The sequence below is a fragment of the Symphalangus syndactylus genome, chromosome 14 (genome assembly GCF_028878055.3).
Source record: "Symphalangus syndactylus isolate Jambi chromosome 14, NHGRI_mSymSyn1-v2.1_pri, whole genome shotgun sequence".
Lineage (NCBI taxonomy): Eukaryota > Metazoa > Chordata > Mammalia > Primates > Hylobatidae > Symphalangus > Symphalangus syndactylus.
Window position 1 is genome coordinate 61492473 of NC_072436.2, and position 72089 is coordinate 61564561.

Consider the following 72089-nt stretch of genomic DNA (forward strand, 5'->3'; position numbering starts at 1 on the left):
TGTTTTATTATCCTCTGAGTTTTTGTAGGATTTGTCCCTTCTTTCATTCCCTGGTAAATTATGCTTTCTCTTATTTTCTTCTGTTAAAAAATTTATTAAGTATATCAATCTTTTAAAGAAAATTTTGAGCTTTGTTAAATTTCTTCATGGTTTGTCTGTTTTCTATTTCATTTACTACTGCTCTTATCTTTTTTTTTTTTTTTTTTTTTAGATAGAGTCTTGCTCTGTTTCCCAGGCTCTAATGCAATGGCTCACTGCAACCTCCAATTCTCATGCAAAGCAATTCTCGTGCCTCAGCCTCCTGAGTAGTTGGGATTACAGGCATGCACCACCATGCCCGACTAATTTTACATTTTTAGTAGAGACTGGGTTTCACCATGTTGGTCAGGCAAACTCTTGACCTCAGGTGATCCATCCACCTCAGACTCTCAAAGTGCTGGGATTACAGGCATGAGCCACCATGCCCAGCCTCTCTTATTTACTTTCTTTTGCTTACTTGGTTTCAATTTTCTCTTCTTTTTCTAGCTTCCGAAAGTAGAAACCCAGATATTTGATTTTTAAAGCTTTCTTCTTTTCTAATAAGGGCATTTAAAGGTACAAATTTTTCAACAATCACTGCTTTGGCAACATACCACAGTTTTTAAAAAATGACTTTATTGAAGTACAAGTTATATACAGCAAAATTCACCCATTGTCAGTCTATGATTCACTGGGTTTTGACTAATGTTGTTACTCATGGGTCCACCACAACATCCAAAGTATACCACCACAACATCCAAAGTATAAAATATTCTCATCGTCCCAAAAAATTCCCTTGTGGCTGTTTTAGTCAATCCACTCCAACTGCTATGCCAACCACTGGTTTGTTTTCTGTCACTACAGTTTTGCCTTTTCTAGAATTTCATATAAATAAGTGATGCAGCTTGTAGTATTCTGTGTCTGGCTTCTCTCACTACAAATAATGCTTTTGAATTTACCCATGTTATTGTATGTATCAGTAGTCTGTTCGTTTTATTGCTGTGTAGAATCCCATTTTGCACCACAAATGGTTTATCCATTCTCTTGTTGATGGGTATTTGGGTTGTTTCTAATTTGAGGCTATTACAAATAAAGCTCTTATGGACATTCATGTACAAGTCTTTGTGTGGACATATGCTTTTATATCTGGTAGAAAAAGATACTAGAATCATTGGGTTGGATCTGTCCTCTTGTGCTTAGTCACTGTGAAGTGAGTTGCTGGCTATGGCTTGTCAGAGCAAATATGTTGTACAATCTTAGGGGAGAATTAGTGCTTATGCATTAAAATCAAATCATCTTACAGCACACTGAGAAAAAGGTTAGATTTTTAAAATAATTTCAAAGTCATGAAAAGAGCAAATATGCTCAACAAAGAGCTTAGCAACCCTCAATGACCAATTCCCCTTTTATATAGTTTGGTATCTGAATTAGAATCCCAGAATCTACAAATTCCTCTGGGTGTGGGTGCTGCATTTTGAGGATTTTATAACACTGCCATCACCAAGCTCTCTTTTGATATTCACTTTAAGGAGAGAATTTACGGGAAACCAGAGAGCATAAACCAAAATAGATATCTATCTAGAGAGATAGATACATCTCCATATCATTGACAGGATACCTTCTGGCCGAGTGTGAGTATAAACTATGGGTATGGTTGGAGAGAACATGTGTTCCACCTGAATGGCAGATCAAGATTATTCCTTCTCATCTGCTTGCAATGGCTCAATGTGTAAAGGAGAGGAGCGAGAAAGCAAGAACTGCATTCATTCAGTCATACAGACCAAAAGGAGGAATGTCACCCAGCCCTCTAAACTGACCCAGAACCCAGCTCATGTCTCAACTGCTACCTCTACTACTTAGAAAGAAGGAACTTCACCAAAGCAAGGTTCTGGACAAATGTATTTTTATTGATCATATACAAATAGATGAAGATGGACTTGGATGTTAAGAAAAATAATACTATACAAAATCAAGAGTAGACGGTCGCCCCTAGACTTAAATTACGAGTGTGTACATTAGATAATTTAATCCAATGTATCACGTAAAAACTTGAACAAACCTTTTGGCCTCTTCCATAAAATTCAGGGAAGCACGTCCTCCACAAAACAGAATCAAAATATAAATAAAAGACTGGCTTAAGATGAAAAGAAACCTTATAAATGAAAAGAAGCCAGATGAGAGGCACTTAACTGAGAAGAAAAAGAAACTGAGTGGACAAAATAATTATGAGAAGATGAACCTTCAAATCAGAAAGAGGGAAAAAAGCTTATTTGATAGTATGGGAACTCAAAAGAGCGTGAACACAAATGTGAAAATTCCAAGAGTACAGAAAAGTAGCATAACTAAATTAAGAGCATGAGAACATGTATACAATTTTGAGTAATAAGAACAGAAATCAAAAATTAGAATTGTATGTTATATTTTAGTAGAGCAACACAGAAGAAGAATGAAAACAAGAAATAATATGATTAAATATGAACATACGGAGAACAGAATAATATTTTTTAAAATTTTTAGTTTCTAAGTTTATCTGAAATTTTAATTTTGGTTTCTTATGTAATACCACATTTATTAGGAAGGTATTAACTAATAACACTATTTACAGTGATATTTTATGATAAGTATTTGTCTTAGAAATATTTCTATTTTTTAAAAATGTATATTTAAAAGTACTTCAAATGTGTATATACATCAATCATAGGTATCGATTTCTGTTTTTTTTAAATTGCAAATGAAATTTGTATTTTTGTGTTCCTGGAATAAAATAAACTTGAATGGATTGTAATATACTATTCATGCTGTAATTCAATGTATTTGAATACTTTAAGAATGTTACATTTATAGTTAAGAGATATTGACCTATAAATTTTCTTTCATATAATGATGCTGTGAGACAATCTAAGAATAATTAGAACTTTAAATTCATGTGTTCCTACTTTTTTCCCTGTTCTCTACCTGTAATATATTTTAATTACAGATGGAGGAACAGATAGATGTTAGATAAATAGATATATAATAGATAGATCATCAAAAATTATTATTCTTATGGTTTTTATGTAGTCAGTATTTACCTCTATTTTTCTACATGTTCATCCTTCCAATTTAGTTCATTACTTCCTGCACCTTTGATGTCATATATATAAACAAGAAATAAAACATGGTGGCCGGGATGTAGAGAGAGCCACAGGACTTGTGAATAAAATCCACAGGCAAGGATGTGGCCATTCCTTTTGCAGTATTGGAGGGAATGCCAAACGCTTTTTGCTGTGAAAAAGAGTATGGTAGTTCCTCAAAAAATCCAAATGGTATGGCCATATGATTCAGCAGTGCCACATCTCAGGATAGCAAAACAATTGAAAGCAGAGTCTTGAAAACATATTTGCACATCCATGTTTGCAGCAGCATTATTGACAGTAGCTAAAACGTAGAAGCAATTGAAGTGTCCAACAACAGATGACTGGATAAGCAAAATATGATACATACATACAAGGGAATATTATTCAGCCTTAAACATGAGGGAAATATTCTGACATATGTTGCAACTTGGATGAAACTTGAGGATATTATGCCAAGTCAAATAAGTTAGTCAGTGAAGGACAAATACAGTACAATTCCGTTTGTATAAGGGATTTAAAGTGGACAGAATCCTAGAGATAGTACATTGATGGTTGCCAGAAGCTGGGGGGAGGAAGAAATGGGGAAGTATTGTTTAATGGGTATAGAGTTTCAGTTTTACAAGATGAAACGAGTTATGGAGATGGATGGTAGGGATGGTGCACAATGTAATGACTATAATTAGTACCACCGAACTGTGCACTTAAAATGGTTAACAGATTAAATTTTATGTTATGTGTATTTTACCACAATAGAAAAATAAAATACCTCAGGAACATTTTCATGAAAGGGTCCACCTAAAATTCACTTTAATGCATGTGTTTATGCATAGCTTTCAATTTTTCTCTCCTCTATTTATATTCCAAATTAGATTATAATGCTAATCAAGCATAGTGGCTGTGTTTCTTGCTTCCTCTAGTCTGCAGGTAGCATCCAAATGTAATAAACTACTTATTAATGTTACATCTATTTATTTTCTGCCTTATACCAAGCTTGTGGGGTTATCTTAAATACAACATTTTTAGACTTACACCTATGCAATACCCATTAGCTTCACCTTCCCAAATCAGGGGAAATTGAGCCTCTGTATGGTGGAGTAACTTACTAAGATACAGAAGTCAGCATTAAAGTCTGTATACTTCAATATCCTGCCCTCTTTTCATTTGTCTTTACTGCCTTTTATGTATGTGTTAGATGTTCAATAAATTCTCCTTTTTAAATTGAATTTAAGCCATGGAGCAGTGTTTTGTTGAACAATAAATATATATAGGACACTTTTCCTACTTTTCATTTATGATCCAGTTCACGAAAAAGAGAAATTCTTTCATTGTGCTGGAAGCTTAAAATAATGAAAATGCCACTTTCTACATTAAACAGAAACTGAAGGGATTCAAGGTGAATTGCATGAGGCACAGAAAACAAGTGGGAAAGAAATCTAGCATAATTTGCCCTTTGTGTACTTTATTATTTAGCACTCGAGTAAATGTTTCCCCCAAATATCTTCCCATCTTAATTCATGTCTATAAAGTAGACATTTATGTCTCACCTTGTCAAGAAGGGCAAACTCTAACATAAACATTTCCCAAAAATGCTTCCTGCTAAAACGTAAGCTCAGTCTGGCTAGAAATTACGCTCACTTCATAAAGATTAATTGGTAGCTAATCTTTGCATGCCATTCTCTGAACTTGAGTGAAAGCTGTCCATCAGGCATACAGGGAATGACGGAAAAGGTGACAACAGAAGAAGAATGCTATGTCACTGACCTTCAAAGATGACCTTCCTTTTCTTTTAAATTCTTGATATCTTAAGACTTAATTAATTCATCTCTCTTTGCCCTTGGTTCAACATTGTGCTACACCAAAACTCATGTATGTAAAACAATGATCTAATGTAATAAAAATGGGATTTTTCTTTCATGTAGATGTAAGCTAACTGGCATTTTTACAATCAACATATATCCTTTCTCAATTTTTCATTCTCTATTGGAAGTAATTGATAGGTATTTCTGAAGGGATGAAGATGTGTCTGTTCATTGTGATCTAGACTTTTTGTAGACTTAGTGGTGTTTGTAAAACAATTTGTGCCAGCTGACCAAGGACCACTGTGGCAGAAAGCAGCAAACTTGCATAAGATGTCATTGCCTCATAAGTTGGCTTTGAAAACTAGGGGCTTACTCTATAGTCTTATGAATCCAAAACATTGATAGATGTAGTATAAGATTACAATCATATTTTCCTTTTGACAGTCACATTATAAAGCCTGATGTATTGCAATTAATCTCAATTAGCTGATCACAATTAAAATTAATGTTTATTATTGCTGATGAACAATCACGACTCTCCTGTTCTGAAATGTGCAAGTAATTCTTGTCATTTTAATACAAATTTGCATATTATTATGAATTAATTTCATCTAATTGGATTTGGTTCATGGATCCAATTTATTAAAATATTGATAATGAGATAACGATTTGTCTCCCCATTTCATTTACACTAAAAGCTGCAATTCTTACAATGGTCTGCAAGCCCATCACGATCTGTCCCATGTTTACCGCCAAAATTCTTTTATATCTTCACCCTTGAACTTCCCAGTGGTCCTGGCCACCTCACTGTCCTCTGGACATGCCAACATGCTGCTGTCTTATGACCAAGACTCTAGTTAATTTCTTGGCTTGGAAAGATAGCCCTCCATCTATCCGTTGATCAGCTCATTCAACTTCCTCAAGTCTTTACTGAAACCTCATATTCTCAATGAGACCTGTTAAGTATTTCAAATTGCCTCCCAGCTGCAACACTCCAAAACCCCTTACTCTTCTGTGTATTTTTGAAAGGGTTTATTGGGATTTAATTTACATAGCGTAGAGTGCACACATTAATGTGTACAAGTCAATGGCTTTTAGTATATGCACAGATAAGTGGAGCCATCATGACAATGAATTTTAGAGCATTTTCATCACTTCAAAAGGAAACCCCACCTTCTTTAGCTGTTAACCTCCTATGCACCCATCCCCTACTCAATCCTAAGCAACCACAAATCTGTTCTCTGTCTCTATAGATTTTCCTATTCTATTTTCATGTAAATACACTCCTATAATAGGTTGCCTTTTGTGCCTGGCTTCTTTCAGTTGGCACAATGCTATCAAGGTTCATACATGTATTGGTACTTTATTTCTTTTTATAACTGTATAACATTCAATTTCATGGATATAACATTTTGTTTATCCAATAATATTTTTATTGACATTTGAGTTGTGTTCAGCCTTTGGCTATTTTAAATACTGCTGCTAAAAATACTTGTGTACAATTTGTGTTTGAACACCTCTTTCCGATAATCTGTGTGTATACCTAGGAATAAATTTCTAGGTCATAGGACAATTCTACGTTTAATATATTTAGAGGCCATCAAACTATTTTCCAAAGTGGCCAGTTCTAGCCATTGAGTATCTGACTGTGGTTTTGATTTGTAGTTGCTGGATGAGTGATGCTACTGAGTACCTTTTTATGAGATTATTGACCATTTATGTATCCTCTTGGGAAACATATCTATTCCTATCCTTTATCAGTTTTGAGATGGGATATTTGTTACTGAGTTAAAACAATTTTTCTATATTCAAGATACATATATATACAGACATATAGGTATGTGTTTTCAAGTATCTTCTCACAATTTTTGAGCTGCCTTTTGACTTGCTTGGTTGTCCTTTGAAACACCAATGTCTTTAATTTTTAAGAAATTTTAAATATCTAATTTTTATTTTGTTGCTCATATTTTTGGTGTTATAGCTATTTCTTTGCTAGATCCAAAATCCTGAAGATTTTCCCATATGCTTCATCCTAGCTCTTGCATGTATGTCTTTAATTCGAGTTAATATTTTTGTATGCTTTGGGGTAAGGGTTCGAATTTATTATTTTGCAAGTGGTGATCCACATGTACGTTGTTGAACCAAAGTTTGTTCAAAGGCTGTCTCTTCCTCATTGAATTGCACATGGCACCACAGTAAGAATCCATTGACTATAGATACATAGTTTTATATGTGGACTCTCAATTCTCTTCCATCAGTCTATATATTTTTCATTCATCAGTATCCTGTTGTCTTCATTATTGATGCTTTGCAGTAAGGTTTGGAGCACGGGAGTGTGAATTATCCTAATATGTTTTCTCTTTTCAAGATTATCTGGGCTATTTTGAGTCCCTTACAATTCCATGTGTATTTTAGAATCAGCTTGTCAGTTTCTAGACAGAAGTCTGTTGGGATACTCGCAGGGATTTCATCAAATCTGCAGTTCAAATTGTAAAGTACTACATATTAAATCTTCCAATTCATGGCTGTAAGATGTTTGCTAATTATTTAATCTTCTTTAAACAATATTTAATTTTCAGAGTAAAATATTGTATCACATTTTCCAAATTAATTATTTATCTCTTTTTTGATGCTATTGTAAATTGAAATGTTTTCTTAATTTCATTTTGGGGTTTTCATTGTAGATGTGTGCAATTGATTTTTGTATATTTTTCTTGTATGCTGTAGTATTGCTGAAATAATTTACTAGTTCTATCGTTCAGTGGATTCCTTAAAATTTTCTATGTACAAGAATGTGTTATTTACAAATAGTTTTATTTCTTCCTGTTCAATATGGGTGACTCTTATTTCTTTACTTGCCGATTTGCTCTGCATAAAATCTTTAGTACAATGCTGACTAGAAGAAGTAAAAGTATATATCCTATTCTTATCCCTGACCATAGCGGGAAAGTATCCTTTCTTTCACCAGGAAGTTGAATGTTTGCTGTTGGCTTTTCACAGGTGCCATGTATCTGGTGTAGAAAGTTCTCTTCTATTCCTGGTTCATTGAGTTTTTATTTTTATTTTTAATCATTAAAGCATTTGGATTTTCTTAGTCTTTTCTGAATCTATCGAGATGATCATGCAATTCTTGTTTCTTATTCTATGGATAAGATGTATTACCTTAATGGATTTTGGGCTGTTAAACCAACCTGGGATTACTAGTATAAATTTCACTTTGTTATAGTGTATAATTCTTTTATATGTTGCTAGATTTGATTTGTTAGTATTTGTTAAGGAATTTTGCATTTATACTTATAGTAGTTTTATTTTTCTATGCTATTTGGACTAATATTTTTATCAAGGTAACACTGGCCCCACAGAATAAATTGGGAAGTGAATGTTTCTCCTTTTAAAAAAAGTTGCTCAAGAATTAGTATCAATTATTCAATACTAACAAATATTATTATTATAAATTATTAATTTCTCTAATTTTTATTTTCTTCCTTCTGTTTGCTTTAGGTTTAGTTTGCTACTTTTTCCAGTGCCTTAATGTGGAAGGTCATCTTATCTCATCCTTTCATTTGTCTTTTCATTTTCTAAATAGTGTCTTTTTAGCATCAGGTGAGCTCCCCAGGTTGGTAGTACTCCATGTTTATTGCTGTACAACAATGACAGGTAATATGTCCTGAAGACAATGGAAACTTAACATTCAAAATCCTCCTAGATTCCACCTTATGTGATACGTCTCTTCCTTTGATTGGTCCTAATTTCTACTCTTTCTCTATTATAAACCATGAGCACAATAGCATTCAATGAGTTCTGTGAATCTTTCTAGTAAATTCTTGAAAGTGAGGGTGTTCTGGGGAAATCCCTGAACTGGCAGTTGGTGTCAGAAGTGAGAATCGTCTTATATGGCCTCTTCCTTTAAACTTTGCAGCTGGACCCAAACTCTGCACAATTTGGGCCAGAAGTCTCGTGTTGACTTTGCAGCCTAAAGTATCTTGTACTTTGTCTAACCCTCAATATATTTGCTTTCATCAAATACTGTATTTGTTACCCCGAAATTACCATCATGTTTTTTTTCTCCAAATAACATTGGGAGAAATAGCCAGCTGAATCTGTAACTCAACAGAAACAAGTGATCCATATAGCATATAAGTGGCCATTTCATTTTGCCTCCTTCTACCAAATCTTAGCAACCTCAACCATTGCCATAAGCCACTGTAGGCCTACCGGCTACAAACAAACAAGTATCTTTAAAAAACACTTCACACTCCCATTTGATAAATTTCCCAGCAAAGAGATGCCTATTTTAACTCTATGCAAGTGACTCATATTCGCGAAGTCTGGAGATATTATTCATGTAGTGTGAGAAAATCATCCCAGCGATGCCAGCACATTCTCCTTCCCATGATCTGCTTAGTTTGCAACATATTTAGGCCATGGGTGAGAGATTTGTATTTCACAGTACAACAATTTTATGGAGGGCGTTGAAACTTCGATTGAGCATTTTAGTATAGTCACACATCACTGAATGATAGGGATATGTTCTAAGAGATGCATCCATAGGCAATTTCATCATTTTGCAAACATCGGAGAGTATATTACAAACACCTAGATTGTGCAGCCTACCACGTCTAGGTGATATGGTATAGCCTCTCTCTCCTAGGCTACAAACCTGTGTACTACATTACTGTACTGAATACTGCAGGCAGTAAGAACACAGTGGTAAGAGTTTATGTATCTAAACATACTTAAACATAGAAAAGTATGTAAAAATATGTATTATAATCTCATAGGACCACTTTTTTATATGTAATCCATCTTTGACTAAAATGTTATTATGCATGACATGACTATGACAAAAATAACATTGTATAAAATGTACACATGTATCAAACATATTAATATTAAAAAAACAAATATTTATTCAGTGTAAGAATTTGTAATGATCATAAAATGTTCACAGCTTATATTTTAGTAGAGTTTCAAAGGCCTAGTTTAATAACTATTTCTTTGTGTATTTTAAACATGTATATAATAAATATTTTTCAGGTTCTACAATATATATCAATCCTACTGGCTCTTATATTAGTTAAAATCAATTAGTAACTTCATGTATATATATACACACGTGTATCAGTGTGTGTGCATGTGTGTGTAAATGTAATTGTACGTGTGTGTAAATGTAATTGGATACATCCTAATATTTACCCCTACCTACAAGATTTCCAAGATTCATTTATTATCTTTAGACGATGTGCATTTAAAGATTTACCAAATAAAACTGTGATCGTGGAAAATATCAAGATGTTATTAAATTCATCTTGTGCAAGTAATTGTTTCTTTAAATTTATGTTTCTTGCAAAACTTGCAGTAATGCTCATGCACAAAATAATTTTCTAAATAAAAAATAAAAACATTTTCTCAGTCATTAATTCTTAATAATTATTTTTCCCCAATAATTAATGGGAATTCCTAATTCTTAATTATAGAATAATGTTGCCCTTCAGAGTTCTGAATCTTTTGCCTGTTGTATACATTTCACCAACTAGAACAACTTCTGAAATATTGGCATTAATTAATGTCACTCAGCAATTATTGATTTCAAAGAAATTAAATACCATTCATGTTCTGAATCACAAGGGTACTTTGGCATCTAATTTAATCAAGCTCTTTGTACCAACAAACATTTCTCTGTGTGAGAAACATTGAGCACGTTATTGTGCTTCTTTAAGATGCAACTTTTGCTTAATCTAGAGATAGGCAATGCTCCCTATAAGGGACAAAGAGAAAAATGAATGAGCAATAGAGATGTGACAGGCATGGAAAAAGACAATACATTTATAAAACAAATAGGGCCACAGATGACAATAATGGGGATCAAATCTTGAGATACTGACTCGGTTTATAACCGCACTGTATAATAGAGCAAATCATTTGTTAATTTTTTTACAAATGGAATTTAATTTCATTAAGTTGAATACAGTGTTTTAAACAAGGCAGGTCATCTTAAAATAAAATAGTGGAATAAAGTGATAAAACCAATATAAAAATCATAAACATTTTATGAAGAACTTTTTGTCATGTAATAGTTTTGTTTATTTAAAATCACCCAAATCAAAATAGTTATATCTTAATTAACAAATCATCATCAGAAGTTATCTAATTTTTACTTTATAATACTAGGTTTAAAAATTCTTAACTATATTTTTAATCATATATGCTTATATATAAAATGGACATAAGATATATATTTACATGTTCACAATATTATATTGTAATTGCTCCTATGGATGTGGTTTTTCAATAGAATTAATAAGTACTTGTAAAAATTTTCAATTTCAATGATATATATGTTTGATTTTTCTTTGACAAAGCATACATATATTGATAGGTAATAATATGAAAATCTTCTAAAGACATCACAGGAACATGAAAATGTAATTAAATAGTCACTAATTTGTAATGTTTTATGTAACCGGAACACATTTAACTGAAAATTGCTTTTATATAATACTCAAACGAGACTAAAAACATATTAACTAGTGGAGTAAAGTCTTCAAATTGATCATCTGAACTATATAAGAGGAGAAACTTCAGGCACTAAAATATTTGAAATGCTATAAAATATTTATATAAACTATTATTTAACAATTTCTGTTTGTAGAGTGCTATACAGTCATCAATATAAATGGCATGTCAAGTCTTTCTGTAGCTTTGACACATTTACCTCCTAATTTTAATTATTAATATGTTGGAGCAGTGCAGACAACTAGATTCCGATCTTCCTTTTTAATGAGTAAAAATATGTCCTTTGGGACAGCATTAAAGAAAGAGCACCTTGTAGAAATTCAATGCCAAGAGACAAGATATTCTTGATTCTGAACTCTTGTTCTTTTATACAGCAATGTAATTAATAATAAGAAGAAAAGCAGGACATAGATGTGGAGTCTATTTTGATCAAAAATTGTCTATAGATTTTGATAAAATTTAAAAATCTACTATATTTAGTTAGTTACAAAAAACTAGGTTGTGGGAACATATTTGGTCAATAAAACACCCCTAACCAAATGCTGACAAGAAAAAAAGTTAGGTACCACCTTTCTTCTCTGCAGATGGCCTGAGATGGGTTAATTTGAAAGAATGCTTCCACCAAACCCGAGGTGACCCCTGAGAACAGCATAATCCACTGCTGTCTCCTACATTCAGTTTCTCAGTTTGTGCTCTTTAAATTTTGGAGGGAGGGAAGCCAGTCCTTTAAACCTATCTTTAGCATGATGGCAGAGCCAAGGAGTGTGGACAGGTGGCACGGTGTCTGACTTTGTTCCAGCAGCCACTTGGGCTTTCTCTGGGTCTTCTCTGCCCTAGGGATAGCACCACTATTGAAAACATGTCATTGTGACATTCTCTATGCCAGGAACTCCCAACACATTTTCCTTGAAACTGATGAAATGAATAAAAATCCACCAAGAGGTGTGTTGTTTGCTTCTGTTTCCTCCTTTCTGCAGCCCTTCTTGATCATCTAATATTTTTAAATACATTGTCAATCACCAAAAGGAGCATAAGAGGTATATTGATTTGTAGCAGATGGATTAATAGCCCAGCCCCTATTCCTTACCTGTAGCTGCTGGGAAGAAAACCATTCTTAACAGTCAACAAGGTCTCATCTCCAAAATTTGCACCTGTTTCTAGCTGAGGACTTTCTCTAGCAGCACGGAAGCTTGTTACTAGGCATGTAGTGGGAAGAAAAGGTGAGGGTAACTAAGAAGAATCTCCCTGGATGCAGTGATGTCATTCTGAGGCATGTTCCACAAAACTTCCCATAGAATTAAGCCCAGATATCTAACACAGGAACTCGCCTCTTAACACATGTGCTATTGGCTTTTCTATCTTTCCTGTTTTACTTTGTTCTCTCTTCCTTGTCTCACTTTCGCTGTGTCCTCACTCCTGCTTTAAGAATACCCAAGCAAATACATTCATTTATTTTTTTAAACTCTCATAACACAGTTGACAGTTGAACTTGTCATCTATGATAATCAGCTTGGATGCTATACTGACAGTAAGATGGTGAACTCGCAATGTCTAATTAAGATAAAATTTTAAAAAATATTGATTCATGTCCAAAGATTTAAAAAACCTAAGCGGCAGTGTCACAATTTCTTCTTTTGAGTTTACGTGGTTTCTTAAATGCCTACAATTATTTTAAAGGAAGCCTTGTGTCTAGGAAAAATTGAGACATATGGAATAAATTACTAACCCATTTCTCCTTGAAATCCATTAGATGCTTGATGATTTTTCCCATATATTTCTGAATTGAAAAGCTAGTTGTGAATTATTTTTATAAGCATATCCTTATGTAATATTTTGTTTTTAACAGTGAATTGAAGGTTTAAAGATTAAATTATTCTATCCAGAGAATGAAAAGCAATTATTTCACAAGGAGAACATGTATATGTTGACACGACATTTTAAAATCTAGATTTCAAAATAGGTCCCATATATTTTTGAGTCAATTAGAATATGTTTGTATCAGTCTCTCTACAGTTTTACACCTGTCAAAATGTACTTGAACTACTACAAGTACCTTGAACAATTTTGAAATTTATTATTCCTCTGAAACTGATTAAAAGAATTATGGTAGAGAGAAATTCTCAATGGCATAATTTGGGAGAGGAATTATTCCTTGGAGATCAACCTCTGCCAAAATAGTTTCTAATGATATTGAGACTTTTTTATTTACAAAATTTGTTATATAAAAAATACTAAGATGATGACAGATAATACACAGACTTTAATTAAAATTGTACTAAAATTAAATGTCTAAACAAATTAGAAGGGTACATGGTACATCTAATTGTATGTTTATATATTTTATTTGTGCATTTCATTCCTAGGGTTGCTTTTGCTTTAGTTTGTAAAACGTTCTTATTTTTATGATAATGTAGTATGTACTAAATAAAGAAAAATCAGGAAATAGAAAATGAAGAAGAAAACATTAGCTATTGTCAACCAAATAAAAATTGTGCAATCTCTAAGCACATGAACTATGTATTATTTCTACAGCATATACAATGTTTATGCTTCACAGGGTGAGGTAGAGACTGCAAAACATTTAACCTGGGACAAATAAGAAAGTAAGGAAATTTTCACAATATATTAATATTATAGAAAATGTTGAACTTAACAGTTAAGATAAAAGTAGTGAAAATGATAGTATTTAAGGAGATCTAGAAAATTTAATCTATATCTGTAATGTGTGAGAAGTATTAGAATAATGCCTGTATTTCTGGATTGGCATCAATTTCTATTGAGACTGGAAACATAATAGAAGTGAGGGAAAAGGAATTTAAATTGTGAATACTTGAGTTTTATACCTAGGAGTTCGAGAAATATATTTTGTTACTATCAAAGCAGTTGGCACAAGACTGTACAAAATTCCCTAATTGTGTCTATGTGGAGAAGACATAGACAAACAGAGAATAGCAAAACAGAAATAGCAAAAAAGCACAAATAAATTTTACCTGTATTTTTACGTAAAAGCCAACTAGAGTAGGAAAACATGAAATTCGTGTTTTATCGAAATTTCTCTTTCTTATAATATAGTTGATTATATTACTGGAAATAAATTGAAGCATTGGTATGTTCACAAAAAAAAGTAAAACATAAGGTCAAAACCACGGGGATGCAGGGAACAGACAAGATATACCTAAACACCGCAACTGATTTTGCCCTACGGACGTGTACCAAAATGAATGAGTGCGGATTCCTACTGTCATACATCACATAGGACAGTAAAGAAATACATAGGTTTTCCCAAGATAGGGCATCACACAGGAGCTCCTCCCTAAAGCTAGGACCAAAATTTATATCCTCACCATAAAGAAGAATCAGAGGTAAATTAGTCCCACTTCACATTCCCTGGAAATGGCAAATAAAAATGACTTGAGATTGGACAGATTTAAAGAAACTCAACCATTAATGGTTTACAGCAATTAATTTAAAAATTGTTTAAATGTGCAGTCCAAACATATGTCCAAACACCTTTAGGCCAAGAATTAACAGAATGTGGTCCCAGAATGGTGGTGCCTTTAGTAGACTCACAAAAAAATTCAAATTCTCTTTGGCAAATTTTCTTCCTACTAATCCTCAAAAGTGCACAAAATAATTTTCAAAGAAAAATAAATATTTGTCATTCAAAGGCATCTAAGTACACAAGGAAATGATATTCTACCATTTGAAAGCAAAGCAGAAAAAGAGTACAAACAGATCCACAAAGTTCATTAGTAGAAATATCACTGTTAGATTATAAAGCACATTCGCTTTAAAAAAATTAAAATATATATATATTTTTAGGAGACTAAAAAAATTGACGTAGCAAATTCAAAAAGTAGTTTGTATAAAAATAGAGTATTTTAAATTAAAAACTCAAAAATGAACTCATCAGATTAGACATGGCCATGGTGAGAGTTAATAAATATTTCAGAATGCATTACAGATAATTAAAAAAATGCAAAATGAGGACAGAATCATTAAGAGACATGGAAGATACAGTGAGAAAGTGTAGCATGTGTTTAGTGAGTGTTCTCATAGAAGAAGGTAACTGGGAAGGGACAATATGTGATGGTATTTTGGCTGAAAGTTCTCTAGACTTTTGTAAGACACTAATCCGCGTATTCAAAAATTCAATGCACGCTAAGCAAGCTACAATGGAGATAAACCTACACCTACGTATCTCCTAGAGAAACAGTAAACAATCAGGAAGGGAAAAATATTGCAATTAGCACTAGAAAAATCAAATTACTTTTAATCATATTGAAATCTGAAAGAATGAAAGGTAAAATAAACAATATTATTTCTTAAGAATAACAATGCCATTCTGAAATTCTCAGCCAAGAAACATATTCATCAACCTATGGCTAAATAACATATTTAGAGACAAAAAACAAAACGCCACCAGCAGAATTCCACTAAAGAAACTAAAAAGAAACTCTGAAAACATGTTCAGAAATGTTGAAGTTCTGAAATCAAAGAATGAACAAAGAGCAAAATATATTGTAAACATAGAGATAGATCTAAATAAAAAATTAGGTGTTGAAACAAAAAGATATTTAAAATTAGATAAACCCTACAATATGTATGTTGGGAAGCAAACTATTAGGGCTGAAGTATTCAAAGACTCCTTAATTTTCTGAAAAGAGCAGAAAGGTGAGTATGACTTTGCAACTTTTTTTTTTTTTTTTTTTTTGAGACGGAGTCTCACTCACTCTTTCGCTCAGGCTGGAGTGCAGTGGTGCGATCTCGGCTCACTGCAACCTCTGCCTCCCAGGTTCAAGCAATTCTCCTGCCTCAGCCTCCTGAGTAGCGGGGATTACAGCCGCGTGCCACCATACCCGGCTAATTTTTGTATTTTTAGTAGAGACGGGGTTTCACCATGTTGGTCAGGCTAGTCTCCAACTCCTGACCTCGTGATCCACACGCCTCGGCCTCCCGAAGTGTTGAGATTACAGGCGTGAGCCACTGCGTGCAACCGAGTTTGGAACTTTAATAAATTCACTGGACATTATGCATTTCTCTGTTGTATCTATGAAAACAATAAAAATAAAAGTCATAATTTAAAAACAAGACAGAAACTGATAGGAGAAAATGAGACATTATATATATATATATATACAACAAATTTATAAAACAAATTAATTATAAATGATCAAAGATTAACTTAAACCTAAGCAGACAATGTTTCTGTTAAAATACAAAGATTGGCAAAATTAAAAAAATCCATCTCTATCATAGTTACAAGAGAGGCAACTAATATATAAATTTACAGAAACTTTGAAGTTCAAACAATACAGATACTGTGTATACATGATATACATACAAACATACTACATGAATATAATTTCTCAAAAGGTTGCTATGTAGACAAAATAGAATGTAAGTTAGAAACATTTATTAAAATAAGCTAGTCTCATTTTTCAATTCCCACCTATGAGTGAGAACATGCGGTGTCTGGTTTTTTGTCCTTGCGATAGTTTACTGAGAATGATGTTTTCCAGTTTCATCCATGTCCTTACAAAGGACATGAACTCATCATTTTTTATGGCTGCATAGTATTCCATGGTGTATATGTGCCACATTTTCTTAATCCAGTCTATCATTGTTGGACAATGAGAACTCATGGACACAGGAAGGGGAACATCACACTCCGGGGACTGTTGTGGGGTGGGGGGAGGGGGGAGGGACAGCATTAGGAGATACACCTAATGCTAAATGAGGAGTTAATGGGTGCAGCAAAACAACATGGTACATGGATGCATATGTAACAAACCTGCACATTGTGCACATGTACCCTAAAACCTAAAGTATAATAATAATAAAAAAATAAGCTAGTCTAACCAGTGTGATAAACGTTTTAAGTTATTAAGATGTGATGACTTAAATGTACATTAGCCTGATACATATATAGATATATACACACACACACACACACTCTCTCACACACACACACACATATTTAGAGAGAGTCAAATTATATAAAGCAAAAATATCAGAAAGTAAGTGGAAATGGATAAGCCCCCAAATCATTATAGACATTTCAAACACACATCTTTCAGTAACAGATAAAAGAAAAAATTAAAAGAGTAAGTTTTAAAAGAAGCTAGTGGATTTTAAAAAGGGCAAATGTTATATAAGGAACATGAATATCATAGTTCATGTTATTTTCATGTTCATACAGAATACTTACAAAAATTAACATTTTCTAGACCATACCACAAATTCAAACAATTTTCACGGAAATAACGTGACACACAATACATTTCCTAAACAAACAGCAGTGAAGGTAGATATCAACACAAAAAAACAAAGCTAGAAACATAAGTCTAATAATATTGGTTGGAAGCTATTTTAATGAATACTGGACTATTTTACAGGTGAATAGTCAATACAAATGAACCAAACACTTTTGTAAGGCCACTAAGATGCGTGTGTAATGTGTAATGCCTCCTTTTAAAAGGAGTACATCTGTAACATCACCTGGGCTATTTGACAACTGCAAAGTGAATGTGAGAAGGGGAGAAACAGTGAGAGAGAGAGAGATAAAACCAGTAAAATAAACAGAAAGAATGGAGGAAATAGCTAGGCACCATGGTTCACGCCTGTAATCCCAGCACTTTGGGAGGCCGAGGCAGGCGGATCACCTGAGGTCAGGAGTTCGAGACCAGCCTGGTCCAACATGGTGAAACCTGCTCTCTACTAAATATACAAAAAATAGCCTGACATGGTGGCATGCACCTGTAATCCCAGCTACTCGGGAGGCTGACGTGGGAGAATTGCTTGAACGTGGGGGGTGGAGGTTGCAGTGAGTAGATATCACGCCACTGCACTCCAGCTTGGGCGACAGAGCAAGACTCCGTCTCAAAAAAAAAAAAAAAAAAAGGAGGAAATAGTACATGAAAAAGCAGAATTAAAGCAACTGAGTATATATTTAAAAATGCAAAAGCTCACTTTTTCAGAAAAATATTAAAATATTAAATCTAACAAATATCTAGGTAGACTGATGGAGAAAAATACAGAAAATGCACAAAAAACCAAGTACCTGGAATGCAAAGGATACAAAACGTCAGCAGTTGTAGATTTTAAATAAGCAATGACTTTGAGTTCAACCATGATGGGGTATATTGAAAAGAATCTCTCAGAAAAAAAGAAAAAGAAAACTGTTACAAAGCTATGTACAAAATGTTAAGCACTATTAAAGTCTTCCAATTCTACCAGTTATGGAGTTATTGGTCTTGGACTAACTCTCCTGAAAAGAAACAAAACAAAACAAAACAAAACCTAAAAACCTGGATAAAATAGCCTACCGTGGGCACTGGCAATGCAACCAAGCAGGTAGGACATGGGTGCTACATTCTCTTTGTCAGAACACGAAGAATTCATATACTCTTCTCACCCTCACTCTCACCTTTTAATCTTAGATCTACTATTAAATGTATTCTACATTACTATCAATGCTTTGGTCAAAATTTCTTTACTCACATTTTGCTTGATGCACTTGGATAGACTGTTCAAGAAAGTGTGAGTAGTGAATTCCTCAAACTCTTGCGTATTTAAAATTACATTTTTGAACTTTGGTGCTTGAAGTGTAGCTTGGGTAACGGGTGGGCTTTAAGCCAATTTTGGCATGCAGGGGGTTGAGTTTATTAGGCATCAGCACCTCTGAAAATCGTGGGGATGCAGGCTTAATTTCAACCCTATTCTAAATACTTCAAAGATATTATATAATTCTTTAATAAACTCCTGTGTCTACAAATCGTTCAGATTAACTCAATATCCATGATTAAACATCTATAAAATCAAGGCACTTATTTAGCGGAGACTTGCTGGCTATTCTATGAGAGGAGGTATTGTTACTGTAATCTCATCCTCTCATAAAAGTGTATCATATTACTCATAACCAGCCCTTCATATTCTATTCGTATTTTGGTATTTTAAAATAAGATATCTTTGAAACATTTGAATTCAAAGAGAGAATCTGAAGTTTTTAAAATGTCAATGAAATCCCGTTTCTTCATGCTTGAACAACTAAAAATTGATTAAAGTGCTTCTCTTCAAACTTTCTGGAACACTTTTTATCTAAATTCTAAAAACAATCACAACAGGTTTGAACCACTAATGTGAGAATATTCTAAATGTTAGGGTGGAAAAATTTTTTAAATAATTTCGTACTAATTTTTTTCATCATAGTGACAGTGTGCTAAATTTTTTTAAGTCAAATATTACTGTAGACATTTAAGTCAAGATTCTAAGAAGTTGTTCTAAAGTCCAAAATTTAGTTTCATATACAATATTACATATATTTGCATATAAAATATATGTGAGCCATGTTTCAAATAGTTGAGAGATTATTATATCAAAGATTCTTGATTATGTAAAATGCCAATTACTTATAGGCACACATGCTTTAAATAATTACAAATGCAGTTGTGGTTGATTCTACTCTTGCTACTGGCATTCACATGGACATAATATTATGGTCTGAAGAATATTTAGGCAAATTTATCCCTCATATGATCAGAAGAACAATGCAAGATAGTTTATATCTGAAAGGAAAAAAATCTTTATATGGTTCCGAAAGCCTAAATCATTAACAACTTGGATAATAATTAGCATAAAAATACACAAACATGCCCTCTTCCTAGCAGTAAGTACACAGTGACAACAGAATCAAAGCATGTGGCTATGTGCATGTTTCTATTTCAAGACGCAGAGCACTCTATTCTTCTTCTCTGCCCTTTCTAGATGGCACAATTCCTCATGAATCTAAGTGCAGTCATAGGGTGGATTAGGGTGACCTGCCGTTTGTATGCAACTCATCTCTATTTTGGAAGTAATTAAAGTAAAAATATATTTTTAAAAGATAATTTCAAATTTCAGTGCAAACTAGCATGGTTTCACCCCTTTTCTTTGTAACATTTTTTTCTAAGTTTGGAAAAGTAAGGTAGGCTTTCGTACGATTTTTAATAATAAGTTTTCAAAGTGAGACGCAAAATGGTGGCGCCAACACATTTCAAGTCTGCTACATTTTGAATACACTTATTGGAGAAAAGACCTTCTCATCATTTTTCTCCTACAGTAGAAAATCCACTATAACTTTGACTCCCCCAAAACTTAACTACTAATAGCCTACTATAAGCCTTACAAATAACACAAGCAGTCAATTAACACATATTTAATGTTATATGTCTTATATACTGTATTCTTAACAAATATGCCACAGAAAAGAAAATCATAAGGAAAATATATTTACTAGTTATTAAATGGAAGTAGATGATCAAACAGGTCTTCATCTTCATCCTTTTCATGGGCAGGGTGTGGAGAAGGATGTAGAATTGTTGGTTTTGCTAAGTGGACCTGCACAGTTCAAAACCCTGTGGTGCAAAGGCCAACTGTATAGCCATTGAATAGCAATTTATTTTTAGAAATTAACCTCACTAAAATACTCTTAGAAGGATGCCAAGGAAAAAAATGAATAAGTATTTTTGGTTCATCTATTTCATCATTTCATTTTATTTCCTCATTTCATTTCATTTCATCCTTTTATTTCATCATTTCATCATTTCATTGCATCATTTCATCATTTCATCTCATCATTTTATTTCATCATTTCATTTCATTCTTTCATCATTTCATCTCAACATTTCATCATTTCACTTCATCTCATCATTTTATCATTTCATCTCATGATTTCATTTCATCTTATCCTTTCGTTTCATCTTTTCATCTTGTCATTTCATCATTTCATTTCATCTTTTCATCTCATTTCATTTCATTAATTCATCATTTCATTTCATTTATTTCATCATTTCATCATTTCATATCATTTCATCATTTCATATTTTCATTTCACTTCATCATTTCATCATTTCACTTCATCATTTCATTTCATCATTTCATTTCATCATTTCATCCTTTCATTTCATCATTTCATCTCATCATTTCATCCTTTCATTATTTCATTTCATCTCATCATTTCATCATTTCATCTTTTCATCTCATCATTTCATCTTTTCATCTTGTCATTTCATCAATTCATCATTTCATCATATCATTTCATTTCACTATTTCACTTCGTCACTTCATTTCATCATTTCATTTCATCATTTCATATTATTTCATCATTTCATCTTTTCATTTCATTTCAGTTCATCATTTCATTTCATCATTTCATCATTCCATTTCATTTCACCATTTCATCATTCCATCATTTCATCATTCCATTTCATCATTTCATCATTTCATCTCATCATTTCATCCTTTCATTTCATTATTTCATTTTATCATTTCATCTCATCATTTCATCATTCCACTTCATTCATCATTTAATCTCATGATTTCATTTCATCTCATCATTTCATCTCATCATTTCATTTCATCTCATCATTTCATCTCATCATTTCATTTCATCTCATCAATTCATTTCATCTTTTCAACTCATCATTTCATTATTTCATTTCATCTTTCATCTCGTCATTCATTTCATCGTTTCATTTCATTTCATTTCATCATTTCACTTCATCATTTCATTCCATCATTTCATATCATTTCCTTATTTCATCATTTCATCATTTCTCTTCATTTCATCATTTCATTTCATTTCATCATTTCATTTCATTTCCTCAATTCATTTCACCATTTCACCATTTCATCATTCCATTTCATCATTCCATTTCATTTCATCATTTCATCTCATTTCATTTCATCATTTCACTTCATCTCATCATTTCATCTCATGATTTCATTTCATCTCATCATTTCATTTCATCTTTTCATCTCGTCATTTCATTTAATCATTTCACTTCATCTTTTCATCTCATCATTTCATCATTTTATCAATTCATCATTTCATCATTTCATTATTTCATCATTTCATTTCATTTCATCATTTCATATCATTTCTTCACTTCATCTTTTCATTTCATTTCATCATTTCATCATTTCACTTCATCATTTCATTTCTTTCCTCATTTCATTTCACCATTTCATCATTTCATTTCATCATTCCATTGCATAATTTCATCATTTCATAATTTCATTTCATCTCATCATTTCATCATTTCACCATTTCATTTCGTCTCATCATTTCATCATTTTATCATTTCATTTCTTCATTTCATCATTTCGTTTCATTATTTCATCATTTCATTTCATTTCAGTGACACATGTATTTAAGTGCTAATGTGATGCCCAGGATACACCCTATTTCCCTTTGTAAAATACCTCCTTCAACAAAAGGCAACCTCTCACGGCTAGCTAAGTCTACAGGGATACCAGACTCTCTTCAACCACCCAATTTGATTTAGAACCTCAAACAGCACCTCAGTTTCATAAAAACCTAAAAGATAAACACAACACTTGGTTGTAAGTGAGCCAACAGTTTCTTGTCTCTTTCTCTACTCAAGGCTTAAGGCCGTGTCTCCCCAGCTACGTTCAGTGGAAGAAAAGATCCCCTGGACAAATAAGTTTGAGAACTGCTGTTGCAGGACTTCTCAGAACCTTTAAAACACAAATCCTCATCCGCAGGGATCTTCAGGAGGGAGATGGCTGATGCAGCACAACTTTCTTTCACAGGAGCATCTTGCAGAATACAGTATGAGATACAGAAAGGCTGCCTTGAGTCTTTTTAAGGGCCCGGGCCTTGGTGGGGGTGGGGTAGGAGCTCTCCAGATAGCATCTAATGAGTAGGAACATTCAGGTTGCTTTTTTTTTCCTTATTGGCAAAACTGTGTGTGCACCATGAATGAAGCTGGTCTCCCTTATCCATATCAAAACTAAACCCAAATTAATTGGCTAAATTGGGACTCAACACCTCCAGGAGCCACGCGGAAGGAAGCCCCACCACACTTTAAAGTAGCTTACCTCATCATATTTGAGGAAAGCAAAATGCTTATGACCAGTATGCTGCTAATACAAGTCTACGGACAATGCTGTATGAAAAATTATTTTTCCCAATCATAGCTGGCACAGTCCACATTTTGCATTACACTTTCCCCCTTTTTCTAAATTTTAAACACAAGTCTTTTTCTCTTCTTTTTTTAAATTTTAATTTAATTATACAAGACGGAGTCTCAGTATGTTGCCCAGGCTGGTCTTGAACTCCTGAACTCAAGCGATATGTCCGTCTCCGCCTCCCAAAGTGCTCGAATTACAGGTCTGAGACACTGTGCCCGGCCTTAAACACAAATCTTAATTCATTCTTACAAGTATCCTGAGGTTAGAAAAATGGAAGGGGAAGAAAAATGGCAAGCAGGTAGGCTGACTTCGGCTTCATTATTTGGAAGGATAGTTTGCTCGGTTAAAACACACTACTGCCCACAAAGGCCAAGACAACAGAAAAATACGGACTTATGTAAATAGATTTTATATGTGACGGCAGTTTGAATGGAGACTTTTTCAATGCAAATGACAAACAGCTGTGCTTGGGAATAAATGACAACGAACTTTTTTATCTCAACAGCTGTCCTGAGAGCACATCTCTACACCTCTACCTGCATTCTGGAATCAGGGAGAAAGCCAAAACGGACGACAAGACACTAGATCAGCCGTGTCCAACCCTTTGACTACAAGGACTTTTCCGCCTATCTGTGGTGGTGGGTATCATGAAAATTATGCACAAACTTTTTTTTTTTTTTTTTTTTTTAGCTCATCAGCTATCATTAGCATTAGTGTATTTTATGTGTGGCCCAGCAGCATTCTTCTTCCAATGTGGCTCTGAGAAGCCAAAACACTGGACACCTGTGCACTACATCAAAAGGCTACTCCTTCTGGAGGCAATTGTAAAGAATTTCTGACATTATCTTGACATGAAAACCAATGGATAGTGGGACAGAATGCAAAATCTTCAACAATTTTTGTTGGCTTTTTTTTTTTTTTTTTTTTGAGTCAAGGTCTTGCTCTGTGGCCCAGGTTTGAGTACACTGGTGAGATCACAGCTCAGTGCAAGCTCAAGTGCTCCTCCCGCCTCAGCCACAGTAGTAGCTGGGACTACAGATGCGCACAACCACCCCTGGCTAATATTTTATTTTTTGTAGAGACGGGGTCTCACTATATTGTCCAGGTTGGTCTCAAACTCCTTGACTCAAGGGATCCACGACAGGATAACAGGTGTGAGCCACCACACCTGGCCATGTGCATGAACTTTTAAGACAAACACAAGGCCCCACAAAAGTTAAGGTTTTCCCACCTAATTTCCAGGAGATCTTTTGGTGCAAGGATAAGAAGCCCTTAAAAGTACACAGACAACTCCAAAGATTCAAGACAGTTCATTGGGGCTGGGCCAGCCCACTGGGCAGACTGACCTTCAAGAAATGCCCACCTGTGACATACACCAGATGGCTCTCCAAGAATCTCTCCAGTCCTCAGGGTCCCTAAGGCACTGGACAGGGCTAGGAAAGCAAACCCATTTGCTTCTTCCTGCAGGAAACCCCTTGAGGTCAAGACCGCACAATCAGAGGAGGATGGAGTGGCTCACCTTAGGTCAACAGGCCAGACTCAAGGTAGTATAATGTCTTAACCAAGGGTGTGGGCCTCCAGGTATGTCTCCCAACTCAGTGCTCCTTTCATAACCACTCTTTGTTAATTCTCCTTAACAGCGGTTCCTGGCAAGTCAGTTCTCCCTCAGGCCTTCAGTTTCCTCACCTACAAGATGAGAGGGCTGGACCAGATGGAAATTCGGGGTGGGGGGAAGGGGATGTCCGCGCGCAGCCCACTCCGCCCACGAGCCCCTCGAGCCTCCATCCCAGTTCCCAACACGCACCCGCCCCACAAATCCTGCCCAAGGTGAGGGCTAGTCCCGGGTCCTCCGGCTGCCGCACCAGCGAGTGCAGGAGGGAGGGGAAGCCTCCAAGGGGGCGACGCGAGCTCAAGGATGCAACTCGGCCAGGAGTGAACTGGGGCCTGGAGGGAGGTGTCCGGGCCGCTCCTCGAGCCTTGCCCGGGTCCCCGACCCCCTTACCTCCAGGGTCCGTATATCCTGCTGGGTGAGGTCCTTGGACACAGCGCACTTGGTGCGCAGCCCGCGCAGGCTGCCGATGAACTTCGGGAGCTACCCGCATTGCTGCAAGCGCCCGGCTGGCCGCGGCATCACCCCCGCCACATCACCCCCGCCACCGCCCTCCTCCTCCTCTCCCATCGAGGCGGGGAACCCGGGGCGCGGGCGCCTGGGAAAGGAACCCCCGAGCCGGGAGAGCTGGACCAGGAGCGAAAAGCCGCGGCGGCGAAAAGCCGCGGCGGCTCCCATAGCCTTTAAGCGGCAGCAGGGGCCGCGTCACGCAGCCGGGCATGCTGGGACTTGTAGTCCACGCCGCGCACCTGCCGCCCTGCCCCGCCCTTGGGGCCCCGGACCGCGCTGGCACAGCTCACCGAACCCTCCTCTCCCCTCCCCTCCCGGCGGCCGCCGCGATGCAGGCGGTGAGGGCGGCCCCGACTGGGAGACCCAGATGGGGCTGCTCGCCCCAACTCCTCCCTCGGGTTCCGACAGTCGGGGGAGCAGAGTCTCCCTGTCAGCCTCCGCCCCCCAAGGGGCCTAGGAGCTTCCCTTGACCCTCGGATGGGGCGGCGACCCCTGGACGCCTGGCGGATGTGCGTCGGCAGTTCCTTAGCTGCAGCCCAGCCCTGGAAGATGGGGACCAGGGAGGTTCCAGGATTTGTCTGTGGGTTTAGGGGCTGCCATCTAGTGGGAAGGGGCTTACAGCACTTCTCCTGTAGAGCTGGCTCACAAAGCGCTCTGCTCTGGACTGCCTGCGCCAAAACGATTGCTCAGGCCTGGAGAAAGACGAAGAGCTTTCTTCTGAACCGCATTTACCTACCAAAATAAGTGTCCCATTCCTCCGCCATTCCCAACCCACCAAGCCAGCCCAGACACGGGGGACAGCACCCTGAATTGTCGGTAGCTTCAGAGCAAGTGGCCAGGACTCAAATTCTCACTCCACCACTGTGTAGGGTGAGACTTCGGGCACGTTCGATATCCTGTGAATGCCCGAGTTTCCTAACAGCGCCGCTCTAGGCAGGCCGCAGCGGCCGAGGCGGGGAGCCCGGAGCTCAGGCGCCTAGGCAAGGAACCCCTGAGCGGGGAGAGCTGGACCAGGAGCGCCCCTCGGCGCTGCCCGAGCCGGGACGCTGGTAGAGCTGGCAGCCGAGTCAGCCGCTCCTGCCCTCCAAAAAGCCGCGGCGGCAACCACTCCTTTGAAAAATTAGCAAAAACATCTGACCAGACACCTCACCAAATAAGATATACAGAGGGAAAATACGTATATAAAAATGTTCAACAGCCTATGTCATTAGGAAATTGCAAATTACAGCAGCAATAAGTTACCACGACACTTTTATTAAAATGCCTGGGGAGGATGTACAAAAAGAGGAACTCTCATTCATTGCTGGTGGGAATGCAAAATGGTACCCCCAGTTTGGAGGACAATGTGGTAGTTTCTTATAAGAATAAACGTACTCTTACCATACTATCCTGCAGTCATGCTCCGAGGCATTTGCTAAAATGACTTAAAAACATGTCCGCAAAACAACCTGCACATGAATATTTACAACATCTTTCTTTATAATACAGAATTTGGAAATAACCAAATAAGTGAGTAAACAAACCGTAGCGCATCCATACAATAGAGTATTATTTAGCAATAAAAACGAACGATCAGGCCGGCACAGTGCCTCATGCCTGTAATTCCACCACTTTGGGAGGCCGAGGCAGGCAGATCACCTGAGGTCAGGAGTTTGAGATCAGGCTGGCCAACATGGCGAAACCCTGTCTCTACTAAAAACACAAAAATTAGCTCTGTCGTGGTGGGCCCTTGTAACGCCAGCTACTTGGGAGGCTGAGGCAGGAGAATTTCTTGAACCTGGAAGGTGGTGGTTGCAATGAGTGGACATCATGCCACTGCACTGCAGCCTGGGTGACAGAGCAAGACTGTCAAAAAAAAAGAATTATCAAACCATAAGAGCACTGTATGATTTCAACTACATGACATTCTTGAGGAAGCAAAGCTCTGGAGACAGTATAATGATCAAGGTTAAGGGGGAGGGTGGGTGAGTAGGTAGAATATGGGAGATTTTCAGGGCAGTAAAACTATTCTGTATGATACTGTAATGGTGGACACATGATATCATATATGCCTTTGTCAAAATCTGTAGAGTGTACAACACAATGAACTCTAATGTAGATTATGGGCTTTAATTAATTATAATTCAGTGAGTCATGTATTGTAATAAATGTACTATACTAGTGAGAGATGTTAGTATTAGCAGAAACAGGAAGCCGTGTGGGGGTATATGGAAATTTTTATTACTTTCTGGTCAATTTTCCTTTAAATCTAAAGTGTTTTTTCTTTTTTTTTTTTTTGTTTTGTTTTTCTTTTTTGGTACGAAGTCTTGCTCCGTTGCCAGGCTGGAGCACAGTGGCGAGATCTTGGCTCACTGCGACCTCTGCCTCCCAGGTTCAAGCAATTCCCCTGCCTCAGCCTCCCGAGTAGCTGGGATTACAGGAGCATGCCACCATGACCAGCTAATTTTTTGTATTTTAGTAGAGAAGGGGTTTCACCACGTGGGCCAGGATGGTCTCATCTCCTTTCCCAAAAAATGCAGGAAGCATTTTTGGGAAATGTTTATGTTAGAGTTTGCCCTTCTTGACAAGGTGAGACATAAATGTCTCCTTTATAGACATGAATTAAGATGGGAAGATATTTGGGGGAAACATTTACTCGAACGCTAAATAATAAAGGTATACAAAGGGCAAATTATGCTAGATTTCTTTCCCACTTGTTTTCTATGTCTCATGCAATTCACCTTCATTCCCTTCAGTTTCTGTTTAATGTAGAAAGTGGCATTTTCATTATTTTAAGCTTCTAGCACAATGAAAGAATTTCTCTTTTTCATGAACTAGATCATAAATGAAAGGTAGGAAGAGTGTCCTATATCATATTTATTGTTCAACAAAACACTGCTCCACGGCTTAAATTCAGTTTAAAAAGGAGAATTTATTGAACATCTAACACATACATAAAAGGCAGTAAAGACAAATGAAAAGGGGGCAGGATATTGAAGTATACAGACTTTAATGCTGACTTCTGTATCTTAGTAAGTTACTCCACCTTACAGAGGCTCAACTTCCCCTGATTTAGGAAGACGAAGCTAATGGGTATTGCATAGATGTAAGTATAAAAATGTTATGTTTAAGATAACCTCACAAGCTTGGTGTAAGGCAGAAAATAAATAGATGTAACATTAATAAGTAGTTGATTACATTTGTATGCTACCTACAGACTAGAGGAAGCAAGAAACACAGCCACTATGCTTGATTAGCATTATATTCTAATTTGGAATATAAATAGAAAAGAGAAAAATAGAAATCTATGCATAAACACATGCATTAAAATGAATTTTAGGTTGACTCTTTCATGAAAAAGTTCCTAAGGTGTTTTATTTTTTTATTGTAGTAAAATACACATAACATAAAATTTACTCTGTTAACCATTTTAAGTGCACAGTTCAGTGGTACTAAATATAGTCATAGCATTGTGCACCATCCCTACCATCCATCTCCATAACTCGTTTCATCTTGTAAAACTGAAACTCTATACCCATTAAACAATACTTCCCCATTTCTTCCTCCCCCCAGCTTCTGGCAACCATCAATGTACTATCTCTAGGATTCTCTCCGCTTCAAATCCCTTACACAAATGGAATTATAATGTATTTGTCCTTCACTGACTAACTTATTTGACTTGGCATAATATCCTCAAGTTTCATCCAAGTTGCAACATGTGTCAGAATATTTCCCTCATGTTTAAGGCTGAATAATATTCCATTGTATGTATATATCATATTTTGCTTATCCAGTCATCTGTTGTTGGACACTTCAATTGCTTCTACGTTTTAGCTATTGCCAATAATGCTGCTGCAAACATGGATGTGCAAATATTTTTTCAAGACCCTGCTTTCAATTGTTTTGCTATCCTGAGATGTGGCACTGCTGGATCATAGGGCAATACCATTTTGATTTTTTGAGGAACTACCATACTCTTTTCCACAGCAAACGTAGCGTTTGGCCTTCCCTCCGATACTGCAAAAGGAATCGCCACATCCTTGCCTGTGGATTTTATTCACAAGTCCTATGGCTCTCTCTACATCCCGGCCACCATGTTTTATTTCTTGTTTATATATATGACATCAAAGGTGCAGGAAGTAATGAACTAAATTGGAAGGATAAACATGTAGAAAAATAAAGGTAAATACTGACTACATAAAACCAGAAGAATAATAATTTTGGATGATCTATTATATACCTATTTATCTAACATCTATCTGTTCCTCCATCTGTAATTAAAATATATTACAGTTAGAGAACAGAGAAAAAAGTAGGAATACATGAATTTAAAGTTTTAATTATTCTTAGATTGTCTCACAGCATCATTATATGAAAGAAAATTTATAGGTCAATATCTCAACTATAAATGTAACATTCTTAAAGTATTCAAATACATTGAATTACAGCATGAATAATATATTACAATCCATTCAAGTTTATTTTATTCCAGGAACGCAAAAATACAAATTTCATTTGCAATTTACGAAAAACAGAAATCGATACATATGATTGATGTATATACACATTTGATGTATTTTTAAATATACATTTTTTAAAAATAGAAATTTTTCTAGGTCAAATACTTATAAAATATTACTGAAAATAGTGTTATTAGCTAATACCTTCCAAATAACTGTGGTATTACATAAGAAACAAAAATTAAAATTTCAGATAAACTTAGAAACTAAAAAGTTTAAAAATATTATTCTGTTCTCCATATGTTTACATTTAATCATATTATTTCTTGTTTTCATTCTTCAGTGTTACTCTATTAAAATATAACATACAATTCTAATTTTTGATTTCTGTTCTTATTACTCAAAATTGTATACATTTTCTCATGCTCTTAATTTAGTTATGCTACTTTTCTGTACTCTTGGAATTTTCACATTTGTGTTCACTCTCTTTTGAGTTCCCATATTATCAAATAAGCTTTTTTCCCTCTTTCTGATTTGAAGGTTCATCTTCTCATAATTATTTTGTCCACTCAGTTTCTTTTACTTCTCAGTTAAGTGCCTCTCATCTGGCTTTTCATTTATAAGGTTGCTTTTCATCTTAAGCCAGTCTTTTATTTATATTTTGATTCTGCTTTGTGGAGGACATGCTTCCCTGAATTTTATGGAAGAGGCCAAAAGGTTTGTTCAAGTTTTTACGTGATACATTGGATTAAATTGTCTAATGCACACACTCGTAATTTAAGTCTAGGGGCGACTGTCTACTCTTGATTTTGTATAGTGTTATTTTTCTTAACATCCAAGTCCATCTTCATCTATTTGTATACGATCAATAAAATTCTATTTGTTTAGAACCTTGCTTTGGTGGAGTTCCTTCTTTCTAAGTAGTAGAGGTAGCAGTTGAGACAGGAGCTGGGTTCTGGGTCAGTTTAGAGGGCTGGGTGACATTCCTCCTTTTGGTCTCTATGACAGAACGAATGCAGTTCTTGCTGTCTCACTCCTCTGCTTAACACATTGAGCCATTGCAGCAGATGAGAAGGCATAATCTTGATCTGCCATTCAGGTGGAACACATGTTCTCTCCAACCACACCCATAGGCTGTACTCACACTCGGCCAGAAGGTATCCTGTCAATGATATGGAGATGTATGTCTATCCAGATAGGTATCTACATTGGTCTATGCTCTCTGGTTTCCCGTAAATTCTCTCCTTAAAGCGAATATCAAAAGAGAGCTTGGTGATGGCAGTAATATAAAATCTTCAAAATGCAGCACCCACACCCAGAGGAATTTGTAGATTCTGGGGTTCTAATTCAGATACCAACTTATATAAAAGGGAACTTGGTCATTGAGGGTTGCTAGGCTCTTTGTTGAGCATATTTGCTCTTTTCATGACTTCGAAATTATTTTAAAAATCTAACCTTTTTCTCAGTGTGCTGCAAGATGATTTGGTTTTAATGTGTAAGCACTAATTCTCCCCTAAGATTTGTACAACATATTTGCTCCGACAAGCCATAGCAACTCACTTCACAGCAATTTATAGCATTTCCACGATAAGTTGAATTATGTTTAACTAGACCCTCTTTGCCTTAATAAAAATATGAAGAAGCCATATACTTGCTCTAATTAGGTTCAAAAGTTGGCAGTCTCTCTCCTAGAAAGAATAATCAAACTTTTCAGCGGCCTAATATGCATCTATAGACACACACACACACACGCACACACACGCGCGCACAAGCACTATTCATAATATTTAAAGCACATTCTGTTCTATGACTTCATTTGTCTAGCACAAAATAAAATGATCTCAGTATATGTCAAGTACCAGTTTTTTTGTATGGCCAATGATAGATATTTTAGTTTTTAAAGATGAGAGTGTTCTGTCATTTTTCCATAAGAGCTTGTTGCTTGATTCTGAAGTACTAGTTACTACAACCATTATTTTGAGCTTCATGTAAATCAAGAACACATGGACTCCACTTGCAAAACATTGAAAATGTAGTTAGGGATTGGGGGCATAAAGCAACATTTTAAAACCTGTGAAGACAATGAGTAAGCAACAAAGTGTCCAATTTTTTAGGGGAAAGATGCATACATTAGGAAAAGGCAGGATTAGTTAACAGAGAATTTGAATGATAACTGGCCAATTGGTGTCATCTACAATCGCAAGTAATACAAAGGAAGTTTGCTTTTCTAAGGAGAAAAGGAGTTATTTAGAATGGGTCAACGTACTGGGGAAGCAATGTAGTTAGAGACAATGCCCAAAACCATGTGAGCAAATGCTCTGTAGAGCGCACCCCTGCAATGCTGCCATTGTGAGGCCAAGTCTCTCCTTGTCTTGGTACTGAGCCCTCCATTCTGCCTCCATCATTGCCGCTGTAGCTGCCACAGAATGATCCCTCAACCACCACTGCCCAGGAACAAAGAAAGAATTCTGTCCTTCCATGCTCTCAGATCAATTTCCAACATCAGGTGAGCCTTTGATGGACACTATTCAGTACCTATATCCATGAAATAGATGCAGTAAAAACATAGAAATTGCCTGTGTGTTTCCCAATAAGACACATATGGAAGCCTGTTTTCCCACAACACAAAGGGGTTTGCACAATGGGTGTTCAAAGCAACGATATTCCGTGTAAACCATACTTTGCCCATATGAAGAAAAGCAATAAGGATTATTTAGTAAATACACATGGAAACTCATCCAGGGTTGGCTGATGAGAAGCTGGTTAGCAAGGGGGTCTGCCTTCAGTTAGGACAAGGTCTATGCTTCCCACAGGTCCTCTCCACAGCAGGAGGGCTGCAAACTTCCCTTTCCTCCCCTGCACCTACCCTCAAATGGCCCAGAGGTCTTCAGGTGCTAAAATTTCTCAATTAATGCTGCACAAAATAACAGACAGCCTTGACTGTCACAGTGTGTTCTCATGAAGCTAGTCTCTGCTCACTACATAAAACAGGAGAGTAAGAACAAGGGTGCTTAACGCTACCCTAGCTCAAACATGTTTCTCTCTGTAGGATGCCAAGAACCTGGGAACAGGTGCATCTGCTGCTTTCCCTTCCTGGATTCTAGCCCAGACAAAAGATGCAAGGAGCATTTCTTCAGAGGCCTTGAGCTTCATTACACAATGACCCAGGCTCTACATGCACCCTCTTTATATATTTCTACCTTGAAAAAATATTTTTATATAATATTAATAATATATATTTTTATATAATAAGCGCATATGTTTGTCTATTTTATATATAGATATAGATATACATAGATATAGATATCTAGTCAGCCTTTTTTAAGGCTGGGCTGATTGTGGTGCCTCAAAACTATAGTCCCAGCACTTTGGGAGGCCAAGGTTGCCAGATATCTTGGGTCCAGGAGTTGGAGATCAGCCAGGGCAACATGGTGAAACCCCATCTCTACAAAAATTAGCTAGTATGGTGTCATGCACCTGCAGTCCCTGATACTCAGGAGGCTGAGATGGGAGAATCACTTGAGCACAGTATGTGAAGGCTTCAGTGAGCTCTGATCACATGACTGCACTCCATCTTGGGTGACAAAGTGAGATCCTCTCTCAAATAAAAATAAAAATAAAAAGGCTACCACCATACTCACAGTTAAGTGTGTCAGGTATATTGGCAGCTATCTTTCCTATATTCTATTTGGTAAAAAAAAATTGCAAACAACAGTTCTGATTCTAGATTTTTGTATTAATCAGACATTTGAAGTTTATAGCAGAAGAGCTATAATCATGTTTGGTATGTGTACTGTATAGACCAGGTAGTGCAAACAGATATCAATGCTTTTTAAAAGTATATAAGGTTATTAGAAATATTTTAAACTACCTATAGGTATATATGTATGTAATTGAACTATCAAATGCGAGTAAGATTATTTCCTTAGCGTGTGAAATCCACTCAATTTGATAAAATATTTTCTAATATCTATTACAATAATATTTCTTAATTAGCTAACATAAGAGGAGTTTCAAGACATTTATTTATATGTAGTTACTAGATTCAAACTCGATTCCACCATTTTCAGAAATCATACTCTAAGACAAGTCCTTTTTTTATCTAACTATGTTTCTGCCTATATTAAAAGACAGATATGTCGATTTTGCTAATCATGCTGTTCCAAACCTCTACATCCTGATTATTTTCCTATTCGTTCTACCAGCCATTCAGAGACTTACTTATATTCAAATTTCTCTCTAGGTTTAACATTTGTACATGTCTTCTTGTGGTTTTGTCTATTTTTGCTGTATACAATTTAAGACATTTTATTGACATATATCATACATCCAGAAAAGTACAATGATTAAATATGGACAGCTTGATTAATGAAACACATTTATTTGCTTATAACCATGTATGAAAATAGAACATTATTAAAAATAGTGATACTTCTCCTGCCCCTTTCCATACACTAACCCTTATCCTCAGTAGTAACAGATTTTTTTTTATCATAGAGTAATTTGGTCTATTTTCAAATTTTTATTAAATAAATCAGAGTATATACTCTAAGTCTATAATTAGCTGTGGCCTCACTCACCACTTGGATTCTGCTCTGTTTCTACATCACAGAGATGTTCGTCTTGCTTTTAATACCAAATACTGGCCGGGAGCGGTGGCTCATGCCTGTAATCCCAGCACTTTGGGAGGCCAAGGTGGGCAAATCACCTGAGGTCAAGAATTCACGACCAGCCTAGCCAACATGGTGAAAACTCTTCTCTACTTAAAATACAAAAATATATATATATATATTAGCTGGGCATGGTGGCAAGTGCCTGTAGTCCCAGCTACTCAGGGAGGCTGAGGCAGGAGAATCACTTGAACCCAGGTGGTGGAGGTTGCAGTGAGCCAAGAAAACAAATACATCTTTCTAATTCTCTCTTTCACTCTCTTTCTCTCTCTCTCTCTCTCTCTCTATGTATATTTTTTATGTGTATATATATATATATATTTTTTTATTTCCATAAGGTTTTTGGGGAACAGGTGGTATTTGGTTACATGAGTAAGTTCTTTAGTGGTGATGTGTGAAAATTTGGTGCACCCATCACCCGAGCAGTATATACTGAACCCAGTGTATAGTATTTTATTCCTTGCCCCCTTCCCACCCTTTCTCCCTGAGTCCCCAACGTCCATTGTGTCATTCTTCTTCCTTTGTATTCTCATAGCTTAGCTCCCACTTACGTGTGAGAACATATGATGTTTAGTTTTCCATTCCCGAGTTACTTCACTTAGAATAATAGTCTCCAACTCTATTTAGGTTGCTTTGAATGCCATTAATTCATTCCTTTTTGTGGCTGAGTAGTATTCTATAGACCACAGTTTCTTTATCAGGAATGTGGAGGATGTTTCTGAGGGATGGGCCTTTATGCAGCCAAACGTTTTTGCATAGGCTTTTTAGGGGAATGAGTATATTTTGGTTTCAAGAATAAGAATGAGGGCTGGGTGTGGTGGCTCATGCCTGTAATCCCAGTACTTTGGGAGCCTGAGGTGGGCAGATCACGAGGTCAGGAGATCGAGACCAGCCTGGCCAACATGGTGAAACCCCATCTCTATGAAAAATACAAAAATTAGCTGGGCGTGGTGGTGCGCACCTGTAGTCCCAGTTACTTGGGAGGCTGAGGCAGGAGAATCACTTGAACCAGGAGACGGAGGTTGCAGTAAGCCGAGATTGCGCCACCGTAATCCAGCCTGGCAACAGGGCAAGACTCCATCAAAAAAAAAAAGAAAAAAGAATAGGAATGAAAGAAATAGTAGTAAAAGATGATGCCAAAAAAATGCTGTAGTACAGGTGAGAAAATGTACCACCTTCTAAGAAATTCCATTTTTGTTGGGGTTAAAGTATCATGTGTTGCCACAGCAACTGCCAAGAAAAATCCATCTCAAGAAAGGTGCTCTGCTGCAGAGCTCATGTACTTTGATTCTGAAGTATACAGTGAAAATGTAAAAATAACTGCAATTTTCTTAACAATCTTAAAAATATTCATTTCTCCCCTTTCTTCAATATCATTTCCTCTTCAGGTTCTTCATTCTAACTGGCGTCCTCTTAAACTAAGCATGCAGCACAATAGGAGTCCTCCATTCCCTGTTCATAGGAACCATTCCACAGCAAGGGAGTGAAGCCTGCTGCTTAATAGGCCTGGGACTCCAAGGCAAGGGGGGTGGCTGGTGCAGGAAGTAGTTGCCGACCTCTGTTGTTTGAAGGGTGGCATGAACTAGTTTCTGGAAAGGGTTGTATTTTCAGGACCATTTTCTGATCCTGTGGAGAAAAAGGTGGCTTTAGCATGAATGAATGGTTCAAACCTAGTACTTTAATTAGGTTTAGATGCTCTAAATCCAGCTTCAGGTAGTTCAAAAGATTCTCTGACACCAAAAAGAAAACAAAGGTCTGGTAAGTCTACCTCTAAGGATCCACACACAGAGAAAAGATAGAAAATGGATAACATAGTCAAAGACCAGAAAATTACTAATAAACTGTCTGAATTTGTTCATGAATCAAAGACAAATTCCGAATAAGATTGAGGTTGGGGCCGTACCATGGCGGTGAAGACTCAGAAGAGGAGCTCGGACAGTGATCCATCCTAAAGCATGAATTATGGCGGAAGCCAGGCCAATAGTGATTGGCAAAGGGAACCTGATAGAAGAACAGGCCCTTATCATAAATGCTTCCTCGGATAGTATCACTCCTGACACTGGAGATCCAGAACCAAAACCTATGATCATTGGCACCAATAATGTGTTTGAAGTTGGCTGTCATTCCCAAGCCATGAAGATGGGAGATAATAATGTCATTGAATTAAACGCGTATGTAGGCAGAAATGTAATATTGACAAGTGGCTGTCTCACTGGCGCTTGTTGCAACCTAAACACTTTTGAAGTCATCCCTGAGAATACGGTGATCTATGGTGCAGACTGCCTTCGTTGGGTGCAGGCTGAGCGACCGCAGCCTCAGACACTACAGCTGGATTTCTTGATGAAAATCTTGCCAAATTACCACCACCTAAAGAAGACTATGAAAGGAAGCTCAACTCCAGTAAAGAACTAAGAACAGTACACGACATGAAGATAACATTTTGTCTTTGACTGTTGTCTTTTGAATGGGCCACAGTGTTTATGTACCCTTAGCAGCTCACAGAATAATACATGTTGACTTTATTTTGTAAAATTGGGTTGAGAAGAAAGTAATGGATTTTCATTGTTTATAATTCATATAAAATATATTCTTTTCCTATATCCTTGCTTCTTTTCTGATAATTTACAGATTTAGCTTTTCTTTTGTTATATAAACTGCTAGCCATAAATTTTAGTTATGTAAAAGACCACCCATGACAAGAAAGGACATATTGTTATGTATTTATATTCTAGCATAGGCTAAATTGAATAAAAATACTGATAACAGGAAAAAAAAGATTGAGGTTGCAATGTAAAATAAACACATGTGAATATTAAAATTTTGGACAGTATTTTGCATATAAGCAGTACCCTTTACTTCCTGATGGAGATGGAAAAGCTGAAACCATATTACAGAACTCCTATTAATAAATGTGGCCTTGGGAGGTACTCATTTAGAATTTCACAAGACACATGTAGCAGAGATTTTATTCAGCAGCATTCATTCCAGCATTTACTCCAGCATTATACCAGCTTTCTGGTAACTGGAATCTACCCGTCTCCCATTCTCTGTCCTACTCAACGGTCAGGGGTAGAGTATGTGACAGGACCCTAAGGCAATCATCACGTCGCATTATCTGGAGCCATAACTATTGAGGGCCTGGGAACGCAATCCAAGTCCATGTAACCAGAGTCACTGACAGTCAAAGGATGCAGACTCTGTCATCCACTGGACTTTCCCCATGGATGTCATTCTGGAATTGTGACAACCATCTTGCTCTCATGGAGTAAGAAGTGAACTGAGGGTTTTGGCAATCCAGGGGAAGAATTGAGAAGTGGAGAAAAATAAACTAAGCCCTTTATCAATCTGTATCTAAAGTTAGCCCTGTCTTCGGATTTTTCAGTTTGGGTTAGATTTTCTTTCACTTGCAACCCAAATGGTCTGAATTGAGACAACATAGAATATGCAAAATATTCACTTACACTTAGGTGTGTCGCATCTGTTAGACCAGGGGTCAACAAACTTCAGCCTGCAGACCAAATTTGGGACACTGCTTGTTTTTGTAAATAAAGTTTTACTGGAACACAGCCGGCTAATTTGTTTACTTATTGTCTGTGATTGCTTTCTCATGACAATGGCAGTATTGAGTAGTCTTGATAGAGACCTTATAGCTCACAAAGCCCTGAAACATTTGTTATCTGGCCCTTTATAGAAAGTTGGCTGACCCCTGTGACTAGACCAAGCTCCACTAGGTAGGGACTGTGTTCATTTTGCTGACTGCTACGGCCTCAGCATTTAGCATGGTGGCTGGCATATGGTAGCAACTCAATACAATAAATATTTACTGATGAATGAATGAATCACACAGAGCTTACAACCTTTGGTGTTAAGTCAGTCTTTGTCTCAAAATGACAAGGTCTTCAGAATGTCTAGGGTAAACTCATCACGCATGCTTTCCCTAAAGACAAAGAGAAGATTCTGTCATCTCAGTATTGCAGTTCTTAATCAGCACAGTGGCTATTAATAAGTAGGCTGGCTTCAAAGCTGAGAAAGTCGGAGGCAAACACCAGGGCCTACGGGGCTGCTGAGATCAAAGAGGATCTTAGAGATTCACCCCGAAAAGAGGGGAGTTGGTTTCATCACGCTCTTTCCTCCTCTGTGCTTCTCCAGTTTACTCACTATCAGACTTTTTATATATGGTTGAGATAGTCAATGACTCATGCCTCTTTTCTTCTAAAACTAAACGCCAGCTCCTTTCTTGCCAGAATATATAATCTTGTTCTCATTTCTAATGTTTTTCTTCTTAATAATAACATTCCTAATATTTTTTCTTTCCTTAGGTTGATATATACTATGAATACTCCATTCTTTTAAAGAAGAGCTGGTACAGGTCCTAAAGCAGTTTGAGCAGTACAGCAATTCTATAGGCGTGGGATGAGAAAGGCTGAATGCAGAAAGTCTGGACAGGTACATGTTGAAGAACGTGAATATTTGGAGGACCAAGTTTAAGCAAGTTGGAAGGAAGCATCTTCTCTATATTGCAAGGTACATCCCTGAAAGCATTTGGGGAAAACCTGGGGGAGGGATAGGGTGTTTTTCACTTCTGTTTACAATGTCTGACTTTCCTCTCAGAAAGAGGGTGACTAGGCCTTTTTGGTTGGGGCTAGACTTCCTAAAAAAGGTAGTTTCTATCAACAAAGGACCAAAACCCCAACCAAAGGGTAGGTGGAGAAAGACTCTTGAGGTTTATAACTGACTTTGTTAATAAAAGACCCAAGAAAACCTACAGAATAAGGCTGATACTCAGTGAGGCTGATGGGGGTTTTGGAGTCTCCCTGATATTTACAATTTATACATAGAAGTAAGGTTGGAGCACTGGGCACATAGCAAATGCTTAGTAAATATTGTTTTAATGAGTAAAAGGCTGAACAAAGTTGTTGTTGAATAGGTAGGTGGCACCTTGAAATTATGGAAGGTAGTAAAGTTATGTCAACAAATTTAGATTGAATGTAGTAAAAAATAGAAAAAGCAAAGAAAACCCCACATTATGAACACCTTATATGTGCCAGATACTGCATTAAGCAATTGATGCATAATCTTTTACATACTGTGATGATTCTATTTAATTCTTACATATAATTTGGAAGACACACATTATCTACTCATTCCATAGAGAAGGAAACAGATTCACAGTGCGTAACTGCTAGAACCACGACTGAAACCTGACATCTAACCCTGTACTGTGCCCATTTATTACTGGGAGGTGGAGAAGGGAAGAGGATTGATATGGAAATATTGCGATGAAATCTCAGGAGAGGAGATTCTGGGATTCAGGGGGGCAGCTGGGAGGTGCTGGAGTGATCTAGGAAAGTGAGGAACTCCTAGTCTGATCTGAGGTGATGGCTATGGGAAGGTCATAAAATAGAAGCTGATTAATTACCTGTCTCATAGAATAGAAGCAAGAGATGAGTTATATGAGAATATATGCTTCAACCATGTGCCTAGAAGAAGGGTGATGTTCCTGCAGAGACAAGACAATGGGTACAGTACAGGGAGTTGGTCTGGGTGTGGGTAGGACACAAGTTATGTTTGGGGGTTTGCATTTACTTAGTTTGAGGAGCAGAGGAGACATTCATGAGGAAATATGCGAGCAGAGCTCAGGAGAAAAGCAGGACTAGAGGCCCAAGAATCGCAGGCCAGAAGAAGAAGCTATAGTCCCGGGAATGGAAGAGCTCTCTGAAGGGGAAAGGGGAGAACAGGAATGTCCCAGGAGCCAAGGCTCATCTATAAGGGACTTCCACATTTAGGATGTAGGAGAAGGAAGCAGAAGCAGGGAATGACCAGAAATGGCTCCAGAGATGAGATGAAAGTTAGGAGAGTGGGGAGAAAGGCTTTGGGTTTCACAAAGGAAGGAGGGAAAGTAGGTGTTAGGTGCTGCCAAGATCAAGGAAAATAAGCAAGAAGACCAGGCCATTTCAGTTGCAGTGAGCCAAGATCGCGCCACTGCACTCCAGCCTGGGTGAGAGAGCGAGACTCTGTCTCAAAAAAAAAAAAAAAAAAAAAAAAAAAAAGAAGAAGACCAGGCCATTTCTATTCCCTGCCTTGAATATCACCACCGCATAGGAAATAGAATCATCTAGATAGCAGATTAATCACGAGGGATTTTGATAAGCAACAGTGCTACAAATAAGGAGAGTTTAAGAAGAAATTAATTTGTTGATAAACATATAGTTTTCTATTTTAAAGCAAAACTTAAAATAAAAGATCCACATCTAACCTTCAGTTAAATATCGTTCAAAATTTCTGATTTAGACAGACAGTTCTGACCCGGTTTGAGGGCATTTTTCAAAAGAGGAAAGTTACGACTGCTCTTTCTTTTCTGCATATTTAAACTCCTGACAATTATAAATAAGCTTAACCTCTCCCTCAAAGTACCAATTATCTCCTTATGTTTGAGAAGGCATGTCTTGCCAGATATGGTATTCTATACAAAACACAAAATAGGAAGACAAATGAAGCCGTTGTCCCACCGGTGCACCCCGGATTTACTTAGGCAGCTCGAATGAACACTAACGAGGATTTTGTGCATGAATCTCCCACCTTCCAGCTAAAGGGAGCCGAGAACCCACAACCTCACAGCAGAACATTTCTTAACACCATTGTGTTAACAGCAGAGAGAAAAGAATTTTTTGTTCTATTAAAACTTAGGGAGTGTGACGCCATCAAAATACTTCCTTTAGGCTTTCTGAAAGAAAAAAGCTTATACTTTTTACATGAGAAGTAAAAAGGAGCTTCAGAAATACATAACTGACATATAATAGGCCAGGAAGGGAACAGGAGACATCAGTAACTCCTATGTGGGATAATGGAGACCTTCACAGAGGTGATGAGATTTGACTGGGACATTGAAGAATGAGTAGGAACTTTCAAGATGGATGAAAGGAAGAAATAACTGCTAGCTGAGGAAAGGGCAGGAAGCATAGAGGTGACTGTGTGTGGCATGCTTAGGGACTGTCACAAGGTAAAGTATGGGTGGAGGTCATGGGGTGGGCAGGGGATAAGTGAGATAGGTGGAGACAAGATGGTTAGGACTTTGAAGCTTATGCCAAGGTATAAGCTTTATTCTGAAGACAATGGAAAAACTAACTCAAGGTTTCTGATTAGGGACTAATATACCTTGATTTCTCGTTCCTTCCTTCCTTCCTTCCTTCCTTCCTTCCTTCCTTCCTTCCTTCCCTCTCTCTCTCCTTCCTTCCTTTTCTCTTTCTTCCTTCCTTTCTCTTTCTCTTTCTTTTTTCTTTCTTTCTTTTTCTCCTTCCTTCCTCCCTCCCCCTCCCTCCTTTCTCTCTCTCTCTTCCTTTCTCTCTTCCTTTTCTTTCCTTCTTTTTTCTTCTCTTTTTCTCTTTCTCATTCCTTCCTTCCTCCCTTCCTTCCTTTCCTTCCTTCTTTCCTCCCTCCCTCCCTTTCCTTTCTCCCCCCCACCCTCCCTCCCTCCTTCTCTCTTCTCTCTCTCCTTCCTTCCTTCCTTCTTCCCTTCTTCCTCTCTTCTGTTTTTTTCTTCTCGTTTCTTTTTCAGACAGGTTCTCACTCTGTTGCCCAGGTTGGACAGCAGTGATGCAACCACAGCTCACTGCAGCCTCCACCTTCTGGTCTTAGGTGATCCTCCCACCTCAACCTCCCAAGTAGCTGGGACTACAAGCATGTACCACCATGCCCTGCTAATTTTTGTATTTTTTTTTTGTAGAAACAAGGTTTTTGCCATGTTGCCTAGCCCAGGCTGGGCAATCCACCCGCTCGAGGTAAGCTCAAGCAATCCACCCGCTTTGGCTTCCCAAAGTGCTGCCTGGCCATACCTTGATTTCTGTTACAGGAAGAGAAACCTAATGTCACCATCCTGCTTCTAGTTTTTTCTTCAACTGATTCTCCACACTGTTGCATGTTTCTCTAAAATGCAGATCTGATCATCTCACCCCAACCCCACTCCCATATAAAAACACTTCTGTGATTTCTTTTATCTGTAGATTAAAGACAACCTCCTTTGCATGGATCATCTAAGAACCTTCTCATATGATCTTAGACTAATTTTCCAGGACCTTGTGCTCCAGTAATGACTTGGCATTTTCCCCAAAAGTCCCGTGTCATGTTGTGACTCATGCCTTTGCACATGCTGTTCTGTGCTCCTCTGTGCCCTTCGTTCCTCTGAAGTGGCTAGAGAACCACTCTCCATTCTCACATAGGACCTTCTCCATGACACCCTCCCTCAGCCTTCTAGTCACGGTAACCAATCCCTCCACTAAAATGCCTTGGTATTATGTTCATCTAACAGTTATTGATTGACACTTACAGAGTGTTTTCTATGTATTAGGTATCATATTGTACTCTTTTGCATATATTATATTTCATTTAATCTTCTATGAATGCTATATGGTACTTTTATGGCTGTTTACTTAAGAAGAAATAGGCTTATCCATAGGCACACAGCTACTTGGTACCTGAGTCGGGACCTGTACAAGGTCTTCCTTACCCGAGAGCCTCCGCTTGTACTTCATTATCAGATACTATTATAACTATTGATTTGCACACTGCTTTCTCCTATTAGACTGTGGGCTCCCTGAGAGTAAGTTCTATGTTGAACCAGAGATCAATGCTATTTCAAAAGTATATAAGATTAAATAATTATTCTTTTGAAGTTTGAGATCATTACATGGACTATTTTTGCCAATGTAAAGACATTTTTGCTGACCTATTATGAGGCTGGAGTTTGCATGAAGCAGAACATATCCAACCACGTAGACCTGGGCTCCCTTAATTGGCGTTACATCTGCTCTAGGTGAGATGGAGAAACGGCAGCCAGTTAGTAGTTCACTTTCCATCTTTCAAGAGAGATTGACATCTATATTTTTTTTACACAGCAGATAAACTGGTAATGAATATATATATATGTGTATATATATATGTGTGTATATATATATGTGTATATATATGTGTATATATATATATATGTGTATATATATATGTGTATATATATATATGTGTATATATATATATGTTTATTTATTTAAAAAATTTTTTTGAGATAGGGTCTCACTCTGTCACCCAGGCTAAAGTGCAGTGACACAATCATGTCTCACTGCAGCCTCAACTTCATGGGCTCGGGTGATCCTCCCACCTTGGCCTCCTGAGTAGCTACGACCACAGGTGGGCACCACCATGCCTAAGTTCTGTATTTTTTGTAGAGACAGGGTTTTGCCATGTTGCTCAGCCTGGTGGTAATGAATATTAACTTGGCTTCATCCACTTAAACGTACATGAAGGTACAATTTCTGTTAGGAACACTTACATAAGAATATGAAAAACATAAGTACACTGTTACTGACTTAGACAAAACCAGTGCAACCCTAAGAAAAAGTACTGGGAGAGCAATAGTTATGTTAGATTGAGCAAGAAGCTGCATCTTTTAATCCTTTTTTCATGATTATTTTCACTAGTGTGCTCTTTCAGGAATGTCTCTGTGCATTCTTTATAAAACTGTTGCCCAGATCTTTTTTTAAATCACATCAAACCAAAAAAGGTCAAATAAAGAGCAGGAAGATATTGTTCTTTCCGTTGAAGGCATTTCTTTAATATTAAAAATGCACTGAAATGTAGAAATCATATTCTGATGATGTCTGAAAAGAATTCATGGTAAAGAGTAAAAAGACAAAGAAAAAAGCTCTCAACAATCACTGGTGGCTGAGGGCTGCGGGATCCTCATTGGGCCAGCTTTTTTCTTCACTTAAAATGGCAGAAAAAATTCACGATTTAAAATTAGAAAAAAAATCCTAAACGCGTGTGGATATTACGACGAATGCCACTCTTCATGTTTGTTGGCCCACATGGTAAAACACATTATGGTGAAAATTTCAACTTCATTTATAAGTGAAAACAAACAGAAAGGGCATCTTTTCTTATTCAAATAGAGTTCTAGAGGGTGTGTTTTTGCTTTATTTCCAACCATAAGAGGCTCCTATCTGAAGGATCTTTCTGTGTAGCTTGAGTGCCCGAGTTGGCAACTTAGGTCTCTATAGCAATTTCATTCCCTCTCTTTATCTTGCACATGTATTTAAAACTGATGTTGGCAGCAGAAAGGCTAAGATTTCAGGGATAAGGATATTATTTTATCTTGTATGATGTTAACTTTTTTCATCCAGCTTTGAGAAAACTCTTTTTTTCTCCTTCGTTTTGATGAGCTGAATTAATCTTGCTTCTTTATGTCCTTAGGAAGCTTTAAAATACTAAGACAGGTGAAACCAAGTCCCTGTACTAAAGGTGGCTTCTGTGATCTTTGTCATATCCAGTAATCTTCTGTGATCTTTGTCATATCCAGTAATCTTGGAAATAAAAGGGTTGTTGTATTGTAAACTTAGGTTAATATATACTTTAAATATCCTTTACGGCAAAGTAGATGTTTGATGGAATGAGAACTTTCAGAAGACTTGTCTGAGATTTTTTTATTTAGTCTACACATAGTATAGCTCAACTTAGTTTGTGGATCACATATGGCAACCATAAGAAGTCTGAGAGAAAACGGGGGGTGGCCAGTGAGGGTAGGAGCTCCCTATATTTCTTAAACTATTCTGAGCCAATTGGATGGTAGAGGCTGGTGGGTAGTTAGGTGAGAAAGTGCGAGGATGGTGGAGCTGCCTAGGAAACCCAGCCCGCAACCCAGCACAGAACTAGACATCTGCATTTTATGCCAGCTTCGTCCTTTGCCTCCCTGATCAATGCTGAATGCCTAAGAGTTGGCCAGAAGTAGCCTCTGTTCTGTGCAGAACACAAAGGAAAAATCAAACCCTGTCTTCAAGGAAGTAACAGTTTTGGGGGGAAGCAAAATTAACCTATAAACATTATACAAGGCCGAGGCGGGCAGATTACGAGGTCAGGAGATGGGGAACATCTTGGCTAACACGGTGAAACCCCGTTTCTACTAAAAATACAAAAACTTAGCCCGGCGTATGGTGGTTGCCTGTAGTCCCAGCTACTTGGCAGGCTGAGGCAGGAGAATGGCCTGAACCCGGGAGGCGGAGCTTGCAGTGAGCCGAGATCACGCCACTGCACTCCAGCCTGGGCAACAGAGCAAGACTCTGTCTCAAAATAAATAAATAAATAAATAATAAAATAAACATTATACATCCAGCTACAGGGAAACTCAGTGTAAGTATAATAGACATTTGGGGAAAGAAAAAGATCTTTGGCCATGGCATTGCTTGGGAAGGTCTGTGGGAGGTGAGTCTTGAGCTGTGCTCCCAAAGCTGAGTAGCAGTTGGACAGGCAGAAGTTTGGCAAAAGGAAATTCCACGTGAAGTAAAAAGCATGAGCCAAGGCGAAAACGAGTGTGACTGGTGTGAGAGCTGAGCAGCCACACTTGGCTGAGGGCTTGACAGGAGATGCTGGGGAATGCTTAGAAATAATATTGGACAGTCCATTAATTAAGTTTTAAGAGAACTTAAAAGTCTGGCAGAGAGATCCAATAAGTGACTGCGAGGCAGTTGTTTTTCTGAGCAGGGGAATAACATGATGACAATGGTATTTTAGGAAGATTGCCCAGATGTGACGCAGCTAGGAAGAGACCATTTTGTCCAAATCCAAGGTGATTAGGAGTCAAACAAAGATGTCCATGGGGAGAATGGAGAAGATGAATAGAACTAAAGTGACATTTTGGAGGTAGAAATAACATGACTTGGTGATGAAATAGTTATAAGATGTGACCGATGCAGCAGGTAGAGCCCAAGACAATGAATGCCAAGGTTTCCAGCAGTCTTCCTGTCAATCCTGGTAACACCATCAAGGACTCAGCATCTCCACCGAACTATCTTTGATACCTTTGGTTTCCTGGTTTCCACTTGTCTTAGTCAGCTCAGGCTGCTATAACAAAACACTGTAGATTGGGTGGCTTAAACAACAAACATTTATTTCTCATAGTTCTAGAGGCTGGGAAATCCAAGATCAGGGTACCAGTGTGGTCTGGTTTAGGTGAGGGCTCTCCTCCTGACTTGCGGATGGCTGCCTCCTTACTGTATCCTCACATGGCAGAGAGAGTGCAATATTTCTCTTATGTCTCTTTTTGTAAGGGCATTAATCTCACCATGAAGGCCCCACTCTCATGACCTGATTACCTTCCAAAGGCCCCATCTCCAATACCATCACACTGGTGCTTAGAGCTTCAATATTTTGGCAGGGTGAGAGGCATTAACATTCAGCCCATAACACCACCTCAATTTTAACGCCTTTTATTTCAACACCATAGATTTTTTTCACCCCCACTTTGCTGTGTCACCAGCCTCCTTTCCATTGGCAAGCCTAGCCCTACACCAAACTGCTGAGACAATGCAGGTCAGGACAGGAGGTACATTAAGAGCCTCAGTCCATCAGCTTGAGACAACTGAATTCTTCTTGTTATTGCAGACCCAGTATCAGGGGCCTCAGGACCAATTCAAGGGTGTGCTTCATTAACCCAGTTCATATGCGTGGGCTTCTGCCATTCGCTCCTGCCTACTGCTCTAGGTCTCTGCTAGAATTAGAGCACAGGGCAGATGAAAGACAAGCCTAGGATACTGCAGGAGGTTCTGTGGAACAGAACTTTCTCTTTTCTTCTGATATGAGCCTGGAAACATAGGCTCAGGAACTGATAGCAGGTATCTTGCAGCCATGAAAAGGACAATTTGTGGAGAATGGAGCCAACGATAAGGGAACAGAGTCAAAAAATGGAGAGAGAATAATTGGCTTTTGGTCACATAATTTAAGCTATTGGATTAAGCCTCCCCTGAAGCCAATGCTACTTTCTCAGTTTACATGAAGCAACATATTCTTCTTACTGGTTAAACCATTTGTTCTTCAATCAGCTATTTCTAATAAATTATTTGACTGGGGCTGAGATTCCTTGCCAAGGACCTAGACTTTGTACCCTATGAGCTGGCCCCAGCAGTCCCCCAGCAAGGTAGTGAGGGTCACTCAGTTTAAACTTTGCCACACCCTACTGGCTGGACTGGATTGCTTTGGGTACTGACACCTGTCCCAGCTCTCAAACCAACTTCCATATCTCCAAATACCTTGCCTACCTCACTGTTCATCTGCATGTCAACTCTGATCACTCAAAAGTTGCCTACTTTCTGAATTAATGAGTTAGTTTCCTTGTGTAGTCTCTTGGTGACTTAACCTACAATTTATACACAAAATCTTATGTTGCAAGGTTTTTTGGGCCAAACCTGAACTCTGGGAGCTCCCTGACACCTGCATGCTTTATCCCCAGGCTACCTTCTGTTGCTACAGAAAGTAAACAACAATAATAAAACACACGCATGCTGTTTCAATAAGGTCATCTACAAATTCATGCTATTTAACCTCAATGGACTTTCTCCATTGCTGGTCAACCTTTAACTGATCTCTATTTTACATAGTGTGGGGGCCTTTTTCATACAATGTCTATCTCATGGGACACCCACATACTTGGTAGCCAACATTACTGATGATCTGCTGATGACTGACCCTGGTGTAATCTAGGGTTTATTAGTCCCTTACGCTGGGTGAAGCCTTTGGTAATACTTAGGGAGCACCAGAGAAAATAACTTTACACAAAGACAAAGAGTTTAGTTATTTGCTGTATGTCTTAATTGATGCAAGCCATCAAAGTAGGAATTGCAGAGAACAAGGTATAAATCAATAAAATAAGTAAATGGAAGCGATTAAAGGACAGAGCCACTTTAAAGCAAGTGTTGCTCAATTTCCTGAAAACATAACCAAATTGCTTTGCAAAAGAAATCATAACACAAGCTACCAATGACTTTCTTCACAGAATTGGAAAAAACTACTTTGAAGTTCATATGGAACCAAAAAAGAGCCCACATCGCCAAGTCAATCCTACCCCAAAAGAACAAAGCTGGAGGCATCATGCTACCTGACTTCCAACTATACTACGAGGCTACAGTAACCAAAACAGCATGGTACTGGTACCAAAACAGAGATATAGATCAATGGAACAGAACAGAGCCCTCAGAAATGATGCCGCATATCTACAACTATCTGATCTTTGACAAACCTGACAAAAACAAGCAATGGGGAAAGGATTCCCTATTTAATAAATGGTGCTGGGAAAACTGGCTAGCCATATGTAGAAAGCTGAAACTGGATCCCTTCCTTACACCTTATACAAAAATTAATTCAAAATGGATTAAAGACTTACATGTTAGATCTAAAACCATAAAAACCCTAGAAGAAAACCTAGGCATTACCATTCAGGACATAGGCATGGGCAAGGACTTCACGTGTAAAACACCAAAAGCAATGGCAACAAAAGCTAAAATTGATGAATGGGATCTAATTAAACTAAAGAGCTTCTGCACAGCAAAAGAAACTACCATCAGAGTGAACAGGCAACCTACAGAATGGGAGAAAATTTTCACAACCTGCTCATCTGACAAAGGGCTAATATCCAGAATCTACAATGAACTCAAACAAATTTACAAGAAAAAAACAAACAACCCCATCAAAAAGTGAGCAAAGGATATGAACAGACACTTCTCAAAAGAAGACATTTATGCAGCCAAAAAACACATGCAAAAATGCTCATCATCACTGGCCATCAGAGAAATGCAAATCAAAACCACAATGAGATACCATCTCACACCAGTTAGAATGGCCATCATTAAAAAGTCAGGAAACAACAGGTGCTGGAGAGGATGTGGAGAAATAGGAACACTTTTACACTGTTGGTGGGACTGTAAACTAGTTCAACCATTGTGGAAGTCAGTGTGGCAATTCCTCAGGGATCTAGAACTAGAAACACCATTTGACCCAGCCATCCCATTACTGGGTATATACCCAAAGGACTATAAATCATGCTGCTATAAAGACACATGCACACGTATGTTTATTGTGGCACTATTCACAATAGCAAAGACTTGGAGCCAACCCAAATGTCCAACAATGGTAGACTGGATTAAGAAAATGTAGCAAATATACACCATGGAATACTATACAGCCATAAAAAATGATGAGTTCATGTCCTTTGTAGGGACATGGATGAAACTGGAAAACATCATTCTCAGTAAACTATTGCAAGGACAAAAACCAAACACCGTACGTATGTTCTCACTCATAGATGGGAATTGAACAATGAGAACACATGGACACAGGAAGGGGAACATCACACTCCGGGGACTGTTGTGGGGTGGGGGGGAGGGGGGAGGGATAGCATTAGGCAATACATCTAATGCTAAATGATGAGTTAATGGGTGCAGCATACCAACATGGCACATGGATACATATGTAACAAACCTGCACATTGTGCACATGTACCCTAAAACTTAAAATACAATAAAAAAAAAGAAATCATAGTGGTTTGCTTTTAATTTTTCCTAAAGAGCACTAATAACAAATAATAAAAAGTTCAATTGATAATTAAAGAAAAAAACACTTCACTTTTGAGCATTCATAAGTGAGACAGTATTCTTTTCAAATTATTATACTCTGGCAAGGCATACTCAAGGTACTTGGTTCTAATTAGCCGGGCATGGTCTCGGGCGCCTGTAGTCCCAGCTACTCAGAGAGGCTGAGGCAGGAGAATGACGTGAACCCGGGAGGTGGAGCTTGCAGTGAGCCGAGATTGCGCCACTGCAATCCAGCCTGGGTGACAGAGCGAGACTCCGTCTCAAAAATAAAAAATAAAAAATAAAATAAAAAATAAATCAAGGTACTTGGTTCCTTTGTACTCTTTCCCTCTGTATGTCAGGTTTTATATGAATGAAACACAATGAGTAATTCCTTCTCTCTGGATCCTTCAGGATATTATTTAAACACTGGCATCTGGTCGAAGGGAAACTTAATGCTAAGTCAGAGGAGTATTTGAAAAATAGTTTACATCTGGTTTTGTACTACCCATCCCTGGAAATATGCAGGGAGGGTCGAGGAAATGAGCACATTGCTGGCCCTCTGGGCTGTGGTGTTGGTGGGACTGGGTTTTTTGGTGTAATGCATACCACAGCATTCCCTTTTATAAAGTGAGAGATTAGTGCCACCTTCTTTGTAGCAATGTCATGACCTCTATAATGCTTCTTAAATTGAGGACAATGATGGACCCACCAAGCCTTAACACATGATTTAAATCTGATCTGACAGTACTTAAACCCAGAACTCCAGAGGGCTAATGGTTGAACAAGCTTCGGAGAACGTCCAGGGAACCAAATGTAGAGGCCTGATGAATTACGGAGGAATCACAAATCCAAGGCAATGGAGGGGGGAGTAAAATGACATATTCTGAGTTAGTATCTTTTATAGGATTGACTAAAACTGTGGTCCCACTATAATGTGCTAGAAAGCAAAAAATATATATATGATTTTCACACGTACATCTATAATTTAAGAAGGATATGAGTTTTAACAACATTTGTACTCTTCCACACACAAACACACAAAACCTATAGAGAGGAATCTCTCATACAGGCTAAAAATTAGAAGCAATAATATTTTAGGGCGGTCATTAAATTTAGGTACAGGTATACAGTATTTTAAATTTCTCACATTTAGACAACCTCAGAAACCTGATTAAAATCAGTTTGTGATATTTGTATACTGAGGATAAACGTAACTTGTAGAACCATGAAGAGCAAAACACTCAATCATGAGTCACAGCAGGACCCATGGAAGCTCACCTAGCAGTGACATCTGACCTGCAGCAGCCACTGTGCTCAGAGGGAGGCCGATGCCTGCGCCACTCCCTTGTGCACTTTTTTTTTTGAGACTGAGTCTCGCTGTGTCACCCAGGATGGAGTGCAGTGGCACAGTCTCCACTCACTGCAACCTCGGCCTCCCAGGTTCAAGTGATTCTCCTGGTTCAGCCTCCCAAGTAGCTGGGATTACAAGTGCCCACCACCATGCCTGGATAATTTTTGTATTTTTAGTAGAGATGGTTTTCGCCATGTTGGCCAGGCTGTTCTCGAACTCCTGACCTCAAGTGATCTGCCCGCCTCAGCCTCTCAGAGTGCTGGGATTCCAGGCATGAGTCACTGCGCCCGGCCTCGTTGGGCACTATTCTTACGGGACCTACTCCATTTCAATAAACTACAAGTTGGTGACAGAGCCAATGTTTATTTTGTTTGGGGCTTGTAAACAATTCACACATCGAAAACATCTCTGCCCTGCTCCTTCACTAATCCCCAGGGCCCTCCAGGTATGCCAAGTTGTTCAATACACACGTTAAGCCTTCGGCATTAAGTCAGGAACTTTCTACCCACATCCAAGAGACCTTATTACCCCTGTGACTTGTATTTCTGCATTTCTCTTCTCCTGACTCAGAACCCCCACCTGGAAGATCTTCTGTTTGTAGTTAAACACCAAAAGTCTATATAATTCATAACCGCAAGGGCAGAGAAGGCAGAGAAAACTCTAAAACCACCTGCCTGTATGTGGCTTTCGGGAAGCAACATTCCTGTGATCACACAAGCTGAAAAGGAATAAAATTGCTCTCTGACAACAGCATCAAGTTAGAGGTACTTTCTCTTCTTTCCTGGGATGGAACAAGAAGTGTTTCCTTTCTTTTCCATGTTTGTTAGAATTTGGATGGTTTCTATTCTCTCAACTCAGTGTTACTGACTGGCTGGAAGAGTTCGTGCCACCCTTTTAGCCAAAGTCATTTTTGAGCAGGCTGTTTTCGACTGCCAGGCAAGCACCATAAAAAACTGGCAAGAGATGCTTTTCTTTGGTTCCTTTGGCCTCTCGTTTCTCTCTCCATCACTCCACTTACAGAATCTTGCACTCCCCACCTAATGCCCCACATTGTCACATTTTCTCCCCATTTTCTCCTAGCAAACTTTCTTTTGGTAAAATCTCTAATGTGTGACAATTTCTTTTTTTTTTTTATTCTTAAACTTTAGGTTTTAGGGTACATGTGCACAATGTGCAGGTTTGTTACATATGTATCCATGTGCCATGTTGGTTTGCTGCACCCATTAACTCGTCATTTAGCATTAGGTAAATCTCCTAATGCTGGCCCTCCCCTACCCCCACCCCACAACAGCCCCCAGAGTGTGATGTTCCCCTTCCTGTGTCCGTGAGTTCTCATTGTTCAATTCCCACCTATGAGTGAGAACATGCAGTGTTTGGTTTTTTGTCCTTGCGATAGTTTACTGAGAATGATGTTTTCCAGTTTCATCCTTTGTAGGGACATGTGTGACAATTTCAACTGGTAACTTGCATTAGAAAGCCTCTGATTGTCAAGTAAAGTTCTAGTCCCTGATACTTGAATTTTTTTGGCCCCCATCAGTTCAGTTTTCAGCAGGTGGGCAGGGGAAGCATTTTGGGAGAGGGGCAGCTGGCCCTTCTGTCCTCACTGAAATCACACTACCAGTTTGACTTCGCCTGGTGTTAAGATTAATTCTTTTACTACTGCCTATTACTGACCCATTTCTCTTTCCTTTTGAAAATGTTATGACAATGAGCCCCAAATTCAAGTATAAAACTAGATTTGGTGGCAAGAAATTCTCTTCTAAGGAATAGTTTTAGACTTTAGAGTCTGATGAGCCAGACTGAGATGCATGTGTTACCACAGGGTTATAAACGTAGGGTTGGAGTTTGAAAAAGAGTATATATAGCCTGGCGATAACAATTTGAGAATCACCACAATAAATGAGACCTCAAGACAATGGGAATAGATGATATCATTGAGGGAGAGAGAAAGTATAGCTAGGAAAGAAGTAGGGAATAGATACCAGAAAACAGAGATTATTTACTGTATGGGGAAGGCCAAAAATCAGAAGTCAATAGAAGAGATTGAGAAGCTGCAGTCTAAAAAAGAAGAAAAGGCCAGGCACGGTGGCTCATGCCTGTAATCCCAGCACTTTGGGGGGCCGAGGCGGGTGGATCACGAGGTCAGGAGATCGAGACCATCCTGCCTAACATGGTGAAACCCTGTCTCTACTAAAAATACAAAAGTTATCCAGGTGTGGTGGGGGGCACCTGTAGTCCCAGCTACTCAGGAGGCTGAAGCAGGAGAATGGTGTGAACCCTGGAGGCAGAAGTTGCAGTGAGCCAAGATAATGCCACTGCACCCCAGCCTGGGTGACAAAGCGAGATCCGTCCCAAAAAAAAAAAATAAGGAGAAGAAAAATAGGATCATGCTGGGGTAAGAAGTCAATGCAAATTAACCTTAGGAATCTCTTCTACTTGGCTATGAGCCCCTTCAGGAAAAAGACTCTCTTATTTATCTTACAGTCCAAGGCTAATGGCTCCTGGCATATAGTAGGTGCTAAATAAATGTTTGCTGAATAAGTGCCTTCTCTTTTTAAAAATAACCTGTTTGTCCCTTCAGTGGGGCATATGTTCTTTGAGGGTTTTTTTTGTTGTTGTTGTTGTTGTTTTAATTGATGCTTAAAAGAGGGTCTGAAACTTTTGTGCTCTGTTATTTTCAAAATATCCTCTAATTATACCCTAATAGTTATATAGGTATCATAGCTAGAATTTCCCAACAGGAGGATTTCAACTCACTGTTTGGGTCCTGTTACTTTCTGTATATTTTTATAACTCAGTTGTAACTAAAAAAAAAACCCTCATAATTGAAATTCTCAAGAACTTTTCTATTTACTGGCAGTATATTAATATACACAAATGCAAACACATTTATTATTCTTTGTCCCCTATTTAAAAACTGAATACCAACAAGTGTCAACTTTTAAAATCCATTATGCATTCTTTAGGCTTCACCTTAACCCTACCTTCCTCCAGACTTAGAAGCTCCAAAATATCACAGCTCACAAAGAAATAGAGCCTGCAACAATTAACCAACTTAATTTTCACAGATGCTACCATCAATCAATACATATTACATATTAATTTTCACATATGGTACAATCAGTTTTTCACGAGCTTCACTAAAAAGGTCAGTATACACCAAACCAAAAATTTAGCAGTTGTAAGGATTAATGAAAACTAAGTAGATACTACTTCAGAATTATGAATCTGATTGTCAGCCAACTCAGGGCCCAAAACCTTATGGAATGTATTACCCCTGTGTTTACTGATCATGCAGTTGAATGCCTGCTTTGTACAAAGCACTGTGGTAGTTGGGGGGGGTGCGGACCAAGATTAAGCTCAATACAGATAACTGGGGAATCAATTCACACTACAGTCATTGAAAAAATAACCCATTATTATAAAGAAATGTATCAAAACAACATAATAGATTACATAAAGAATATAAATATATAAATATCCACTATTATTTCTAAAAGGAAATGTATTTCTCTGATGTCTGTTGGGGTTGTTTGGCTGAGAAGGGGGTGGGTAAAACAAATAGTATGCAGCTGGTGGAAAGAGAAGGACTATAAGCAGGTGGCAAAAGGGAAAACAGTAGTCACTGGGGGTCAGGAATCTGAAGGTCATACCACACAGTGACATCACAGAAAAGAGAGCCCTGACTACAATTTAAGAGCTCCCAAAGGGGAAATTGGGAGGCAGCATCAATAAGGGGAGAAATGCCCCCATATACGGGGAATGTTACATCTCAGAAAAGAGGATCTTGCACTGTGTCTAAGGGAGCCCATGATGAGTGTAAGAGAAAAGGGTCAAAAAGTCTCTTTGTGACTGACGTAAGGACAAGAAGAATGGTGTTTCCATCCTGCATATGCAAGAGGACTTGGAGGCTTTCTGTCTCTCATTGGTACAAACTCCCTGAACCAACTGGAGATAAACTCTATTCATCTTCTATGCGCTGAAAGTTGACTGTGGAACAAACAGACATACTATATACACCAACACACAACATATATATATATGTGTGTGTGTGTGTGTGTATGTATATATATAGTATGTGTGTATGTATATATGTAGTACGTGTGTGTATGTATATTTATAGTACTTGTGTGTGTATATATATATTTATTACATATGTTATGCGTGTGTGTATTCCTACTATAATATATTCACTGCCCTCAGAGGAGCCTTAGTCTAGTGGAAATGACAAAATATGTCCACAAGTTATTAGAATGAAGGTGATGTGTCTGAACGCAACAAAAGGTAGCTATTAGAAATCCTCAGGAAGCAAACTCTTTCAGTGAAACTTAGGCATTCTCATTAAAGATAAGAAAAAAACAAGGACACATACTATCACTGGTACTACTTGATAAGGAACTGGAGGCCTCACCTGTGCGATATGACAAACATTAATAAATAAGGATGAAATATAGGAAGGAAGATACAAACATTATATCTGTTTAGGAATGATACAATTGCCTACTTAGAAAATTTAAGAAATCAACTGAAAGATCATTAGAAGTACTGTTGGTAAGGGCTCTGGTGAGACAACTGTAATACTCCTGAATACCAGAATTATCCATTTAGAAAAAACAAGGGAAGTCCATGAAAGGAAAATATACCATAATATATTTGGGAATAAGTTTAATAAGAAATGTACAACACATCCATCCATATTAGGATAGATTTCAGTTGTAATGAAAAAACTAATGAAATGCAAAGGGATGTAAAGTTCCTGAATGGGAAGACTCAATATTGCAAAGATGTCAATTGTCCTGAGACTAATTCATAAATTCAATACAGTCCCCATAAGACAATCAGTGGGATTAAAAAAAAATGAACTCTACAATCTTAGCCCAAGATTCATGTGAAGGAGAAAATGCTTAAGAATAACTAAGACAATCAAAAAAAGATGATGAGAGGAGTCTTCTCCTTATAGATGATATTTATTACATACTAGTACTCTTCAGAAAGGTTTTACTTGTAATACCTGATTGAATCCTCACAACAAATTCATGAGTACCACTATTAATCCATTTTCAAGATATGGAAACTGAGGCAAATCAAGCGAGTAACTTGCTTAAGGTTCCATAACAAGTAAGTGGAAGTGGCAGAGCTGGGATCTGAAGCCAGGCACTGTGGCTCTGGAGCTCATGCTCTTAAGTACCATAATAGATGGCTCATATTGGCACAGGAAATCGATAAATGGGAAAGAAGAGAAAGTCCCAGATTCACACACATATCAAAAATTTGATTTTTGAAAATGATGGCATTTCCAAAAAATGGGAGAAATATATCTCAGTCAATACATGGTATTAGTATTAATAACTGACTATTTGGAAAGGAAACTAGTAAGATTCCTGTATTAGTTTTCTACCATTGCTGTAACAAATTACCCAAAGTTAGCAGCTTAAAACATCACAGATTTATTCCCTCACAGATTTGTAGGTCAGAAGTTTGAGGGAGCTCAGCTGGATCCTCAGCTCTGGGTATCACAAGGTCAAAATCAAGGTGTCAGCTGGCCTGGGCTCTTATCTGGAGGCTCTGGGGGAGAATTCACTTCTAAGCTCATTTGGGTTGTTGGCAGAATTCACTTCCTTGACACTACAGGGCTGAGGTTCCCATTTCCTGGCTGGCTGTGAGCTGGGCATCCCTCTCATCTCCTTGCGACTGCTATTCCTCATCATGTTGGCCTCTGCCTCTTTAAAGTGGCAATGGTACAATGGTTCTTAGGCTTCAAATCTCTCTAGCCCCCCTCGCCCCCTTTTGCCACATTTGCCATGTTCACCTGCCTCCAGCTGCAGAAAGTTCTCAGCCCTTAGTCGTCATGTGTCTGGATCGGCCCCACCACTTGGATAATCTGGGATCATCTCCCTTTTTTAAGGTTACTAATTAGTAACCTTGATTATATCTGCAAAATCTTTTGCAATGCAATGTGCATAGTCACAGATGCCAGGGACTGGAGTATGGACCTCCTTCAGGGGCCATTCTGTCTACCCCAATCCTTCTCCCACATAATATATCCCACATAACATAATAAATTTGAGGTAGATTAAAGAGTTAAATGTATGAAGCGAAACTCTCAAAAGTATAAGAAAATAAAAGAGAATATATTTCATAATCTAGGTTAGAGAGTACCTTCCTAAGCAAGCTTGGAAGCCATAGGGAAAAAGAAGATAATCTTCTCAAAAAATTAAAATATTGAATAAAAAATTAAATGATAAGCAATTCTGAATTCTGAGGAAGTATTTGCAACTTATCTAACCAACAAATAATCAACATACAGACTATGCAAAAAATAAACTTTTTTTTTCGGAGTTGGAGTGTCACTCCATTATGCAGGCTGGAGTATAGTGGTGCATTCTTGGCTCACTGCAACCTTTGCCTCCTGGGTTCAAGCCATTCTCCTGCCTCAGTCTCCCAAGTAGCTGGGATTACAGGCGTGCGCCAACAAGCCCAGCTAATTTTTATATTTTTAGTAGAGACAGGGTTTCACCATGTTAGCCAGGCTGTTCTCCTGACCTCAGGCAATCTGCTCGCCTCAGCCTCCCAAAGTGCTGGGATTACAGATGTGAGCCACCGTGCCCGGCCAAAAAATAAACTTCTATAGATCAAATTAGAAAAACAAATCAATAGAAACAATTAGCAATAAATGTGATCAAGCAATCATGGAAATGCAAACGCTTTCCACTCTTAGTAATGAATGTTTAGATAATCCATTCTCAGGTCTGTTTCAAAATGTTAGGCAAGGCAGGGAAGAATTATGGGGTCAAGATCCTGGAGATGACACAAAGCAGGAGAATTTGTAAAGCTGGCATGTGGGGACATTTTTACATGGTGGCCTTTGCCAATTCTAGAGTGGTTGGTGAGAGGCTGAGAAGCTGAACAAATCTTTCTTTTCATAGTTTCACACAAAAAAAATCCAAAGAGACAAAAATTGCAGTCCAGGGCTCACTAAGGGGGAGTGTCTGATAAAATCCCTATACTTTGGGTGGATTCCAAAGGGCTACACTCTAGGAGTAGGAGTGAATTGGAAATAAACCAGCTCTCTCCAGAACTGAAGTTTAGCTTCAAGTCATCTCAATCTCTGAAAATAAATTAAGGCTATTCAAGATTACAAGTGCCACTACCTGTCTATCCAGAAACAAATGTAAGTTCTCTGCAGGAAATTAATATCATCCTAGGTCTTAAAATTGTTTCTATAAATTTTCATGTAAAATATCTGGCACTCAGTCAAAAATAGCCAGACTCACAAGAAGCAAGACAACATGCCAAGAGAAACAAAAGACAATGAAACAAGATCCTTGTGAGCTCCAGATCATGGTTACAAGACTTAGACTTTATAAGAACCAAGACGTAGGTCCAACAGAATAAGAAAAATGATTGTGAATTTTGATATAGAATAAGTAATTTAAAAAGAACTGAGTGGAAAGTCTAGCTCTGGAAAATATAATAAGCAAAATTAAGAATGAGTTTAACAGTAGGTTAGACACAGCTAAGGAGAGAATTAGTGAGCTAGAGACTGGGTAAAAAGAAAATATCCAGAATAAATACAGACATAGGAAACAGGGCTAGAAGGCCTAATATATACATAATTGTATTTGCGGAAGGAAGACAGAGAGATAGAGTTAGGCAGAAGTAAAAATAGAAACATCTAAATACCATAACTACTAAAAAAAAGTATATTTATAATTAATTACAAATCTTCCAACAAAGAAAAGTCTAGGCCCAGATGGCTTCATCAGTGAACTCCACCACCTATATTACAGGTGCCACCATGCTCGGTACCCCAAATATTTTAAAGGAAGAAAGACTATCAACTTGATACAAATTCTTCCAGAAAATAGAGAGAGAATACTTTAATTTGTTTTATGAGGCCAGCAAACTTAACACCAACATCCTATGAGAACACTATAATAAAAGAAAACTATAGGCCAATCTCCCTGAGAAACATAGATGCAAAAATCCTAAACAAAATATTAGTAGGCCAAAATCCATCTACAGGTTAAAAAAAAGGGATAACAATGGGATTAATTCCATGAATGTAATATTATTATATTATTAATATTATTATATCAATAACATTAAAAATAAACCTGTAAATTTTACTGCATTCACTGAATAAGAAACAAAATTCATATGATTACTTCAAAAGATGGAGAAAAGGCATTTAAGAAAATTCAACATCTACTTGTGATTTTAAAAATGGAAAATGAACTTTTAGTAAGAATAGAAAGAAAATTCCTTAGTGTCATGAAGGGAGTCTATACAAAGTCAATTGTATTTCAGTAGGTCAACAACAAACTGTGAGAAAATGCAATTTTTAAAAATGCCATTTAAGGCCAGGTGCAGTGGTTCAGGTGGCACTGCACACTCTGGGAAGCCAGAGGCAGGCAGATCACTTGAGGTCAGGAGTTTGAGACCAGTGTGGCCAACATGGTGAAACCCCATCTCTACTAAAAATACAAAAATTAGCCATGTATGGTGGCATGTGCCTGTAATCTTAGCTACTTGGGAGGCTGACGCAGGAGAATCGCTTGAGCCCAGGAGGCGGAGGTTTCAGTGAGCCACTGCAGTCCAGCCTGGGTGAAAGGGTGAGACTCTGTCTTAAAAGAAAAAAAAAATGAAGCCATTAAAAATAGCACTATAATATGTTAAATAAATAGGAGCAAATCCTACCACCCAGAAGATGTTAAAGATATCTTCATAGAAAATGTAAAACATAACAGAAAAATTAATTGTTTAAATAAAGTAGAAGGATATACCATGTTCACAGTAATGACTGGAAAACACTAGAAATTGACAAACAGAGTCTAGAATTTATATAGAAATCAGAAGAACCTACCACTGAAATGTAAACTTCACAAGGGCAAAGATTTTTGTTCGGTTTGTTCAGCAATGTATATCCAGGCCATACAGTAGGTGCTCGGTAAATGTTTGGTGAATTGAAGTTTCAAAGTGTCTAAAGAGTTTACAGTAAGAGTTCACGCTGAGCTTCATTCAGTTACCATGGCACATTCTGATATACCATCTCATTTACCTTCCTGTTTATGAAATCACACAAAGCCTCAAAATCTTATATGCTGAATGGAGCAATTGGGATCATTCGGTTTAGTTTTTCATTCTTTCTTCAGGGCATTCAGGCAAATAAAATCTTAAGCTGAAGAGTAGAAAAATAAGATAAATTGCTGCTCTGGTTTCAACTGGGGGAGCCTGGCCCAGAGCACCACCCCTTGGATTATCAACCCTAAGAAACAGGATAAGCATCTGAACACTATGTCTGTGCCCTTTCCAACATGGTTGCTACCTAACTGAGCTGAGAAGAGCCCCCCAAATAAGTTTGTCAGGGCCAAGACAAACAGGCTACAAATTCCTTATTAATAATAAAAAACTGGACAATCTGGCTGTCAGCGTGCTCTTTACCTCCTATTTCTTCTCACCATTTTAGAATAAGCCTGGCTGTAAATCTCACATACAAAACCTAAAAAGGATCTTTAAACTATTTATTTTCCTGTATTATAATAGAAGCTCCTAGAGTATAACCACGTTTTCTATGCTATTTGTATATACTGAGAGCTAAGTACGTATTAAGTTGCTGGATTCAAAAGAAACTTTGTACTTAATAAAATTTAAATGATGCCAATTACATTATATTCTTTACTAATTCTTATTTTTTCATTTAATTCAATAAGTTACATACATTTGAACATTTTCTAACTGTATTTTTTTTCTACTGGAACTATGCCTTCTAATTTTGTATATAAATCCAACAGGATATCTACACGGAACATATATTTAAATGGCCTTTTAAACTTCTGAATTGTCTGTTGTATTGAAAAATCAACTTTCTTTCCTTGTTTCTAGTTTAAACTGATGTATATCTGGTACTTTACAACATCTCTGCTTCGGCTGGGTGTGGTGGTTCATGCCTGTAATTCCAGCACTTTGGGAGGTCGAGGTGGGTGGATCACTTGAGGTCAGGAGTTCGAGACCAGCCTGGCCAACAGGGTAAAACCAGGTCCCTATTAAACATACAAACATTAGCCAGGTGTGGTGGTGTGCACCTGTAATCTCACCTACTCAGGACGCTGAGGCATGAGAATACCTTGAACCCGGGAGGCAGAGGCTGCAGTGAGCCAAGATTATGCCACTGCACTCCAGCCTGGGCGACAGAGCAAGACCTTTATCTCCAAAAAAGATAAATAAATAAATAAATAAATAAATCTCTGCTTTTTCATTTGTTTGCCAATAAACAATTGCAATTGCTTCTACCTCAAAATAGCCCTTTCTCAACAGGAAAAGGTCTGGACTATAGTAAAAAAAGGAACTGCAAGTTAAGTAGTCTCTCGGAATGTTTGATACATTTTTCCAAACATGACAAGCACAATCAGTAGTCATCAAACATTTCTCTCTGCTGACTCAACCCCACCCTCTTTTAACATCACTGTGTTGATCTCTACTTTCTCTTTCTACCTGTTTAGTAGCTGTCAGAACAGTAAGCCTTGACAGAATACTGTGGGAACATAAACATATATATTCCTTTTTATCTTCCTGGGAAACTATATTTGACCACCCAGGTTAATGCTTGATAATTCTGCTTGCCCACCAATTTTAAAAGGTGGGATAGAACACATCTTGATTTTAAGTTTTTTCTATTTTGTTCTTTAAGAGCCTCCATGGACCGCCTCTGCCCGGCCGCCCCGTCCGGGAGGAAGTGAGGAGCGCCTCTGCCCGGCCGCCCCGTCCGGGAAGAAGTGAGGAGCGCCTCTGCCCGGCCGCCCCGTCCGGGAAGAAGTGAGGAGCGCCTCTGCCCGGCCGCCCCGTCCGGGAAGAAGTGAGGAGCGCCTCTGCCCGGCCGCCCCGTCTGGGAAGTGAGGAGCGCCTCTGCCCGGCCGCCCCGTCCGGGAAGAAATGAGGAGCGCCTCTGCCCGGGCGCCCCATCCGGGAAGAAGTGAGGAGTGCCTCTGCCCGGCCGCCCCATCCGGGAAGAAGTGAGGAGCGCCTCTGCCCGGCCACCCATCGTCTGGGAAGTGAGGAGCGCCTCTGCCCGGCCACCCACCGTCTGGGAAGTGAGGAGCGCCTCTGCCCGGCCACCCCGTCTGGGAAGTGAGGAGCGCCTCTGCCCGGCCACCCACCGTCTGGGAAGTGAGGAGCGCCTCTGCCCGGCCGCCCCGTCTGGGAAGTGAGGAGCGCCTCTGCCCGGCCACCCATCGTCTGGGAAGTGAGGAGCGCCTCTGCCCGGCCACCCATCGTCTGGGAAGTGAGGAGCGCCTCTGCCCGGCCACCCTGTCTGGGAAGTGAGGAGCGCCTCTGCCCGGCCACCCCGTCTGGGAAGTGAGGAGCGCCTCTGCCCGGCCGCCCCGTCCGGGAAGAAATGAGGAGCGCCTCTGCCTGGGCGCCCCGTCCGGGAAGAAGTGAGGAGCGCCTCTGCCCGGCCGCCCCATCCGGGAAGAAGTGAGGAGCGCCTCTGCCCGGCCACCCACCCTCTGGGAAGTGAGGAGCGCCTCTGCCCGGCCGCCCCGTCCAGGAAGAAGTGAGGAGCGCCTCTGCCCGGCCGCCCCGTCCGGGAAGAAGTGAGGAGCGCCTCTGCCCGGCCGCCCCGTCCGGGAAGAAGTGAGGAGCGCCTCTGCCCGGCCGCCCCATCCGGGAAGAAGTGAGGAGCGCCTCTGCCCGGCCACCCATCGTCTGGGAAGTGAGGAGCGCCTCTGCCCGGCCACCCCGTCTGGGAAGTGAGGAGCGCCTCTGCCCGGCCGCCCCGTCCAGGAAGAAGTGAGGAGCGCCTCTGCCCGGCCGCCCCGTCCGGGAAGAAGTGAGGAGCGCCTCTGCCCGGCCGCCCCGTCCGGGAAGAAGTGAGGAGCGCCTCTGCCCGGCCGCCCCATCCGGGAAGAAGTGAGGAGCGCCTCTGCCCGGCCGCCCCGTCTGGGAGGGGAGGAGCGCCTCTGCCCGGCCACCCATCGTCTGGGAGGTGAGGAGCGCCTCTGCCCGGCCACCCATCGTCTGGGAGGTGAGGAGCGCCTCTGCCCGGCCACCCATCGTCTGGAAAGTGAGGAGCGCCTCCGCCCGGCTGCCCCCTCTGGGAAGTGAGGAGTGCCTCTGCCCGGCCACCCATCGTCTGGGAGGTGAGGAGCGCCTCTGCCCGGCCGCCCATCGTCTGGGAAGTGAGGAGCGCCTCTGCCCGGCCACCCATCGTCTGGGAAGTGGGGAGTGCCTCTGCCCGGCCACCCATCGTCTGGGAAGTGAGGAGTGCCTCTGCCCGGCCACCTATCGTCTGGGAAGAAGTGAGGAGCGTCTCTGCCTGGCCGCCCCGTCTGGGAAGTGAGGAGCCCCTCTGCCCGGCCGCCCCGTGTCTGGGTGGAAGTGAGGAGCTGCTCTGCCTGGCCGCTCCGTCTGGGAGGTCCACCACGGAGGCCAGAAGCAATGTGGGGGCTGGACGTGGTGGCTCACGCCTGTGGTCCCGGCACTCTGGGGGGCGAGGCGGGTTGATCACTTCGGGCTAGGAGTTCGAGACCAGTCTGGCCAACTTGGCGAAACATGAAGAATACAACAGACAAACCAACCAACCAACTCAATGACAACAAAACAGGTGTATCCTGGAGTCATACTCTAATTTTTTCTATTTTCCTCCCTTTCTGATCCTTTATCCCACTTTCTTTTTCTTCCTCTTCCTTCTCCCTCTTCTTTGTCAAATAGAGGATTGAGTTATTATCACTGATCCATATAAAGTCCCTCTCTCATTTATTTTAACTCCCACCCCCATTTCTATTCCCCGACTTCCCATGTGCAACCTTCCTAATATGTTTGATACGCATCTTTTTGTTTGTATGTATTTTTAGAAAATGTTTATTTTTTTGTATGCAAAAAAAATTAATAAAGAAAAAAGAATTCTCAAAAAAAAACAAACAAAAAAAAAAAGAGCCTCCATAATTTACTTGTTTGGAGTAAATCATGTTTTGATCGAAAACATAATTTTTAATAAGGCTAAAATTAAAGCCAAAACTGTCTTAAAAATTAAATGGAAAGACATGAGACTATACCACAACATTACTTCATTCTAAGAATACGAGATGAGACCCAGCCCCAAGGCGGGCACAGCCTGGCTTTGAACCCTCCAGTCCCAGGTCAGAGCCCTGGGTGCTCCTGCGGCCCTCCCCATGGTCTTTGTCATCCCTCAGTATTCATTGTAGGGACGAAGAGCCACTTCAACAATGTAGAAAATGCTTTATGGAAAAACAGCTGCAGCGATGCAGTCAGTGCTTTGCTGACATGTGGATTTGATATGTCAGCAAAGCATGGGATTAAAAACATGCAGCAGGCACATAGAGGATACCGCCTCTTCTCTCCTCCCCCAGGACACTCAGCCCAGTGAGGTTAAAAACAAAGAAAATCTCAAGAAAGCAAAGATGAAACAGAGCACGTTCACACCAGAAGAGTGCTTTAAGTGATCCTTTAAAAATGGCATTGCAATCATTGTGTATAGTTTTTAGTGAGGGTTTTGGGTACAAGTGTTTGACTTGCTTTGCCACCAAAATCTGTTAGAATAACTGATTTATAAGAAATATTTTGATAAGATGTGTATTTAATAAAAATACTAATGTCCTTGACACTGTGGTTCAAGGTTTTTTTGTTTGTTTGTTTGTTTGTTTTTTCAGAAAGCAGAGGCAAGTATTCAAACTGTCACGGAAAATAACATGTGGCCAAAATTAAATGTGGTTCTATCTCTCATAACAAGTCTTAGAATGATGCATCATACCAGCTGTCTGGGAACAAATGTATTTTGTTGGCATGGGAACAAAAGAATTAGTCTGAATTTTGTAAATAAGCTGTGGTCACTAAAATTACTCGAAACAAACCAGAATAATAACCATTAAACATGAAAAGTCAATAAGAGTCTTTGAATTACATTTCTGTTGCAATTCCTGTTTTCATAATGTGCTTTGGGATGAAACAGCTTTGAGTTGTTAGTACTTTTAAATAGACTTCACTGCAGATGAGTTAGCCAACAGCAGCTAAGACTGTGAAGTTTTAAAATCCTTTATGGAAAATGGAAATTAAAGGCTTGGAAATCTGTAGAAGACCAATTCTTTTTTAACAATTGTCACAATTATTGCACAATTGATTTTCTGTCTCTATAGCATCTTCTTTTTAAGGTTGTCTGTGACTCCATACATTTGTTGCTTAATCTTGATGATGACTGAGGTGGTTTAAAGATAAGCAGTGCTATCTACTGAAAGCTTTAAATTTATTGATTTTGGTTCTCCTAATATCCATGCTACTCCTGGATAGATCACTGGGCATTGTGGGAGGCAAATGAATTCTTTGGGAATACAAATGATACTAGTTGTAATGGTATAACAGGCAGAAGGAGCTAAGGAGTTTCCAGGGTCGTCTAATACTACCCAAAAGCTACTTATACTAAAGGGACCAAGTTTTATTCTTTAAAAACCCAGAGACCTAGGAAGGAATCAGCAGAATGCTAAGTTTATCTATAGAGAAAAATCAAGGACTTTTTTGGTGTCTTTTCTGCTTTGGCCTTCTTATAGGAGAGATTTGAATGAAAAATCTGTCTTGTTTTAGAGGAGAGCAGAAAGGTGGGCTGCACGGACAGGGCTATCTGGCATTTTGCTTTCTCTTCATCTTTCCCTGACCTGTGAATGCTTTTTGGTGCTATAATGTCTGAGGAATAGCTGAGGGCCCAGAGAAGCCATGAATGATCCTATCAGATGAAATGACCACCCTGGATGAAAATGATAAAAGAATATCTTTAATATTTGTTTTGATAAAAGTCTAGACAAGAATACACTTAGAAAAAGTCACTTAGAATATGTTTAGGAGACCCAACACCAAGGGCTTGTGATCAGTACCCAAGTTCCCCAAGTTCAGCAACTTTTGGAACTCTTCGTCCTCAAAGTCCCTGTGGCCTGTGATGCTGCTAATTCTTCCTCCCTCCTTCTCTCCATCTGTCACCCTCCTGCTCCCTCTTTCCATCCCTTCCTTCTTCCTCCCATTAATTCACTGAGCACCATTGGGCCTGATGCTGGGCTAAATGTTGGGATACAAGGATAAACATGACACAGTCCCAGCTCAGGTCCCACCCTCAAAGTGTACCATCCACTGAGGGAGTTTGATGGAAAAAGCTTTAATGCGGGGGGCAGGGAGGGTGCATTTTAGTCCATTCTCACATTGCTATAAAGATACTACCCAAGACTGGGTAATTTATAAACAAAGGAGGTTTAATTGACTCACAGTTCTGCATGGCTGGGAGGCCTCAGAAAACTTACAATCATGGTGGAAGGGGAAGCAGGCACCTTCTTCACAAGGCGGCAGGAGACAGAGTGAGTGAGAGAAAGGGGAAGAGCCCCTTATAAAGCCATCAGATCTCGTGAGAACTCACTCACTAACACAGGAACAGCATGGGGGAAACCACCCCCCATGATCCAGTCACCTCCCACCAGGTCTCTCCCTCAACACCAGGGGATTACAATTCAAGATGAGATTTGGGTGGGGACACAAAGTCTAACCATATCGGGGGCCACAGAAAGTGCTGCAAAGGCACAGATAGATAAAAGTGGGACATCAGGTGGGCAGGGCTGTTTTGAGGACAGGGGCTCCGGAAAGCAAAGGCCTTACAGAGTGATTCAATTCAACAAGCGCTGGTGGATACCATGAAGATGACAGATCAGGTCCTTACCCTAAGGGGCGTAATGTCTAGTAGGAAATTCTCTTTGGTTTTCCTGCCTTTAAGTTCTCCTGGCTCTGCTCTTCCTGCCCATTCCTTTTCAATCCTCTTTGCATCCTCCTCTATCTTCTCTGGTCCCTTTGCTGTGACCCTGCCTACCAATCTGCTCATGGCCCTCTTATATCCCTCTATGCTTTTCTTTGTCAATATTATCCACACATTCTGGGTTTCTGCTGTATCTGAATCAAGACGACTCTGACATGCTTAAAGTCCTAGGGCTCTTTCTTGACTTCTGGATTCAGATTTTCATTTAAATGCCTCCAAATGAATGTCCTCCTGCTAGCATCTAGGATGCAACATCTAAAAAAATGATAGTGTCATTGTCCACTATAAACCAGCTTATCAATTAAAAAACAAGGTATTATTTTCAACACATTCCTTTCTTCCACTCTCTAAATCTCTATATTCTGTGAATTTTTCCTTTTTTTAATTTTTTTTTTTTTTTTTGAGACAGGATCTCCCTCTGTAGCCCAGGCTGGAGTACAGTGGCGCAATCTTGGCTCACTGCAACCTCTGCCTCCCTGGCTCAAGGGATCCTCCTACCTTAGCCTCCTGAGTATCTAGGACTACAGGTGCACATCACCACACCTGGCTAATATTTTTGCATTTTTTTTTAAGAGACGGGGTTTCACCATGTTGGCCAGGCTGGTCTGGAACCCCTGGGCTCAAGCAGCCTGCTTGTCTCAGCCTCCCAAAGTGCTGGGATTACAGGCGTGAGTCACCATGACGGGCCTGAATTTTTCTTTTCTTTCCTTCTTTTTTTTTTTTTGAGATGGAGTCACACTCTGTCACACAGGCCGGAGTGCAGTGGTGCGATCTCAGCTCACTGCAACCTCTGCTGCCCGGGTTCAAGCAATTATCCTGCCTCAGTCTCCTGAGTAGCTGGGATTACAGGCACCTGCCACCGCGCCCGGCTAATTTTTGTATTTTTAGTAGAGACAAGGTTTCAACATTTTGGTCAGGCTGGCCTTGAGCCCCTGACCTCCTGACCTCGTAATCCACCCAACCTCAGTCTCCCAAAGTGTTGGGATTACAGGCATGAGCCACCATGCCTGGCCTGAATTTTTGCTTTTAAATGCATCTTGACATTTACCCTCTCTTTTCTACCCCTTTTGACAATATCCAGCTCAAGCCTTCCGTATTTCTCTTGTGACCAGTGATGTGAATTTTAGGCCATAACCTCTGAATTGGTCTCCTTTCATTTCTTGTTCATCTTCCCTGCTGGACTAATCCTTGTAAAATATAACCTCAGTCATCAAGCACTCCCCAGCAAAGAAAAAGTCCCCCATTGCTGACAACTGCTTTCTAACGAATGACTGAACTGCTCAGCATTCAATCCAGAATTGGCTGCTGGTTCTGACACACAACACAGCACTCAGTAAAGAGTAGATACCCAGTAACAAAGGATGCCTCTTCCCTTTTTTTAATGGATGAAATGAACAAAACGAACTTTCTGGTCTTGTTTTCCTCTTCACTGATATCACACCTTCTGGCCAAGATGTTACTCAATGTCCCTTGAACACTCAGCATGTTCTGCTCTTCACTCTGCCCTCTAACTAGAATGTCCTTCCTGTCTGTTAATGCCCAGCCCAGATGTTCCCTTCTCCTCTATAAATAACTATAATCACACATGTTGCATATCTATGATGTTTGATAGTTTCTGAAGGATTTTTACACACTTTATCTTGTTTTGATGTTCCCAAGAACTCTGTGGGAAGATATTTTACTAACATTTTACTGATTAGGAACCCATTATCCAGAAAGGTTGAGTGGCTTAGCCATGATCACATGATTAGTAGCGACAAAGGTGGACTGAGAACCAGCAGCACTTTTCCCACTAGATCACGACGGTCCTTGAAGCCTCTTCTGGTTTCTCTCCCTGTGCCTTGGTGAGAGTCTCTGGGACGCTGCAACCCAAAAGGGAACCTCTTTCCCCACCCTGCAACCCCTAAACACACATGATTACCACGGAGACTGTCTTTGGTCACTAGTGTCTCTCCTAAATTAGTTGATGTGTCTAGGCCTTAAATATGAAGCTGGTTGCTGCAAAGCTGTGATCGAAATGTTAAAGTGTGACTTTTAGCTATTTTAAAATAATTTATGAGTCACTGTGCCTGCACAGTCCAGACCTTTAATGCTTGAAAACCAGATGAGACTTAGAACTAAACCAACTGGCTGCAAAAAATACTGAGCAGAAAACCAAAGAGGACCCCAGGGGCAACCCAAGACAGCAAGACAAGGCAGAAGCCAGGAGCCTTCAAGAGAAGGCTGGCAGAATACTGATTCCTTCTGACCACCTTTGGAAGGACCTGGTTCCCCAGAGGGCCACAAGCTCTTGAAACAACCCCAAATTAGCAAGTGCCACACACTGTCTAGGCAGTGGGACCCTAACCTCTTCCTGGGTAAAGATCCTCTCCTTCCTTCCAATAGGATCAGGGAAGATGGAAGGAAGGACCAGTGCTTGTATTCTTTCTGCGTATTGTGATTCTGAGCCTCCAAGCCATTTAGAAGAAGAACGAACTTCCAGCTGGGTGCGGTGGCTCAGGCCTGTAATCCCAGCACTTTGGAAGCCTGAGGTGGGCAGATCACAAGGTTAGGAGTTCGAGACCAGCCTGGCCAATATGGTGAAACCCCGTCTCTACTAAAAATACAAAAATTAGCCAGGCCTGGTGGCAGGCGCCTGTAATCCCAGCTACTCGGGAGGCTGAGGCAGAAGAATTAGTTGAACCCGGGAAGCCGTGGTTGCAGTGAGCCAAGATAGTACCACTGCACTGCAGCCTAGGCAACAGAGCGAGACTCCGTCACTAAAAAAAATAAAGAACCAACTTCCATTCCATGCCTGGGGTCTACATTTTATCCACATCCCATTTACTCTATCAGACTGTAAACTCCTTGAGGGCAAAATCTATAACTTATTCATCTTCGTTTCTTCTCAGACCTAACACTGTTTAGCAAAATACACCTGTTAAAAGAATAAAATGTTGAGTTAAAAAAAGACTGAGTCTCCTGTGAAACACTCAGCATTGTATTTTATTTATTAGAACATCTCTAAAATATTGTTTCTCACTAATTTGTTTAATAAAATATTCTTCTGGGAAACTGAGTGATCAATGTAATTAAAGCTATTCATACTTTCAAATTTTAAGATAGCCAATTTGAAGCAGGGGGTTTTGCTCTGTGTATGTTAATATCCACATATTGGTATGTTAGAATCTGACATTGTTTGGTGCCTTTGTTATAAATACGTGCTTTACACAGTGTTAAGAATAACAAGAAAACTTTTAGACTATTTATTTTCTTCCTTTTCTTTTCTATAATTTATCAGACAAAATTATCTAGTCTCATTGTGAATAACGAAACATTGTTTGCTCCCCATTGTGAATAATGAAACTAAATGAATTTTAGTTTTACCCATAATATTTTAATCTGTACCTGCACCCAAGTGACAGATGGCATATATCCATTTTACACAGTGTTTAATGCAGTGGAAAATAATATTCTGGGAGTAAGCAGACCACTTACAGACCTACCCTGGGTCTGCCACTACTGTGTTGTACATTAGGGAAGTCACATCTTTCCTGATGACTCAGTTTCTTTGCACAATGAAAAGGTCTGACTCAAGCTCTGATCTCCCTTCTTTGATGAAATTATGGGGTTCTTGCTCAGAATAAACTGGAATTAGAAATTATTGCCTCCTCCTATGAATAAAAATAATGGTGATTTTAAATTGCTGTTTATTGATTAGAGAAAACATCATGTTTTTGTAAAGCTGACTTAGAAAATTTATTTTCTGATTCTGTGTTATTTCTCTTGAATCTGCCCAAGGAGAAAATTAACCCTTTGTGCCTCCCAGTGAACACATCTTCCCTGGGGACTCATCTTCCCTGGGGACTCTGTGTGCTGATCTGTCCACGTGAGGGGACAGAAGGGAGAGTTGGTGGCACCAAGGCATGTGGTGGGCAGCAAAGATGCCACCCATCAAGACCTGATGAGAAGCAGCTTTTTTTTAATTAAAAACATAACTTCTACAATGCCTCATTCATTTCCTGTTTTTATAGAATCAAAACGCAGAAATTTTTCTTAAATGAAAACCAGAAACCATTTCAACATTTTTAAACCAAGCAAGTTAAAAAAAGCAGCTTAGGAAATTGTCTTTTGTAATTCTGCCAGTTTCAATTTTGATTCCTTAATGCAACTAGTATCAGGATAACAATATTTGCTTGAAAAGAAAGAGAAGATAGTCCTCAGGGGCTGTTTCAGACACATTTTAGTTGTTCGATTGGCTGATGTGAGACTAGCTACTCTTACTGAAATTGCTTTGATGAACAGCAAAAAATACATTCATAATGTAACAATCTCAATATTTTAGATATCCTTAGTAAACTCATATTTAGCAGATCCTAAAAAGTGTCTATGACAATCGTTTTAATTTTTTTTCTGTTTTTTTTTTTTTTGAGATGGTGTCTTGCTCTGTCACCCAGGCTGGAGTGCAATGGCACAATCTCGGCTCACTGCAACCTCCGCCTCCCAGGTTCAAGCGGTTCTCCTGCCTCAGCCTCCCACGTAGCTGGGATTACAGGCACCTGCCACCATGCCTGGCTAATTTTTGTATTTTTAGTAGAGACAGGATTTCACCATGTTGGGCAGGCTGGTCTCGAACTCCTAACCTCAGGTGATCGGCTTTCCAAAGTGCTAGTATTACAGGCATTAGCCACCATGCCCAGCCTAGTTCTAATTATTTTTGACTACTTGTATTAGTGTCACAAATTTAAAGGGGGACATAGGTCAAATTTAGATAAAAGATTAAATTAAATATAGATGAATAGTATTTGTTAAATACCTATTATTTCTTATGCAGTTTAATGGAAACAACTGGCTTCCTTTTTTTTTTTTTTTTTTAGCTACACCCTAGGACCTTGTGGAAAGAACCCAACATCTCTTG

At 38.9% G+C, this 72089-nt stretch overlaps 1 long non-coding RNA gene and 1 pseudogene across 1 annotated transcript; one reads left to right on the plus strand and one right to left on the minus strand.

Moving 5' to 3' along the window:
- Positions 1-15702: 15702 nt before the first annotated feature.
- Positions 15703-19472, minus strand: LOC129461586 (uncharacterized). Its single transcript, XR_008650603.2, has 2 exons — positions 18513-19472; positions 15703-16499 (listed from the first exon to the last, which is right to left on the minus strand). It is a non-coding gene; the product is annotated as an uncharacterized lncRNA (long non-coding RNA).
- Positions 19473-31156: 11684 nt separating this feature from the next.
- Positions 31157-37118, plus strand: LOC129462989 (dynactin subunit 6-like; annotated as a pseudogene).
- Positions 37119-72089: the final 34971 nt, after the last annotated feature.